Source organism: Chiloscyllium plagiosum, chromosome 3, assembly GCF_004010195.1.
Source record: "Chiloscyllium plagiosum isolate BGI_BamShark_2017 chromosome 3, ASM401019v2, whole genome shotgun sequence".
Lineage (NCBI taxonomy): Eukaryota > Metazoa > Chordata > Chondrichthyes > Orectolobiformes > Hemiscylliidae > Chiloscyllium > Chiloscyllium plagiosum.
In genome coordinates this window covers 106,841,044-106,913,132 of record NC_057712.1, presented here as the reverse complement: position 1 = coordinate 106,913,132, position 72,089 = coordinate 106,841,044, and positions in this window count along the sequence as shown.

Genomic DNA, 72,089 nt, shown 5'->3' with positions numbered 1-72,089 from the left:
GTAGGTCTTCAATGATTCTACAGCGTTCACAATCATGAAATATCTCAAAGTGCAAAATTTGACAACAAAAGACTCTTGAAGTGGAGCCACTGATGTAATATAGAAAACACTGCAGTCAATTTGCACACAGTAAGCTCCCAGAAACTACAACATGATAATGGCCAGATAATCTGTTCATGGGATATCGGCTGAGATCACAAGTGGCAACTTTTCTAATCTTCTTCCAAATGTTGACATGGGGTCGAATATGCCTGCGCAAGAGTTGATCTGGTTCAGCATCTCATCTAAAAGATGGCATCTCTGACAGGTCAGTACTCTCCGAGCACTGTCAGTGTTGTTCTTTTTTTGGCCTCAAGTCCTGAACTGGGAATTGACTCCACAGTATTCTGACTCCAATGCAAAAGTGCTAGCAACTGTGTCATGGCTGACACAAGCAGTTGAGGAGGAGGCATTGCGATCCCCACACTCCAAAAGGTGGCCTTAAGAGGTGTTTTGGCTCAGGTTCTCCCAATATCTCATCCCACTGCCCCATCACTCCACAGTTACCCACCTTTCAAACTATCATTATGTACCAGCACAGCCTCCGCATGGACCAAAATCTTGAACTGAAAGTCACCACCTAGCTCCATAACAAAGATATCCAGCAGCTTTTCCAACATTGCACATAAAGCTGAAGTATTCATGCCGTGATTCCTCTTCATGTGTGTCTCAAGATTAGAGTGCTGCTGGAAAAGCACAGAAGGTCAGGCAGCATCCAAGAGGCAGGAAAATTGATGTTTCGGGCAAAAGCTCTTCAAAAACACATGCAGTGCTTTTCCAGCAGCACTCTAATCTTGACTCTAATCTCCAGCATCTGCAGTACGCATTTCCACCTATCATGTGCCTGCCTGCCTACACACTGTCACCTCAGTAGCTGCAGTGTATGGGTTCTGGCAAGCTACTGAGCATCACAGTGGGAGTTGAACATGATGGTCTTATTAAGGCAGGCAACTGTTGAAGTCCAAGTGTAACTCACCTTTCGGAGAAGCAGACTGTCCTTAAGAAGTTCAAGTTAACGGTTCATTATTATGTTAGCCAAACACATCACACACTGACTGCGTGCCTCAATCATCTTGAAAGAAAGGAGGATTGTGTGCTGCCTGCCTCAGTGGGACCACACATGGGGTAATCACATATCACGATCCTTATCAACAAAATGGGATCCAATTAACTTTTTTCCCCTTTCAGTCTTCCCAGCTTCCTACCTTAATAAAGCTCCATAGGTCCATTCTGTTGCGCTGATGGTTGCTTGTCCTTTTCAATAGGAGTTGCCAGCCTACAAAAAAGCAACTCAATGGAGGACACACATGTACACACATTAATTCAGGGGTATGCTCGGTATGCCACCTATCTGGAAAACGGTGTGAACAATGTTGTTGTACAGCATTTCCTGTCCATGTACTGAAATCTTCGCTGTTGCTTTATTAAAATAGTTTGACTCAGCAAATGAGGAAAAACAATTTCTCCTGGCTGGACGGTCAGTAACCAGAAGAGATGGATTTAAAATGATTCGTAAAAGAGTAGAAAGTGAGAAGTTGGAGGCCACAAGTTTCATTTTTTATGTTTGCGCAGGAGTTGTCATGATTTAGAATGCACTGCCTAAACAAAAAAGATGATAGCAGATTCAATATTGGCATTCCGAAATGAATAGGAACTAATTTGGATCACGCCTCTTGTGGTTGGGGTTACTGGGTGAGGGTGGGAGGCTGCCATAGGAGCAGCCATTCTGTCAGGGGTGGAGGGCTGGTTTGTCTAAAGGCTACAGGGTCCACCCATCACTAGTGAAATGTCAGCAGAAGAACAAAGAGACCTTTAATAGGCCATGTAGGTGACACACTTAGCCTCTGAGCCTCAAGATAACCTGTCACTCCACCATCACCAGCAGAAAGGCGTGGCAGCGAGAAAGTGGCGGGCAGTCGACCCAGCACCAGGCCTATTTTTTGGCCTTTGTCCACTTCCAAACCCACTCCTGTAAGTCCCATAGGTCTCTCCATTCAAAATCTGTGAATGCCTCTGTTAAAACTGGTGACACAACGGATGGAAGCACAGTAAGCTTTCCTAAGTCATAGAATCATACAGCATAGAAACCGGCCCAGACAGAAACAGAAATTGTTGGCAAAACTCAGCAGGTCTGTCAGCATCTGTGAAAGAAAGAGGAGTTAATGTTTTGAGTTCAGTGAATCTTTATTAAAACAGCCCACCATGTCTCTGCCAAACAATAAACACCAAACTGTACTTATCCCATCTACCTACACTTGGTCCATAGCCTACTATCCCCCAGCATTTTCAGTATTCATCCAGATGCTTCTTAAATATTGCAAGAGTACCTGTCCCCACCACCCTCTCAGACAGTACGCTCCATATTTCTATCACCCTATGGATGGAAAAATCTTTCTCAGATCTCCTTTAAACCATTTGCTCCTCAAACTTAAATGTATCCCCTCTGGTTTTGGACACATCTGCTATGGGGAAAAGATTCTTACAATCAACTTTGTTGATATTTTTCACAATTTTGTTTACCTCAAACAGATCTCTCCTCAGTCTCCACCAAGTCAAGAATAAGAAACCCAGCCTATCAAGTCTGTCCTCATAACTGAGACTTTTCATCCTAGGCAACATCCTGGTGAATCTCCTCTGTACTCTCTCCAGTACATTTACATCCTTCCAATTGTGTGGCGACCAGAATGGCACAGAATGTTTCATGTGTGGCCTAACCAGTGTTTTATAAAGTTGTAACAAGACTTCCATGTTCCTAGATTCAAAACCAAGCTAATGAAAGCAAGCGTCCTGTGTGCCTTCTTCACCACCCTGTCTAACTGTGCTAACACCTCAGAGACCAATAGACTTGTACACCAAAATCCCTTTTTTTTCTCAGTACTCCCCAGCACATTCATTGTGTACATCCTTCTCCTACTGGACCTTCCAAAATGCATCATCTTGCACTTACCAGGATTAAATTCCATTTGCCATTGCTCTGCCCAATTTACTAGCTGATCAATATCAGATTGTAGCCAAGACCATCTTCCTCACTATCAACAACATTACCAATTTTTGTGTCATCTGAAAACTTATTAATTATTCCTTCTACACTCACATCCAAGTTATTAATGTAAATAACAAACAGCAAGGATCCCAGCATTGACAAAGGGTCAGTTAGACTTTAAACGTCAGCTCTTTTCTCTCCGTACAGATGCTGCCAGACCTGCTGAGATTTTCCAGCATTTTCTCTTTTGGTCCCAGCATTGATCCCCATGGGACACCATTGGTTACAGACTCTCAATCATAAAATAAATCCTCTACCAACACCTTTTGCCTCCTATTTGTAAACCAATATCGGATCCAGTTTGGCAACTTGCCTTGGATCCCATGGTCTCTTATCTTCATGACCATCCCTAAATGTCCTTACTGAAGTCCATGGAAGCCATGTCTATTGCACTCCCCTCATCAAATTATTTAAGTACCTTTTCAAAAAACTCAGCTAAATTAGGCAGACAAGATCTCCTTCTAAAAAATTTGAGCTGACAATTCCTGATCAATCCCTGCTTTTCCAAGTATTGATTAATCCTGTCTTTCAGATTTTTTTCCAATAAGTTCCATAACACTGATGTGAGACTAACTGCTGTGTAATTAGCTGGCCTACCCTTGCTACCCCTCCACTACTAAAGAATGGTGTTAGCTGTCCTCCAATCATCTGGCACAGTGGTCAGCAAGGTATTAAAAATATCTGCCAGGGTGCCTCCTACAGCAGCCTGGGATAAATCTCATCAGGCCCTGGGATTTATGCACTTTACGTCTGTTAAAATCATGACATGTTTCAGAACTTCACCTTTATGACTCAAATCCCTGACAATAATGTCTTTTTCCACTGTGAAAACAGATGAGAAGCATTAAGTTAAGACCATACCCACATCCACGGGCTTCATGCACAGGTTGCTCCTTTGGTCTTCAATGGGTCTCACTCTTTTCCTGGTAATACTCTTACTCTTAATATACTCATGAAAAGCTTTGGGGATTTCTCTGGATCCCATCTGCCAACGATACTTCATGGTCCCTCTTTGCCCTCCTAACTTCATTTTTAAGCAACTATCCAGACTTTCTATGTTTCTGAAGGGAATTCTCTGTTTTTAATATCCTGTATCGCATAGAGTCATAGAGATGTACAGCAAGGAAACAGGCCCTTCGGTTCGACTCGTCCATTCCGACCAGATATCCCAACCTAATCTAGTCCCATTTGCCTGCACTTGGCCCATACCGCTCTAAACACTCCCTATTCATACGCCCATCCAGCTGCCTTTTAAAGGTTGCAATTGTACCAGCCTCCACCACTTCCTCCGGCAGCTCATTCCATACATGAACCACCTTCTGAGTGAAAAAAAAGTTGGCCCTTAGGTCTCTTTTATATCTTTCAGCTCTCACCCTAAACCTATGCCCTCTAGTTCTGGACTCCCCCACCCCAAGGAAAAGACTTTGTCTATTTATCCTATCCGTGCCCCTCATGATTTTATAAACCTCTATAAGGTCACCCCTCAGCCTCTAATGATTCAGGGAAAAAGCCTTCGTCTATTCAGCCTCTCTCGATAGCTCAAATCCTCTAACCCTGGCAACATGCTTGTAAATCTTTTCTGAACCCTTTCACGTTCCACAACATCCTTCTGATAGGAAGGAGACCAAAATTTTATTCCAAAAGTGGCCTAACCAACATCCTGTACTGCCACAACATGACCTCCCAACTCCTATACTCAATGCTCTGGCCAGTAAAGGAAAACATACCAACCACCTTCTTCACTATCCTATCTACCTATGACTCTACTTTCAAGGAACTATGAACCTGCAATCCATGGTCTCTTTGTTCGGCAACACTACCTAGCACTTTACCATTAAGTGTATGAGTCCTGCTAAGATTTGCTTTCCCAAAATGCAGCACCTCGCATTTATCTACGTTAAACTCCATCTGCCACTCCTCAGCCCATTGGCCCATCTGGTCCAGATCCTGTTGTAGTCTGAGGTAACCCTCTTCACTGTCCACTACACCTCCAATTTTGGTGTCATCTGCAAACTTACTAACTGTACCTCCTATGTTCATATCCAAATTTTAAATTACTTTACAGTGTGGAAACAGGCCCTTTGGCCCAACATGTCCACACCGACCCGCCGAAACACAACCCACCCATACCCCTACATTTACCCCTTTACCTAACACTACGGGCAATTTAGCATGGCCAATTCACCTGACCTGCACATCTTTGGACTGTGGGAGGAAACCGGAGCACCTGGAGGAAACCCACGCAGACACAGGGAGAATGTGCAAGCTCCACACATTCAGTCGCCAGAGGCAGGAATTCAACCCGGGTCTCTGGCGCTGTGAGGCAGCAGTGCTAACCACTGTGCCACCGTGCCGCCCACGGTGATGAAAGGTAGGGGACCCAGCACCGATCCTTGTATAACTCCATTGGTCACAGGCCTCCGGTCTGAAAAGCAGCCTTTCACCGTGTCTTTTACCTTTAAGTCAGTTCTGTATCCAAATGGCTAGTTCTCACTGCATTCCATGAGATCTAACTTTGCTAAACAGTCTCCCATGGGGAACCTAGTCAAACACCTCACTGAAGTCCATATAGGAGAAAGTGAGGACTGCAGATGCTGGAGATCAGAGCTGAAAATGTGTTGCTGGAAAAGCGCAGCAGGTCAGGCAGCATCCAGGGAACAGGAGAACCGACGTTCCTGAAGAAGGGCTTATGCCCGAAATGTCGATTCTCCTGTTCCCTGGATGCTGCCTGACCTGCTGCACTTTTCCAGCAACACATTTTCAGCTCTGAAGTCCATATAGATCACATCCACCACTCTTCCCTCCTCAATCTTTTTTGTTACATTTTCAGAAAACTCAATCAAGTTTGTGAAACATGATTTCCCATACACAAAGTCGTGTTGACTATCCCTAATCAGTCCTTGCCTTTCCAAATATATGTAAATGCTGTCCCTTGGGATTCTCTCCAAAAACTTGCCCACCACTGATGTAGGATTCACTGGCTTATAGTTCCCTGGCTTGTCCTTACCATTTTTCTGAAATAATGATAGCATGTTAACCAACCTCCTGTCTTCTGGCATCTCACCTGTGACTATCGCTGATACAAATATCTCAGCAAGGGGCTTAGCAATCACTTTCCTAACTTCCCACAGAGTTCTAGGGCACACCCTGAACAGGTCCTGGGGATTTATCCACCTTTAGGCATTTCAAGACATCCAACACTTTCTCCTTTGTAATATGGACATTTTTCAAGACGTCACCATCTATTTCACCACATTCTATCTCTTCCATGTCTTTCTCCACAGTAAACACTGATGCAAAATGCTCGTTTAGTATCTCCTGCAGATCCCCACAAAGGCTGCCTTGCTGATCTTTGAGGGTCCCTATTCACTCCCTACTTACCCATTTGTCCTTTATGTATTTGTAAAATCCCATTTGATTCTCCATAACCCTATTTGCCAAAGGTATCTCATGTCCCCCTTTTGCCCTCCTGATTTCCCTCTTAAGTCTACTGCTATTACCTTTATACTCTTCTAAGGTTTCACTCAATCTCTCCTGTCTACACCTGACATATTCCTTCTTTTTCTTAACCAATACCTCAATTTCTCCAGTCATCCAGCATTCCCTGCACCTACCAGCCTTTCCTTTCACACTAACAGGAATATACTATTTCTGGACTCTCGTTATCTCAGTTCTGAAGGCTTGCCATATTCCAGCCATCCCCTTACCTGTGAACATCTGACCTCCAATCAGCTTTTGAATGTTCTTGCCTAATACTATCAAAGTTAGCCTTCCGCCAATTTAGAATTTCAACTGGTCTATCCTTTTCCATCACTATTTTAAATCTAATAGAATTATGGTCACTGGCCCCAAAGTGCTCCCCCACTGACACCTCAGTCACCTGCCCTGCCTTGTTTCCCAAGAGTAGGTCAAGTTTTGTACCTTCTCGAGTAGGTCAAGTTTTGTACCTTCTCTAGTAGGTACATCCACATACTGAATCAGAAAATTGTGTTGTACACACTTAACAAACTCCTCTCCATTTAAACCATTAACACTATGGCAGTCTCAGTCTATTTTTGGAAAGTTGAAGTCCCCTACCATTACCACCCTATTATTTTTACAGATAACTGAAATCTCCTTACAAATTTGTTGAACAATTTGCTGCTGACTATTAGGAGGTCTATAATACAATCCCAATAAGAAGATCATCCTTTTCTTATTTCTCAGTTCCACCCAAATAACTTCCCTGGATGTATTTCCAGGAGTATCCTCCCTCAGCACAGCTGTAATGCTATCCACTATGAAAAATGCCACTCCCCCTCCTCTCTTGCCTCCCTTTCTATCCTTCCTGTAGCATTTGTATCCTGGAACATTAAGCTGCCAGTCCTGCCCATCCCTGAGCCATGTTTCCGTAATTGCTATGATATCCCAGTCCCATGTTCCTAACCATGCCCTGAGTTCATCTGCCTTCCCTGTTAGGCCCCTTGCATTGAAATAAATGCAATTTAATTTATCAGTCCTACCTTATTCTCTGCTTTGTCCCTGCCTGCCCTGACTGTTCTTTTATCAACTGTAGCAGTCTCCGATTGATCTCTTTCCTCACTATCTCCCTGGTTCCCACCTCTGCTCCCACCTTGCTACTTTAATCCTCCTGAGCAATTCGAGCAAATCTCCCAGCCAGTACATTAGTCCCCTTTCAATTCAGTAGTGTTCCATTCTTCTTTTTACAGGTCACTTCGACCCCAGAAGAGATTCCAGTGATCCAAAAATGTGAATCCTCGCCCATGCACCAGCTCCTCAGCCATGCATTCATCTGCTCTATCCTCCTATTCCTACCTTCACTAGCTCGTAGCTTCAGGAGTAATCCAGACATTACTACCCTCGAGGACCTCCTTTTTAAATTCCTGCCCAACTTTCTATATTCTCCCTTCAGAATGTCATCCTTTCCCCTTCCCATGTCATTGGTTCCAATGTGTACAATGACCTCCTGCTGGTCCTTCTCCCCTTAGAAAACATTCTACACTCTCTCTAAGATATCCTTGATCCTGGCACCAGGAAGGCAAAGCACCATTCTGATTTTTCGCTGCTGGCTGCAGAAACATCTGTCTGTGCCCCTGTCTAGAGAGTCCCCTAACACAATAGATTGTTATGTACAAGGCCAGACCACTCAAAACATTCTTGAGCAGGCAACACAGACCATAACTTTACAATTTGGTTCGGTAAGTGTACAGTGACAATTACCCAGAGTAAGTTAGCGAGGTTGACTACCAGGGTTTAAAACAGTCAAAAAATCTATTCACAAAATTACACAATGAAACACAAAGAGCAGAATAAAGAACCCTTCTAGAACTGAGTCTTTCCCAACTAGACTTAATTATGGTCTTCTGAATATGCACAACAGTCCTAATAAGCAAATCCCCTTAAAAACCAGTACAAATGGAACACATGCTCATAGGTTGATGATAGAAGGGCAAAACGAGAGAGAGAAAGAGAGGTTCCACACAGCTCACTGTTGATTCCCCAACTAGTTCTGGACCGAATTGCTCAGCTAAAGAGCTGACTGCTCCCCTTTCATAATACAGGTCACTTCTAAAACATGACCACTTTGACCTGAAGTCTCATCTGTTTACATGTAAACAAAAAGGCCTCTCAATACCCTTTAATCTCTCTACCAAACCAGTCTAATCAGCACCAGGACTGTTTATGACCCCTCCAAAAAAAAATCAAGGACATCGTATCCTTGAGAAAGGGAATAGCTTTTAGAAAAGAATGACCCAGCTTTGTGACACCTCCCCCCTTAAAAAATAATGAACCATCAATACCAAAAGACAGCTTCATTTTTAAAAGCCTTCAAAAACCTGGTTAGTAGTCTAAACACACATATACTCTATAGTATCCATAGACATGCAAAAAGGCATAACCACGTGTGGATTCAGGCTGTGATGCACCCTCCGCCGGACACGTCTGTATCTCATTCGAGCCTCAATAACGCATCAGCAATCACGTTTACACGACCTGCCACACACACAATTGTCAAACTGAATGGCTGCAACAACAAGCTCCATCTAAACAGGCTGGCATTTTTGTCCTTAAATTTTTCAATAAATGTCAATGGGTCATGATCAGTGTATTTGATTGTCTCAGATGCATTGCTGGTAATATAAACATTGAAATGTTTTAATGCCAACACAAAGCTTAAAGTCTTTTTCTCCACTATTGAATATTGCTGGTGATGAACATTCAACTTCCTGGAAAAATACCCAATAGGTTTTTCTATTCCCTCGTCATCCTGCAGGGGAACCGCACTGACACCCACATCACTGGCATCGATAGCCATCTTGAAAGGCTCCATGCAATCCGGTGTGGCTAATACTGGGGCAGTGGTTAATACAGTTTTTAGGCTGTCGAATGGCTTTTTACAGTCCTCTGTCCACTGAAACGTCTGGTCCTTTTTTCAACAATTCAGTCCTTTTTTCAACAATCCACACTGCTAAAGATCGGCACAAACTTTCAGTAAAATCCACTTAATCCCAAGATCTGTAGTGCTACTCTTTTCGACGGTGTGGGAAATTCCCCAATACTTTCGTTTTCGTATCTTGTGGGGCCATTTGTCCATGTCCAATAACATGGCCCAGGGAAGTGACTTGGGCTTTGGCAAATATGCTTTTAGCTAGTTGAAAGGTTTGTGAAGGTTTGTAGCTCAGGTTTAGGTTTAGGGTGTAGGTTTGCTCACTGAACTGTAGGTTTGATATCCAGACGTTTCATTACCTGGCTAGGTAACATCATCAGTGGCAATCTCCAAGTGAAGTGAAGCTGTTGTCTCCTGCTTTCTGTTTATATGTTTGTCCTAGATGGGGTTCCTAGGGTTTGTGGTGATGTCATTTCCTGTTCGTTTTCTGAGAGGTTAATAGATGGTATCTAGATCTATGTGTTTGTTTATGGCGTTGCGGTTGGAGTGCCAGGCCTCTAGGAATTCTCTGGCATGTCTTTGCTTAGCCTGTCCCAGGATAGATGTGTTGTCCCAGTTGAAATGGTGGTTTTTTTTCCTCCGAGTGTAGGGCTACGAGGGAGAGAGAGTTGTGTCTTTTTGTGGCGAGCTGGTGTTCATGTATCCTGTGGCTAACTTTCTTCCTGTTTGTCCTATCCTGGGATAGGCTAAGCAAAGACATGTCAGATATTTTTTAGAGGCCTGGCACTCCAACCACAACGTCATAAACAAACACATAGATCTAGATACCATCTATCAACCCCTCAGAAAACGAACAGGAAATGACATCACCACATACCCCAGGAACCCCATCCAGGACAAACATATAAATAGAAAGCAGGAGACAACAGCTTCCCTTCACTTGGAGGTCGCCACTGATGATGTTACCTAGCAAGGTAATGAAAGGTCTGGATATCAAACCTACAGCTCAGCGAGCAAACCTACACCCTAAACTTTTAGCGAGGTTTACCACCAAGTCTGCCTTCCAAAGTCAATTGAATAAGTCCAATAAATGCTGTAAATGTTCCTCCACAAGTGACTAAAAATCACCTGTTCATCAAGGTACACTACACAGTTGGGTAATTCGTCAATGACCTTGTTAGTTCATCTCTGAAATGTAGCTGGAGCATTTTTCAGACCAAATGGCATGACTTTGAACTGATATAATCCATTTGACATTACAAAAGCTGAAATTGCCTTTGTTCTCTCTCACAGAGGTTCTTGCCAGTAGCCTCTGAGCAAGTCCAACTTAGAAATATAATTGCTTGTCCCACTTTTTTGACACAGTCCTCCAACCAGGGAATTGGATATGCATCAGTCTTTGTAATGGCGTTGACTTTGCGATAGTCCACACATAAACGTTGGGCGCTATCTGGTATTTGCACCATGACTATGGGTGAGCTTCAGTCACTGCAATTCACTTTGATTATGCCATCTTGGAGCATGCGTTCTACCTCCTTCTGAACCAACATTAGAGGGTTATGCCTATAAGGTTGCTGCTTAAGTGGAACAGTTTAGTACTTCCAGTTTATTTCCACAAATCTCCCCATGTGATAGCAATAACGCTTTCAGGTCATTTTGATTTTTTGTGGAAGGCAACTCAATAATTTATCCCAAATTTTGATAACTTCCTCATTGTCCAATTTGATTTGAGAAATCACTAACACCTTCTCCTCTTGCTCTCTTTCCCTGTCAAAATACATTTTGAGCATATTCACATGACACACTCTGTGAGATTTCGTCTTGTCTGGAGTCCTTATCAGGTAGTTCACCTCACTCAATTTCTTCTCAATTTGATACAGTCCAATAAACCTTGCTTTTAAGGCTCATATGTTACTGGAAGTAACACCAATGCCTTATCTAGAAGAAAGTGGGACTGCAGATGCTGGAGGTCAGAGTCAAAGTGTGTGGTGCTAGAAAAGCACAGCAGATCATGCAGCATCTGAGGAGCAGGAGAATTGACGTTTTGGGCAGGAGTCCTTCATCAGGAAGCTCCTCGGATGCTGCGTGACGTGCGGTGCTTTTCCAGCACTACTCTAATCTTGATACAAATACTGTATCCCCAACTGCACATTTGTGAATTTGTGACATCTCCGGTTTCCTCCCACAGTCCAAAAATGTGCAGGTTAGGTGAATTGGCCGAGCTAAATTTCCCATAGTATTAGGTGAAGGGGTAAATGTAGGAGAATGGGGTCTGGGTGGGTTGCGCTTCGGCGGGTCGGTGTGGACTTGTTGGGCCGAAGGGCCTGTTTCCACACTGTAAGTATTCTAATCTAACCTATTTGTTCCTTCTCTGTTCCACTTATCTGATTAAACAAAAGGTCTCAGATAACACTGTGTTTGCTTCCTTATCTGTGCCTTTTGATCTCTCCTGCTTCAACTTGTACCTCTGTGATCTTGTGTTCACAATCAGGGAAAATTCCTGGAAAAAGCATTCTTCATGTCTTCAATAGCCGGCATCTCCACTGGCTTTTAAACTAGATTAAGCAGCATACATACAGGTGAATCAGTTATGTTATTTGCAAGAACAAATTGTATTCCTGGAGCTGAGAGTTTGTCCAGTATCCCTACCACAAATGATCCACTTTTCTCTGGACTCTTTAGCCTCACCTTACATAACTGAGCACTTTTAGTCTCACCATGAATTCCTGTTACCAGTACCTTTTCTGACAATAGTCCCTCAGGAGTACCTATCTCCTCATCCTGCAGTATTACAGACTGCGAGCATCCTGTGTCCCTTAATATTTTAACCTCCTCACCTACTGCTCCTGGCCTATGTGAATAAACATTACCCTTGCATGTATATTTTTAAGCAGATCTGGCACTTTCTGCTTAATCAATCTCTGATCATCTTGTACACTCTGAGGCAGCTGTCTGACTTCCCTTGCGCTTTTTGTTACTATTCCAACCAAAACCTCGAGGCTTGTCTGGTTTTATTACATCTGGCTTTCTCCTAGCCCACCAACACTGTGATTTCATGGTACCCACTTTATTACAATGAAAACATTGGAACATTTTAACTTCTTTGTCCACCTCAAGGATTTCTTTTTTACCCTGGGGTAAATTATCCTTACGATCTTCACTTTCTCTTTACGATCTACCTTTCCCTTTCCACATGAGGATTTCTCTTTGCCCCACGTTCTATCCCTCATGGACTAAAATTGATTCTGAAAACCGAAACACGTTTTATGGACCAGCTAATAATCATCAGCTACTTCAGCTGCTAACCTTGCTGTTTTAACTCTCTGCTCTTCCACATGAGTTCATATTACTTCAGGCAGTAAATTTTTGAATTCCTCTAAAATAATGACTTCTCCACGGACATCGTAGGTTTGCTTGAATTTTAAAGCTCTTATCCATCTATCGAAATTACTCTGGTCGATCCTTTCAAACTCAATATAGGTTTAACCAGGGTCCCTCCTTAGATTCCTGAAACGTTGTCTATAGGCTTCAGGGAAAAGCTCAAATGCACTTAAAATGGCTTTTTTCATCTCCTCATACTCCCCAGATACCTCCTCTGACAGTGATGTGAATACCTCAATAGCCCTACCTACAAGTTTCGGTTGGAACAACAAAATCCATATTGCCACTGGCCACTGCATTTGTTTAGCCACCTTTTCAAATGAGATGAAAAAGGTTTCTGTATCATTCTCATCAAATTTAGGCAATGTTTGAAAATATTTAAATGGTTTTTCACCGGGCGTCTGACTACATTGGGCTTGCTTATCCTCACTTCATTCCTCACTAAGCCTGCCCTCAACCTTTCTCTCCAGCCTTTTATGCTGACTTTCATTTTTAAGTGTCAGATTTTGAAGTTCAAACGCAATGTGGATTTTGTTGATCCAACCGAAACTTGTAGGTAGGGCGAGTGAGGTATTCACATCACTGTCAGAGGAGGTACCTGGGGAGTATGAGGAGGTGAAAAAAGCCATTTTAAGTGCATTTGAGCTTTTCCCTGAAGCCTATAGACGTTTCAGGAAGCTAAGGAGGGACCCTGGTCAAACCTATATTGAGTTTGAAAGGATCAACCAGAGTAATTTCGATAGATGGATAAGAGCTTTAAAATTCAAGCAAACCTATGATGTCCGTGGAGAGGTCATTATTTTGGAGGAATTCAAAAATTCACTGCCTGAAGGAATATGAACTCATGTGGAAGAGCAGAGAGTTAAAACAGCAAGCTTAGCAGCTGAAGTAGCTGATGATTATTAGCTGGTCCATAAAACGTGTTTTGGCTTTCAGAATCAATTTTAGTCCATGAGGGATAGAACGTGGGGCAAAGAGAAATCCTCATGTGGAAAGGGAAAGGTAGATCTCAGTGAAGATCGTAAGGATAATTTACCACAGGGTAAAAAAGAAATCCTTGAGGCGGACAAAGAAGTTAAAATGTTCCAATGTTTTCATTGTAATAAAGTGGGTACCATGAAATCACAGTGTTGGTGGGCTAGGAGAAAGCCAGATGTAATAAAACCAGACAAGCCTCAAGGTTTTGGTTGGAATAGTAACAGAAAGCGCAAGGGAAGTCAGACAGCTGCCTCAGAGTGTACAAGATGATCAGAGATTGATTAAGCAGAAAGTGCCAGATCTGCTTAAAAATATACATGCAAGGGTAATGTTTATTCACATAGGCCAGGAGCAGTAGGTGAGGAGGTTAAAATATTAAGGGACACAGGATGCTCGCAGTCTGTAATACTGCAGGATGAGGAGATAGGTACTCCTGAGGGACTATTGTCAGAAAAGGTACTGGTAACAGGAATTCATGGTGAGACTAAAAGTGCTCAGTTATGTAAGGTGAGGCTAAAGAGTTCAGAGAAAAGTGGATCATTTGTGGTAGGGGTACTGGACAAACTCTCAGCTCCAGGAATACAATTTGTTCTTGCAAATAACATAACTGATTCACCGGTAGGTGTGCTGCTTAATCTAGTTTAAAAGCCAGTGGAGATGCAGGCCCTTCGGCCCAACAAGTCCACACCGACCCGCCGAAGCGCAACCCACCCAGACCCCATTCTCCTACATTTACCCCTTCACCTAATACTATGGGAAATTTAGCTCGGCCAGTTCACCTAACCTGCACATTTTTGGACTGTGGGAGGAAACCGGAGCACCCGGAGGAAACTCACGCAGACATGGGGAGAATGTGCAAACTCCACACAGTCAGTTGCCTGAGGCAGGAATTGAATCCAGGTCTCTGGCGCAGTGAGGCAGCAGTGCTAACCACTGTGCCACCGTGCCGCCCATTTAAATTAGATTACTTACAGTTTGGAAACAGGCCCTTCAGCCCAACAAGTCCACACCGACCCGCCAAAGCACAACTCACCCAGACCCATTCCCCTACATTTACCCCATCACCTAACACTATGGGCAATTTAGCATGGTCAATTTACCTAACCTGCACATTTTTGGTAAACATGCAAGTATCTTTACCTCTGCTAAGCTGATTGAATTACAACAGCAATATGAGAACTTAGCAGTTATATTGAAAGACATTTACAGAGAAGTAAAGTGAATGCACCCATGTGTATTATTACTTAACAAATGATGTCTAAATGAGGAAATGGAGACCATCACACATTCAAGCAGATGAGAAATGGGCAGAGATTCATCAAATTGTTTTGCTAGTAGGGTATCGAAAGGAGGTGCTGCAAGTAGCACATGGGCTACCATTTGGATGTCATTTAGGGGTGAGGAAAAGACAGGCTAAAATACAAATACATTTTTACTGGCCTGGACTACACAAAGATATAGTTGAATTTTGCCAGATGTATCATACATGTCAGTTAATTGGAAAACCACAGGTATTAATAAAATCTGCATCTTTAATACCTATTCTAGCATTTGGGGAACCTTTTGCAAGAGTCTTGATTGATTGTGTAGATCCTCTAACTCAAACAAAAAAGTGTGAATAAGTATTTATTAACAATACTGGATGTGTCAACTAGATTTCCAGAGGCATTCCCATTACGCAACATCACAACTAAAAGGGGTGCAAAAGAATTACTTAATGTTTTTAACTAGATACAGACTACTAATAGAGATCCAGTCAGGTCAAGGATCAAACTTCTCATCCCAATTATTCAAGGAGGTTATAGATAACTTGGGAATAAAACAATTCAAATAAATCCAGAATCGCAGGAAGCACTAGAGTGATGGCATCAAACACGAACGACCATGTTGAGAGCTTATGGTCAAGTTTATCCAGATGATTGGGATAAGGGAGTTCCATTTGTACTTTTTGTAATCAGAGATGCACTGAATAAATTGACCAAATTCAGTCCATTTGAAGTAAGAAGACCATTAAAATTGATTAAGGAGAAATTAATAAGTCAGAATTCAGAGACTACGCATTTGGACTATGTGTCAATTTTTAGAGAATGATTAAATAGAGCTGGAGGGTTGGCTAGCTGGCATTTAAAAGTATCGCAAAATACAATGAAACTGTCCTCCATCACCCTGCCATATTATTTTAAAACCTCCCTTAAAGCACAAGCAAACCTCCCAACAAACAAATTAGACCCATTCAATTCGGGTACAACCTGTCAAGCTTGTACAGATTCCACCAGAATAGAGTCATAGAGTCATACAGTGCGGAAACAGACCCTCTGGTCCAACTCGCCCATGCTGACCAAGTCTCCCAAATTAAGTCCCATTTGCCTATGTTTGGCCCATATCCCTCTAAACCTTTTCCATGCATGTATCTGTCCAAATGTCTTTCAAATGTTGTAACAGTACCTGCATCACCATGTTTGAATATCTCCAATGCTATAGAAAGGGTTAAAGAAGTATAAAAATTTTGGAGAATCTAAAAGGGCTGCAATAATAGGAACACCACTCAAAGTAATCAGGAAAGCAGTGAGGATTGATTACTTAATTAATTTAGTTTTCATAAATATCACAACAGTTCTTGAATCGATCATTTAAATTGAAATTTAAATTGACCATGTCTTGTAATTGTTTTTTGATAACTACAATTGTTATTCTCGTTCTACCTTTAAATCAAGTGCTTAAATCTGAAATCTTAAAGCTGGCTTTGTTGGTAACGATAGTCCATGATAACTGTCCCTTGAGATTTACTGCACAGCTGTACAAAAAACATTTCCCCATTAGACCTGTTCCCATTCCTGTTCTAACTTGCCATCTGTTCAGATGGTGTAGACTTCATAATTTATTATTCTGACACACCAATTGCTTATAAAGGCTTGCTGACTACTGTTGATCCATATTTGCAGTCATAATTAATTGCAGAGCATTTCCATTCATGGGAGGCTAGATATTTCATTATTTTGGATCTTTAATTTTCAGACAACAAGTAATTTCTCAATATAGATGAGTGTGATTTTCCCTTCCATTGAGCCATCTTTTTCAATGTAAGAGTCTCACTGATAAGCTATGTTGTCAGGTTTGGAATGGAACCAAATTGTTTCATATTTTTGGTTCTGGACAGTCTCCAAGATACTGGATTTTCTACAAATACAGAAGCGTAGCAATTTATATTAAGTACCTCTAAGTCTTTTACTCAACAGTTTGTAGCAGGGAACGTCTGTTCCTGCAGAACCATTCAGCTTGTCCTTAGTTGATGGAGGTCACATGTGATGTGAAAAAAACAAGTTCTTTGAGTGTGACTGACCATTGGCAGAATCAAAATGAAATACAAAAATAGCTGCAAGGGTTGAAGGTTTCCTTCAAAGATAGTCACTAATACTTCCAACAATCATTGAGAGTAATCCAATGACTACTTCTGTATGCTAAGAAAGTGGTATGAAATTTAACATCCCTCCCAGAGGTGCTGGACATATTTACCCCATTGAATATAATTGTGTAAAACGTTCTACAGTTTGTTCAGATAGATTCTTATTAGTTCCTCACATTGTTCACCCAATGAATAACTACTTTTGGTTTTCCACTAATATTGATTACTGGGAAATTGCCTTAACAAGTGTAACCTTCTTTTGCATTAATGTGTGAAGGCAATCCTTCAGTTTAGAGATGATGAAAGCATAAAAACAGTTTTTTATAGATTTTCAAAAGCCAATGAGTCCCATCATCTTCAACTGCAGGAATTTTCACTTGCAATGTATTGGCTGCACAATGTGTAGGATTGGAATCAAACGTTCCAAGACGAGAAAAATAAGTAACATGAGGGAACCGAACAACAGCAGATAAAATGCAATGTTGACATGCGTAATCATGACACAGATAAATTAAAAATAGCAAATGTGCTTACTCCAAAAGTCGTAATTAACTTGAAAAGAATGAAGTTAAAGTATGTTTTTGTTGCATCAATGTTCAATGTCCAAGAAATTAATTCCTTTGCCATACAATTTTGCCTACAATTTTAGATAAAATGGTTATCTAACTGTGCAAAATGGTGGATGACATGCATGCCACCTGCCTCATTGGTAAAGATCCTAGTTTTGCCACAGCCCCATCTGAAATAGAGCAGTATAGGGCAATAGGCAACTCAAATAGTTAAAACATTTCCACAATAATAGTCAAACAGAAACCAATAAGTGTAGTATATTGTGATTTTCAAAAAGCATTAGCTAAGGTGACACACAAGATGTTACCACCTAAAATTAAGACTTGTGGACTTGGGGTAATGTATTTGTAAGGTGTTGTGATCCTAGTTCTCACCGAAGCAGTCAGAATTGAAGCTGAAATTTGGCTTTCTAGATTTTTGTTTTTGAAGTGCAATGTTACAGATTTGGTTTTAACAATTAAGCAGAAGTTTATTACATAAAATAAATGATGATAAAATATAACAAACTCAACTATTTACATATGGCACAATTTGAAACATTTCAAAACACATGGTAAAAATACAAACTCATTTAATCCTGAACTTCATCACTTTTCAATAGACAAATAATAAGAGTTCCCTTCTTTATCACACCAATATATTTGAATTAATTGTTTATTTAAATTATTGGTTTTGAGAGTCTGATAATCTTTTCCTTAGTTTACTATACCAACTGAACCTAACTTTTCTCAGCATCACATCATTGAATCAAGTTCACAACCAAACATTTCTGATCAGAAATTTTAATCAGAGGCAATTTATTTCCTAAGTGTTCTGATCTGTTCTCCTTTCTCCAGGAAAAAAAACCATGTTTTTACCCCTAACCTCAATTAGGTCTCCCAAATGTTTTCCCAGAAGCAAAAAAAATCAATTCCTGATTCTTCTAAACTGAAAGCAGTTTTCTTTTTTGATTTTTACTCTCTTTGATCATAGAATTTTCAAATGCAAACAAATTCCTATTAATGCTACTGGAGCTGCTTTCTCATACATAATGTTTTTTAAACCATGTCCTCAGAAAAATTCAGAAGTTAATAATTAAAGCCCTCATACAGCACAGACATAAAACCACCAGCCATGGGTTTAAAATCCAAACTCTAAAATAGATGGTATTATTATATAGAAGGAAAGTTTAGTTATTGGAGAGGAAATGGTGTAGGAATATATGGGACATTTTTGTGTGAATGTGATGGAAATTTCAAGCCTCAATACTTGCGCCTCAAATATTTACGATGTATTTTAATGATGTCCATCAAACGATTCAATGTTGTATATCCAAACTTGCTGATGATACAAAGTTAGCTGGAAAAGTTTGGACCCCATATCTAGAGAAGGATATGTTGACATTAGAGAGGATCCAGAGAAGGTTTCCTAAAAATGATCCTGGGGATGAAGAGTTTGTCATATGAGGATCGATTGAGGACTCTGGAACTATACTCAATGAAGTTTAGAAGGATGAGGGAAGAATCTGATTGAAGTGTACAAAATACTGAGAGACCTGGAGAAAATGGACATGGAGACAATGTTTACATTCGTAGAAGAGACTAGGATCTGAGGACACAGCCTCAGAGTGAAGGGAAGACCAAGAATTTCAGAAGGTAGTCAGAAGATGGTTAGTTTGTGAAAGTCATTGTTATAGATGGCTTTGGAGGCCAATCCATTAAATGCATTTAAAATAGAGATAGGTAGGTGCTTGATTGATAAGGCGACCAAAGGTTATGGGGGAAAGAGAGAATAATGGATTTGAGAAATATATCAGGCACGATTGAATGGTGGAATGGGGGCCAAATAGCCTACTTCTCCTCCTATATCTTATGACCTGATTGTCCAAGATTAACTGGTGAGGAGGATGCAAAGACGCAGCAGAAGGATCTTTTGGGTAAATTAGCAAGAGTTAAAAGCTAGAATGTAATGAGTGGAATATTCCCAGCTCCTGAATGGAATGACCATTGGTGACAAAATTGGGTGAATCATCTTAGATCAACAGTGACAAACTTTTGGCCATTGAGAGAAAAATAACCCATTTTCCTGCCTTGTGTTGAATGATAAGACCAGGGCTTTGCTGGTGAGCAGTGATTGGCCGACTTGCAGGCATTAACATTCTCATTAGAACATCATCTCACCTCACTGATATGCAGTTCCCTGCTTTCCCACGTCCTGTTGGCAAAGTTGGGTGCCAATACACTCAGCTGACATTTCTGAGGCAAATAATCTGAACCATCCATGAAGCTGTGGGCTGCCATAGCTTGGCCAAACACATGGCAGGGCTTTAAAGATGGTACTGGTGTCAGGAATCCTAGCTTAGCCCTGGCAGTGGCTAGTGCCTCCACCTGTGGGAGAACCCGATGATAGAACACCCATGGGGCCATGGTGCATAGATGAGGAGGTGAGTTTGGGATGGTAGAGTGAGAAAACCCACTAAGCTTTATGGAAAAAAAAACTCCCAGTGAATCTCGCCAAAATTGGTAAAGTTCAACCCAATGTGTTGATGTGTGAATTTATCCACTTGGTAACAAAATAAAACACAAAAGCAGAATATTTTTTGAATGTTGGAAGACTGGAAATGTTTATATTCAGGGGAACTGGGGTATTCTTGCACCCAAAGCTTGGGAAATAGGCATGCACACATTAGGAATACAAATAATATACTAGCTTTTGTCCAAGAGAATTGGAGCGTAAAAGTAAAGAAGTCTTACTACAATTACACAGTACATTGGTTAGGCCACACTTGGAGTAATGTACGCAGCTTTTGTCTCCTTACTGAAATAACTCCATAAAGGCTGATATCCTGTCAGCAAGTCACCCTTTATTAACACATGAACTATCCTTGACTTCAGTACTGCCTCATATAGTTTCAAGCTCCAGAATGTCAGTATCTCTGACACTCATCCTTTTCATGGCAGCCAGGGGTTCCTGATTGGAACAGATTAACAGCCCCAATCAGGAAACTCATATTCTATGAGGTCCAACCTAGCTGATCTCATTACTATCAATGCACTCACCTCTCAAACTGGTTCCTGCGATGAAAGTTTGAGAAGACTATGAATATATGTGTTAGAATTTAAAGGAATGGGAGGTGATCAAGTTGAAGCACATTAAGGGATTTGACAGAGTAGATACTGAGAAAATATTTCTGCTGACAAATATAGAATCTTGGGTCACTGTTTCAGAGTGTGGTGTCAGCCATTCAAAACTGAGATGGCAAGAAAGGAATTCACTCTAAAGTCAGTGGATTGTTTGTTTTCACTGTCCCAGAGCTGTGGATGCTCCATCATTGAGTATATTCAATTCAGAAGTCAAAATTTGGATATGCAGAGGAATTATGTCAGTCGGAAAGATGTACGCAGATAAACTTGAATTAAAAATTCAATCGTAAGCATGTTCAAAAGGCCAAATGGCTTTCTGCAGCTTTTATCTCTTATGTCCTTGCCCAGAAAGAGGGAGGTAACACATGTTTTGGGAATCTTCCCTTCGAATGTACTCATATGTTTCATCCTATTTGCACCAATATATCTCATGTCAAGTTGGTACAAGATGCAAATTTATTCATAGCAACTAAATTCAAAGACTTGGACTTTGTTTGAAAGAAAATTTTTAAAAAACTGACATACTTCAAAATGCTTGCCAATTTCACCTGATCTGAAAGTAGCCAACTCAATAGAAATTACAAAGGAATGCCTAGTTACTATGGCAAAAGAATATTGTTGCATACAAATGCCTAAAAAAGGAGTCACTCCTCTGGCCTTGGCCATAAGACCTATTTCCAGAAACCAAGAGAAATGCTAAGAAATTAATATTTAAGTTTCATGTAGTGGAACTCATGTTCATAGCTTTATGATACCTTTCCTTATATGCACTGAATGCCATTAACAGTATTTATCCCAAACAGAGATCATTGACAGCAGTAGGATCTTGATTCTTCATTTGACATTCAACTTTCAAGTAAGTTAATTTCCAACGATGTGAAGGATGTCCAACAGGTGCTTGAGTTTAAACTGAGTTTAACATTATCGCTCAGTTTCTGTCAGTTGCATCTCCAGATAATTGCAGTATTTGATTTGAATGACAGTGGACTTTGGGGATGTGCTGGATAGAAAAATAAGCCTGGGAGGTGCTATTTTACCAGGAATGAAAAAGGTGCTGGCCAGTTTTGGCTGAGCTCTGGGAATTGTGAACAGGCTCACATTTCTGGAATCTCTGCAGCCCACTGAGGGGATGCATGAGCAGCAATGGCACCACATGGTTCCACTAGCCCACCCCGATCTCCATCAAGGTCTGCCTGGACCTGCTAAACATAGTTAAGGGACCCTGACATCAATGTGTCCTCTGTTAAACTATCAGGCCCTCTAATTGATTGGCAGCACTTTGGGATGGTGGGAGCAAGCTGCTGATTTTACTGAGAACAGTAGGTCTGGGTTGATTACTTAATTTGCGTTATACCTTCTTGTATCCTGCTGCTGACCAACTCTATCACAAAAAGTGAGATTTCCTTCGCTCTTTGGAATAAAAGTACTTGTCCAGCTTAGAAATATACGTTGCTTGTTCCACCTTCTCAATACAGTCTTCTAAATGTGGAATAGGCCATGAATCAGACATTGCAACTGCATTGACTTTGCCATAGCCCAGACATCATTGTTGGGTACCACCTGTGATGATAACGTCATTTTAAGAAGGTTATTTTGTCGTTTTTTTTCTAAGAGAGGTCATAAAGGCAGAGGTGCAGAAATGTCCACTTTAACAATCGCAGGGTAGTGGCCAGTTCTCCCAGTTCAGGTTTTCTCTAGTATGTTTTAGTTGTTGCAGTGCCGAAAGGTTCCAAGTTTCAGCAGATGATTCCTGACTGACCTTTCTCTCTGAAATCTCTTTGGAAGTTGTCCCCATCTGCCTGTAAGAACCTGTGTTTGAATTTACCTTTTTGCCAAAGGTTGGGTTTATGGGATGTTGCTAGATTGGAAGAGTTCCTCAGCTAAGTTGCTGTATTGGGTCGGTTAAGTTTTCCAATAGTTACATTATTCTAAATTCCATTTTGTTTTGTTCATGTTTCAGCTGTTGTGTTTAAATAAATTCTGTTTTGCTTAAAGCAGAGTAGTCTGACCAGCTGCATCACACCTGTAGAAAACACTTCACATCTGCCTTTAAAATAAGAAAAAGTTAGGGTCTAGGTTACCTTCTTAAAATATTTTGAGGGCTTCTGGCCGGTGCATGACAGACTGGAGGGTCTTGTCAGGATTGATTCAATAATAATTCTGATTTGGGTTTAGGGTTGTTAGACTCAAAGGTGGTATGTGGCAGGTGTTATGGCTTTTGTTCTGGGTGTTGGATTCGGCTGGTTTAAATAGTGCTTGGTGAAGTTATGCTTCTTTCGGTCATTAAGAGTTTTTTTTGTGGGTGGAAGAAGTGACTTTGGGGGATTTACAAAAGGTGAGCAAGGCAAAGCTGTTGGAATTGGCATACAAGCTGGAGTTCAAGTTGCATTCATTTGTGAGGAAAAAAGGGGTAGTTATAGCAATACCTTGGCATTTAACTTTGATGGAATTGCCATCAGAATCTTTGGAAATGGCTAGAATTCAATTGCAGATAAGGCAGCTTAAACATGAGAAAGAACTGAAACAGTTCAAATAACAGTAAAAAGGCAGAGGAAAGAGAAAAAGAATGAATCATGCTAGCAGAATAACAAAAAAAAACAAGGACAAAATAACCTTTCTAAAGAGACAACATTGTGTCACTTCAAGTTTGGCACCATTCCCATGGGTGAGCTCTATTCACTGCCACTCACTTCAATTATTTTACGTTTGAGCATATGTTCAATCTCTTTTTGAACAGGTGCCAACTTTAGAGGGTTAAGTCTATAAGGGTATTGCTTAAATGGAACAGCATTTCCTATATCCATATCGTGCATAATTAGATTAGTACTTCCCAGCTTATTCCCCATATCTCCCCATGTGATTGCACTAACTCTTTCAGGTCATTTTGATTTTCCTCAAGAAGGTAACGCAATAATTTGTCCCAATTTTTGAGAACTTCCTCATTTTCCAATTTAATTTGAGGAATGTCCAATTCTGAATCACCTGAACTTGATTCTTCACTCTGTGTTGTAATTGTTTGAGTTGGATTTGTCCTGCTTTTTGTGGACAGGACATACCTCGGTTACTTTCCACATTATTGGGTAGATACCAGTATTATATCTCCACTGAAACAACTTGGCTAGAGCCACAAAAAGTTCCAAAGTACGTATCTTCAAGACTATTGTACAAATGTGAAGTGATACATTTTGGAAGGTTGAATTTGAATGCAGAACACAGGGTTAAAGGCAGGATTCTTAGCAGTGTAGAGGTACAAAGGGATTTTGGGGTCCATGTCCATAGATCCCTCAAAGTTGCCACCCAAGTTGATAGGGTTATTAAAAAGACATATAGTGTGTTGGCTTTCATTAGCAGGAAGATTGAGGTTAAAAGCCACAAGGTTACTCTGCAGCTCTACAGAGCACTGATTAGACCAGATTTAGAATATTGTGTTCAGTTCTGGTAGCCTCATTATAGGAAAGAAGTGCAAGCTTTAGAGAAGGTGTATAGGAGATTAACCAGGATGCTACCTGGACTAGAGGGCGTGTTTTATGAAAAAAGGTTGAAGGAACTCAGGTTTTTCTTATTAGAGTGAAGAAGTATGAGAGTTGATTTGATAGAGTGCACAAGATGTTGAAAGGCAGAGATAGAGTGGATAGCCAGTGACTATTTCCCATAGCTGAAATGTCTATCATGAGGAAGCATAATTTTATGGTAATTAGTAGAAGGTTTAGAGGAGACGTCAGAGATAGGTTCTTTACAAAGAGTGGTGGGTGCATGGAATGCATGGCCAGCCCTTGTAGAATCAGATACATTAGGGACATTTAAGTGACTCTTGGATAATCACATGGGAGATAGTACAATGAAGGGTAAGTGGGTTTGTCTGATCTTAGAGTAGAATAAAAGATTGGCACAACATTGAGGGCCAAAGGGCTTGTACTGTGTTGTATTGTACTATGATCTATATTCTAGTTTTAGAATGATTTCAGGGCCTGTAGCCTTTGCAGTATCCAGCCATTTCTTGATATCATGTGAATGAATCAAATTGGCTAAAGATTGGTATCTGTGATGCTCAGATATTGACACCTTGGGGGCTGTACTAGCTGGGTTAGAGTTGGGAGAATGTGCTGGTGAGCACTTCACTGCTATGTCTCCACATCTGGCCAGTTTTCTGGCACTTGGAGAAAAACTGAAAACCAGGTACCCACTCAGCCCCGAGACAGGAGAGCAACTGGGATTTCCTCGACGTATACAGACAGACACAGAAGCAGCAAGCAGGTGTGTCAGAGGCAGAAGGCAACCTGATATACAAGCTGCAGGACTGCAGCAACACTGTTGGGATCATGCTACCTTTGACCTTTGAGTGTCTGACTGTATCTGTGGACAGATTTGTAGCTGCCATGGAGAGCTAGTTCCAGCGGTTTCCGATTCTACACTCCAATTATCCAGTCAAACACCTTGAGCTCATGCAGAAACCACTTCAAGGAGACCGGGTGGTGCTAGTAAGTACCCAGCCAGAGCAGAATCTGCAGAAAAGTTCCGCACAATTCTGCAGGGATGGCTGTTACTTTGTCTTTTAACCAGCTTGCCACATGCAGACATTTGGTTGTTCAAGCTGAGGAGGGTATTCCTGCTTCTGGGTAGACACATTCAGCACGTCTTAGCCCTCAAGTCATTGCCTGGCTAATACGTACAGAGCAACATATTCCATTGTGTCGTAGGCTCCTTCCTCCCTCTCTGCATTGCAACAGAGTGCGATGGAAAGAAAGTGACACTTCCTCCCCTTCCTGGTCCTCTCTATCTTCATCAACGAGGACCAACTTAACACTGACATTTTTTACAAACCCACCAACTCCTACAGCTACCTGGATTACACCTCCTCCCACCCTACTTCCTGCAAAAATACTATCCCATACTCCCAATTCCTCCGCCTCCACTGCATCTACTCCCAAGAGGACCAGTTCCACCACAGAATACCAGATGGCCTCTTTCTTTAAAGACCAAAATTTCCCCTCCCACATGGTTGAAGATGCCCTCCGATGCATCTCATCCACGTCCCCCACCTCCGCCCTTGAATCCCATCCCTCCAACCACAACAAGGACAGAACCCCCCTCGTCCTCACCTTCCACTCCACCAACCTCTGCATAAATTGGATCATCCGCTGACATTTCTGCCACCTACAAATGGACCTCACCACCAGGGATATATTTCCCTCCCCACCCTTATCCGCTTTGTGCAAAGACCGTTTCTTCCATGAGTACCTAGTTAGGTCCATGCCCCTAACAAGCCACCCTCCCCTCCCCTGGAAGGAATTGCAAAACCTGTGCCCACACCTCCCCCCCTTACCTCTGTCCAAGGCCCCAGAGCAGCCTTCCACATCCATCAAAGTTTCACCTGCACTTCCACACATGTCATTTATTATATCTATTGCTCCTGATGCTGTCTCCTCTACATTGAGGAGACTGGACCTTCTCGCAGAACGCTTTAGAGGACATCTCCGGGACACCCGCACCAATCAACCCCATCGTCCCGTTGCCGAATATTTCAACTCCCTCTCCCACTCTGCCTAGGACATGCAGTTCCTGGGCCTCCTACGTCGCCACTCCCTCACCTCCCAAAGCCAGGAGGAAGAACGCCTCATCTTCTGCCTCGGGGTCCTTCGACCCCAGGGCATCAATGTGGACTCTACCAGTTTCCTCATTTCCCCTCTCCCCACCTTACCCCAGTTCCAACCTTCCAGGTCAGCACCGCCCTCATGACCTGTTCCATCTGTCAATCTTCCTCCTCACCTATCGTTCTACCCTCTGCTCCGACCTATCACTTTTACTCCCACCTCCATCCACCTATTGCACTCTCAACTACCTTCTCCCCAACCCCACCTGCCTCCCATTTATTTCTCCACCCCTGAGGCTCCAAGCCTCATTGCTGATGAAGGGCTCTGGTCTGAAACGTCGATATTCCTGCTCCTCGGATGCTGCCTGACCTGCTGGGCTTTTCCTGCAACACACTCTCAACTCTAATCTCCAGCATCTGCAGACCTCACTGTCTCCTACCTTGCTTCTCTGCCAAAGTTATGGAGCATTTAATAAATTGTTATTTTTTTTGTTTCAGATACAAAACTGTCATCTGGACTTAATTATTTGCAAAGTCTGCAATTGATTATTCGAATGTCTGGTTAGGAAGCATTGGAGTAACCACTGGGGGTCTTAAGCGATTTTAATTTTGACTGTGTTGTGAATACAATAGTAGAAAGATCACTTTGGTTCAGCAAACTGTCTCTGTGGCGTAACATGATGGAAGGCTCAAGTCCTTGCTCTTGTAGCACAGCCAGCATAGGTCTTGAATTGGACTTTGCTACTTAGAGTGGGTAACCAGGCACTAGATTTGCACTCAGACTTAAGATGACACTGGAAATTGTTAAAAAGTTCTTGAAAGTGTCAGAAGTTTCCCTGGTCCAGTTACAAGGTACGACTAAACCAGCAGAGGTAACCAGCAGACTGGAAATGAAGTTGCTGTAGCAGCTAAGAAGGCAGCAGACATGATAGGTTTCATCATGAAACCATTGGGTTTGGTGGAAACTGAGAGGCCAGGTGGTACTAGCTTACACCTGGCCTCAGTGAATCTTAGCTTCAGGCAAATGGAAATGAGAAAATTGGAGGTGGAATTCCAAAATGAGGAAGAACTAATAAATACTGGAAATCCAAAGGGAAGAAAGAAGGGGAAGAATGAAAGAAAGAGAGGAAAGAGACAGAGATAATGGGAGGAAAGGGGAGAGAGAGAATGGGATTTAAATTAAAAATGACGTACCTTTGGCAAACTAAGTCAGGGATTTGTGAAAACTTGAAAGAGGATAGTTTGAATCATAAACCCCTGATCCTGACCAGCCAGGTGGTCAACTGACCACGTCCAAAATCCTTGACTGATATTGGAGGCTGCCCTTGACATACTGTGGCATGACACTCTGACTGAAGAATGTTTCCTTGGAATGGACTAAGGGTTACTCTACACCTTTGAGACATGGGTGCTCGCTTGAAGCACATGCAGTGTGTTCCCCTTGTGTGTAGCTATGAAATTGACATCTCAAAGTGCTGTACAGCAACAAGCCCGCCTGTCACCTGATAACTGCTGAAGACCATAACAATCTGCCTGATTTCATTTCTGTTCTAAAAGGTAAGTTCGGAGAGAAATATGTGAGCTATTAAGCTTGGTCTAAGGTGGCAAGGTCCCAAAAGGCAAGAGGTAGGCATAGCGTGAGTGAATGCTGAGAGCAAACAAGATTCCTGAGATGTGCCCTAATCCAAACCATGAGCTGGGTGTCTGTCCCTGCGCACAAAGTCCTCTTGAAATTGACTTTCCTTCAGATTGCTTGTTGTTCATTTCCAAAGCCAATTTAACTGCAATGGTGAAATGATCAATGACCCCAAAATGACACTTGACCCTTACTGACACTTAATATACCTTGTCTACCTACTCCTCTGAATCAGGTCCAGCAATGCTTCCATTTTTGGACTTGAAGCATACTGCTGTAGAAAATTCTCCCAAATACGTTATTGGAAATCTTGCCTCTTTATCATCTTTAAATTGTTACGGTCTATGTGTATATTCAGGTGTGTATATTCCCCTGTTAGAACTACTCAATATGTCTAGCATTCTTCTGTAATTTCCTCACAAATTTGTTCCTCTACATCTTTCCCACTAGTTATGGCCTATGGACTATACTGAGGATTGTAATAGCATTTTGTTTTGTTCCTTAGCTCTAGCCAAAAGGTCTTGATGCCTTTGGGACATTCTGTCTCTCCCTCCATTTCTCTGATGCAGGCTGTCTCTGGCTCTCTCTCTCTCTCTTTCTCTCTCTCTCTCTGTCCACACCAAGCCCCCTCTTGCCACCAGACATCATTGGCAGTCCCTCACAGATGAGGATGACTCTCTTCCACTCTCAGGAAGAGTTTGCAGATGGTTGTTCAGGCAACTAAGGCTACCGCAGGCTCTGGTACACTTGGGGCATGTGGTGATTACTGGAAGGGGTGGGTGGGCCATTGTTATCTTAGTGCATTCCTTTAGTTGTTTTCGCCTGGCTTCCATTTTTTCTAGATGGCATGTCTCAAGGTGCTCAATGCCTTCCCAGATGCTTTTCCTTCACTTAGGACGGTCTTAGGCGGTGATTCCCAGGTGTCTGTGGGAATGCAGCACTTCACCAGTGAAGCCTTGAGGGTATCACTGAAATGCTTCCTCTGTTCACCTGGAGTTCACCTGCCATTTCAAAGCTTGGAATAGAGAACCTCTTTGGGGAGTCTCATGTTGTTATTCATGTGGATGATGTGCCCAGTCTATCATAGCTGATTAAGGGTGGTCAGTGTCTTAATGCTGGGGATGTTGGTGTTGATGCATCTTTCTTCCCAGCACACTTGTAGGATCTTGTGCAGACAGTGTTGGTGGTACTGTTCCAGTGCTTTGAGGTGTCTGCTGTAGACAGTCTACATCTCCAAGCCATAGACGAGTGCAGAATGACCACAGCTCTGTAAACCATGATCTTGGTGTTGGATCACTCCACCACTACAACATTCTCCAGCATTGTTGTCCCTTCATAAATTCTGCCTCCCATGGGTTAACTAGGCATTAGGTATCTTCACTTCAGTCTTGAGTTTGTCTTATCTTGCTGGACAGATCCTGTTTTGAGTCTGCAGCATCTCCATTTTTTCATCATTTAAAAAGTAACTCTCCCTCCCTCACACTAAGTATAGTTAAAATGTTTTATTTACATTCCAATATACAGAATACTGATTACAGCTCGCTAGTACAGTATTTCCATTCCTCTCTTCAAGCCTTGATCTTGTGTGTGTGTGTTGATGTCAGATCATACATCCAGTCATCATTACCATATAAATTAGAGTTCAGTCCTTGCTCCTGACCTTCTGCTGCCCAACAATCTTATAACTGAGTTAATAATTTGCCTCCATTTCCATGATCTTTAATTTTAGCTCACATCCTTTATGTGGAATCATGTCAGAAGTCCATATTAACTATGTGCATAAATAATCCAAGTCAACAACTTTCATAATTTCCTCAAAATGTTTAATTAAGGTTTGATAGACATGATCTGTTATTTACAAATCCATATTGGCTCTCTCTAATCAGCTCAAATTTCTCTAAATGCTCAGCCATTCTGCTCCTCATTATGAATTCCAACACAACAGATGTTAAATTAACAGATCTAATAAAAAGATGGTGTCGATAAAAGACCTGTTAGGTTTTTGTAAAAGCCAATTTACTTATGAATTCTGTCAAGAAAGGGAAATATGTTGTCCTTTCTCAGTCTGTGCTCAGTATAACTTCAAGCCTTTGCATCTAACTGTCCTCTGAAGTGGCCCAGAAATCCGTCCAGTTATGGAAAAAACTGCTTCAGTAAATTCCTTAACAGAGACCCAAGCTAATTTCTCAATGGGATTTAGGAATTTGTCAACAGTGAAAGGGAGACCATTCTCAATTAAAAAGGGAATAATTTTATCTCACAGAAAAAACAATGTTTAGTTTGTCATCTCTCTCTGACTTCACAGGAAGGTTTATTTATTTAAAACTTGTCCTTTTCTTGACCTGTTTATTAACCTGCTTTCTCCATCTGCTTAGATGATCTCCACCTTGCTGGAATCCAATATTTTTCTTTGACCATGGTACACCAGCGTACAGCAGGTTCTGATACCTGCCTGGCAAATATGAGAACTCTTAGTGCTGTCCATGGTTTCTCTAGCTGCCTACAATTCCTCATTAATCTACTCAATGATAGTTACCATGTAGCTGGGGTCAGTAGTTCAGAAGGAACCGGTTCCCGGCTGCTTTATGGTTGTTTCCACCTGTCTCCCAATGGTGTAGCAGGAAATGGAAGGAATCTCAGAGAGTTTTTGCTCAATTTATCTGTACAACAAGATAAAGAGGTAGGCATAGCGTGAGTGAATGCTGAGAGCAAACAAGATTCCTGAGATGTGCCCTAATCCAAACCATGAGCTGGGTGTCTGTCCCTGCGCACAAAGTCCTCTTGAAATTGACTTTCCTTCAGATTGCTTGTTGTTCATTTCCAAAGCCAATTTAACTGCAATGGTGAAATGATCAATGACCCCAAAATGACACTTGACCCTTACTGACACTTAATATACCTTGTCTACTTACTCCTCTGAATCAGGTCCAGCAATGCTTCCATTTTTGGACTTGAAACATACTGTTGTAGAAAATTCTCCCAAATACGTTATTGGAAATCTTGGTGTTCTTACTGGTACACTATCACCATATGCTTGCATGCAATATTGCATAAGGAAACTTATATCAATTATGTATATATAAATATATGATCAGTTTTAATAAAGTTATAATACTTCTCTTTGATAAACAAGTACAAAAGAGGGCATTGCAAAAGATTCATTGTGCTATTAATTTGCTTCAGGAGAAAGATGTCTCAGAAATAATCACACTATCTCGTTGTGAGTGCTTGACCATATCTATTGAATGGGATTTTTATGACAACATAAATTTTTTGTTAAAATCCAAATTGAATTAATAAACCAATGTGATCACAATATCTCAAGATCAATAATGAATATTCCTGGTGTATCCAACATTTCTCATTAGATTCAATTACTCCAATGCATTTCTCCATACTCCATTAACTTCAGATTGTCGAGAATGCTGCTGCTGACATCCTAACACCACAAGAATATATACCCATCACCCCTGTGTGTGCTGATTAAATTGGCTTTCAGTATGATAACGCTTCAAATCAGAAATCATTATTCTTATGTCCAATTCCCAAAGCAATCTCACTCTGACATTGGCAGCCTCCTTGTCTCAAACTCTGGAATGCATTTGAAACATTCCATTCTCTCTACTATGATCATCTAAGTAGCTCTCATCCATTCATTATGATCAAAGAAAAGAGCAGCAAACGTTTGGCCCATTGAGCCTGCTCTGCCATTCAACCACATCACGTTGACAAAAACATAACATCCATTTGCGTTTTGAATTCCACATCCTCAACTTTGCCCCTTAACTTTTGATTCCCTTGTCTAGCATGAATCTATCTACCTCTGCCTTAACAATATTCATTGACTCTGTCTCTATCCTTTCTGAGGCACAGAATTCTAAAAACGCACAATTCTGAGAGAAAGAAGCATATTCTCCTTAACACTGCCAGAAAACAGCAGCCCCTCATTCAGGGCTGACCCAGAAGTGGAAAATCCCTTTCCATGTCTACCTTGTTAAGACTACTAATATACACTTATAGCAAGTTATATCTTATATATCTTTAATCTTCTATCTTATATCAAGCCATCCTTCACTCTTCGGAACTCCATTGGAAATGAACCCAGCCTGTCCAGCTAATATTCATAAGATAACCTATTAATTCCAAGTATTGATGTGATAAACCCCACCTGAACTGTCTCTAATGTGTTTAGGTATATTTTTTGATAATAATAGTCACTGTGTAATACCCCTGTTGGGACTAAAACCAAAACAAAAACAGAACATGCTGGAGAAAGTCAGCAGGTCTGACAGTATGTATGGAGAGAGACACAGAATTAAGACTTTGAGTCTGTTATGACTTTTCCTCCAAACCTTTTTCTACCTTAAAACCATGCTAGCAACTGCCTCTGGTTGCTGTTCTTTTCCTGAGAATGTTTTTGATAATCATTTTGTCTGCATGTCAATGCTAGATGAGTTGAGGGTTATAACTCCTTCTGTCTCATTCTGAATTTAATATGGATTTTGCTGGCGTAATTATCACAACCATGGGAACAAATCCCTTTTACTTACAGAACTTCCCAGCAACATGTTAGGAAGAATTTGTCCATGTCTATTGATCAACAATATGAATATTTTGCTGCAAATATCAATATGGGCATTCTGAGAATTATTAGCATCACTATGACTGTTGTTTTCTGCTAGAGTTTGCACCTGCATCTTATAAGATATTGAAATACTTTCAGAAGCAACTGATCTAATTAAGCATTGTTAAGGCTTTCAACATTTGCATATACAGGAGCATTTGTGTGTGGGTGGGCAGGAAGATTCTAATTATGTAAATGGAAATGCTATTAGATATGCTTCACACCTCTCTTCCACACTTTGATTTGTGAACATTTGAGTGTAGCTCTATTTGAAATAAACACCACTAGTTACTGGGCATTGTTGATCTGTCATTTTGCTTAATAGTGAACTACTATGCATATTTTTTGAAATTCTTATTGGAAGTATTAGAGGTGAAGTCAAAGTATTTTGTTGCTGAAAAGTGCAAATACAATTCAACTGCTTCTACCTAATATGTGGGCAATGAAGACTTGACATCCTAATGGGTTTTCTCCATGCTTGAAGTTAATCCAGTAACCTTCCTGAATCAATGACACCTGCCACTGGTTGATGATATTTGCTTTTTTTCCACCAGGATAATCGGAATTATTCAGCACAGAAGGCTATTTAGCTTGTTATAGGATCATAAGATCTCATGGGAGCAGAAATAAGGCCATTCAGCCCATTGAGTCTGCTCCTCCATTCAATCATGGCTGATTAGTTTCTCAAAGTTGTGTCTGTACCATTATGAATAATGAGCCTCAGTATTGGCCCCACTCCCCTTGCTCTTTCTCCATAGCTCTTGCGCATTTCCTCTTTTCAATGTAAATATCCAACATTTTTTTTTGAAATTGTGATTGACGCTGCTTTTCCTGCCCTTGCAGAACGTATATTCTGGGTCATCATAACATGCTTGTAGGTGATCACCATGGTCTCCAAGGGGTGGCTGAGGAACAAAGGCAATGCAACATATTTAATTCAGAAGTATCAAGTGATATGAAATGCAAGATTAAGGAAATAAAGTGACCTTAGGCTGTCCCCATGACAATTTCAGTTTACCCTATCTCAAAAGCTGATAAGGTAGCTTTTCACCATTCCATGTTATTTTCAGTTACAAAAGTAAACTATATGATCGTAATGTAATGAGAAAATGCTTGATACTCGGTAGTTCTGTTAAATGTGGCAAAATCTTATGTCTGGGAATAATATTACAGAATTACAAAATTACTACATTGAAGATGGAGCCCACTTATCCTGTGGTGCCTGCACTGGTTTTATTACTTATTGGCAATCTCCTGCCTTTTCCTATATACCTGCACACAATTTCTATCCAAATAACCATCTAATGCCCTCACGAATTCATCAATTGAACGTCCCGCCATCACATTTCCAGACAGTATATTCTGCATTGCTGAAGGTGTTCCCAATTTCTGCACATGCAATTATGTTATTGAACTTGCCACAAAGACTGGTTTTCACAACATTTTTTTGGACTGGTGATTAAAACATTCTCTTGGCTATTAATACGTGACGCCCTTCTGTTGGTGAAAATAAAGAAGTTAGGCAGATGCAAATAGATATTAAGAATCATGTAGTGGATAACTCACCTCCTGACTCCCTCCAGCTTGCCCAGCAGCTGCAAGGAACAAGTCAGGAGTGCAATGAAGTGTCCGTCACTTGCCTGGATGAGTGCAGTTCCAACAACCTAAGAACCTTGACACCATCCAAGACAAAGCAGTCCGCTAGATTGGCACCATATCCACAAACATCTAATCCCACTATGACTGATTCTCAATGACAGCAGATGTATCATCTACAAGGAGCACAGCAGAAATTCACCAAGATTCCTCAGTCAGCATCTTCTAAACGCACAGCTAACTACTATCTAAAATGACAAGAACAGCACATACATGGGAACTCCATCACAAATTCTGCTCCAAGCCACTCATCAGCTCAACTTGAAAACTTATGGCCATTGCTGGATCACTGGGTCAGATCCTAGAACTCTCTACCTTATAGTAACAAATGAACAGTAGTAGTTGGAGAAGGCAACTCACCACCAACTTGCCAAGAGCAACTTAGATAGGTAATAAATGAGAGCCGAGCCAATGTTACCTACGTCTCATGAATGAATAATTTAAACTGTACTTTACGGGAAAGTACCATTGCATGAATAAAGTGCGGGTGTTGTTAAGAACAAACTTACATAACATGTAATGTACATCTTTTTTCAAATTTATGGAACACCATGCCCTGGAGGTTTCCCTCCACTAGCATTCAGTTTCTTGACTTGGAAATGATCATCGTCACTGGATCAAAATCTTAGAACTCACTCCTGAAGTCTCAGTCTGTGTATGTACACCAATGGATTGCAGCAGCTCAAGAAGACAGTTCACCATTAGCTTCTGCAAGGGCAACTAAGGAGGGAAAATAAATGCAAGCACAGCCAGCAAAGCCATCATCCATTGAATAAATGAAGAAAATAGTCCAGGTCTTGCAGTATTTGACCACAGATTCTTTCAATACCTGTGGAATTTTGAATTGTGCTGAACTTAGTGCAATTATCAACAAACATCTGACCTAATAATGAAGAGCTAGTCATCGATGAAGCAACTGCAGATGATTAGAACTAGGACACTATCCTGAAGTAATGCCCTAGGTCTGATATGATTGATTTACAATAGCCAAAACCATTTTCCTAGTTATACCTTGCACAATTGAAAATGTCCTTGCTGTGGACATTAATCATCTCAGTTTTAGTCATTTCAAGCACATCGACAAAACTGCTGAATAGAGGCTTACTCTGAGCCTTTAAGGTAAACATTTAAACCAGAAATATAATTCAGGCAAGTAGGTAGTTTTGGAAATAAGCTGAGGAAAAGGCTCATTCACTGACACAACAACCATGAATCAGTCCTTCTTGAATCTACAGAAAATGTCATATATATCAGAGAATCACAGTATTGTTATTGTGCAGAAGGAGGCTATTCAGCCCACTGAGTCAGCATCAACAATATGCATACATTTAGGTTTTTCTGCATTATATTATCTAATCAGAACATCACTAATTTCAACTCATGGTTTAGTTCTTCAGTGGACCATCTAACTTTACATATGCATCTGCGACAGACTTGGCAGGTTATTAACGCTCAGTGAATATGAAGTAAATGGCAGCAATGTTAAAAGAAAATTCTGAAACTTATGAATTTTTTGTAATGGAATATACAAATTGCATACCAAACAAAGTCATAGGGAAGAAAGGAACTATTGAAAATGAACAAATTATATAAATTAGCATTAGTGAAATTAATCACTTGGCCCGAACAAATTACATTCTTGATGTTACAACCAGGTTAGGAGGAGTCAACTGACCTCTCTACTTGTTGGATTGAAGAGTTGATTGTAACAGAATTCATATATTTAAAATAAAGAGGTATAGCTAATTTAGAATGTGCTTCAACATACTATTAAGCATTAATTTGATGATCAGTAGTAAGAGTTTAAATACACAGCCATTTAATTTGGATTGTTCTCCCAGAGACAGTGGTGCTGAGTTCATTTAAAAATCTATTTACATTAGCAATGCTTCCAGTCAATACAACATACTGGGCGCAGCTTCTGAGAAAGATTTCAGAGATGGGGAAGAGGAATTACACCAGTTATCATGTTTACCCTTGTGTCAATCTATCATGGTGATTCTGAGGGCAGGGAAACTTGATGGTTCAGCCTGGAAGAAGCTAGTCCTGCTTTTTCTACTCTTACTCTTGGCTACTGGCAAAAAGGCTTTCAAAAAGGCAAAGTCATGGTTCAAATTAAAGTACCTATTAAATGCCATCAGACTGTTGGATGACCTCATCTGTTATCAAAAACCATGTATATCAAAGGTGGTTGAACATTGATGATGTAGCAACTCCCTGAAAAACCCATGTTTCCTCTTGATGAGATAAGGAAGGATTTAATTCACATTTTCTGCAACGCAACTGTTTGACTACACTTTTGTTGACTTTCTGTGAAATTGCATGTAACTTTCACAAATGCTAACAAAACTCCAAAGTCAGAAGACACAGATGTTCAAATGCAAATCACTATAAAGCTTACACACAAAGGATGAAATGTCAGTGAAACATATATGCTGAGAAATCAGAATACCTCATTGTTGAGGAGAAATGCATGTTTTCATCCAAGAGAAAATGGATTTAGTACTTCAGAATAAAGACAGGGGAGTACTTCAGCTAGAACTTCCTATGTTATTAAGATTCCAACAAATTAAAGTTGCAGTAAAACATAAAGGTAGATTTGCCATTGCCCTACTCCCTCATTAAAGATAGTTGACTTCAAGAGGTTTAACCTGAGGGGGATGGTTAAGAAAGCAAGTCTTTCATGATAACCTCTACTCAGGCAGGATTTGACCCCACGCTATTGGCATTCAAGCCAGCTATCCAACCAGTTGAGCCAATAGCAATATCAAGCTGCTCAGCAAGTAGTTGCTAAATCCATCCTCTTACAAAGTCCTGAAAAAATTCCTCATCATTTGATAGGAAAAGTAAAATTTTAGTTAGATAGCATGAATATTACCAGTCACAGAACCAGTGACAAAAGGAGAACAAAGATTGTGTATGGACCTCGCTCAATTAAACAAAGGAGTTGGAAGGGAATTCCATCCTATTTCATCAGTCAATAATAGTTTTTGCAAAATTGGCAACAAGCAAGCTTTTCACAGAACTGAATGGCAACAGTGAATTCTGCCAGATACCCGGAGACTAAAAGTCAAGATTGCTTACTCTATTTATTGCATCATTGGATAGTGTTATTTCACCCATCCATGATTTAGGATGCTCTCTGCAAAGGGCAGTGTGTAAAATCCAGAAAGGTTAAGAAGGTGTTTTTGCCATGATATCCTAGTTCATGGAATTTCTTCTGTCAGAGCGCAGTGAATTTGTGATATTCTTTACCACAGATGGCTGCTAAGGTTGGGTATTAAGTATACACAAGACTGTGATAGACAGATTTTTAATCAGTAAGGGAATCAAGATAATAGCTAAAAAAGCAGGAACATGGAGCTGAGGATTTCAGATTCGCCATGATCCCCCTGAATGCCAGAGTAGACTCATCATATTGAGTACAGATTAGATTACTTACAGTGTGGAAACAGGCCCATCGGCCCAACAAGTCCACACCGACCCTCCGAAGAGCAACCTACCCAGACCCATTCCCCTACATTTACCCCTTCACCTAACACTATGGGCAATTTAGCATGGCCAATTCACCTAACCTGCACATTTTTGGACTGTGGGAGGAAACCGGACCACCTGGAGGAAAACCACGCAGACACGGGGAGAATGTGCAAACTCCACACAGATGGTTGCCTGAGGCGGGAATTGAACTCGGGTCTCTGGCACTGCGAGGCAGCAGTGCTAACCATGATGCGACCGTGCCGCCCACATATTGGCCTATTTCTGCTACTGCATCTTATGGCTTACACCCTCTCAAACCCCATCCACTAAAACATTCAGGGGTCTGTCTGGAACTAAACACCCGACAGAATAGAGGCTCTACCATTTCTACATGCTCATGCTTTCCACCAGCAGCTATGTGTCTCAGCTGATGATTTCTCTCACTTATTTCGGGGGATTTCAGCCAATTGGAGCGCTCCAATTAAAATGTCGACAGAGTTCTTCAAAGTGATCCCCCTGACAATCCGGTCATCGTGTGACACGAATCGAGCGAGCAGCTCGAGCACCATCCAGATCACTGGGAAAACTAGTTTCCTTTTTCATGGGAAAGGAAAAGCAAATTAAACACATCTCAGATGCTTTGACAACTGTGATCTGTAGAGAATTCTTTCTATTACTAATGCTCCAGACTTTTGTAGAGTTACCATATTTCCATCACATCTAATATCTTGTTATTTTGATGCCTGAATAATAAACAGAGTGAAACAAAGCTAAGAGATTTAGAACATATCAATGTACATCCCACAATGTGCTGAGCCTAATTGGAATGTGCAAGACCTTTCCTATGGGCTTTAAGTAATATTTATCTGTTAAAATAATTTATTTGTCCTCTTGCTTCTAGTTGAATGAAAAACATGTGAGTTAAAACAGTGTACTTTCTTTGACGAGGAGGTAAGTGACACAGCTGACATTCATTAGCAGTTTGAACCAGCCTTATTGACCCCCTGCTGCCAATGTAAGGACCCAATTTAGTGAAAACAGATGGCTCCACCAAATAATGCATGGTGGATTTTATATTTACACAAAGCCAATTAAATAACAAGCAATAAATTCAGTTCAAGGAGAGAAACTTACTACTAGCAAGTGTAGAGTTTTTGACTTGTTATTGAGTGTTTCACAAAGATCAGTGTATATTTCTGAAAGAACTTGCATTTATATACTGCCTCTCACAATGACTCCTGGATGTCTAAAAGCACCATGTAGCCAATGAAGTATTTTTAAAGGGTAGTCAGTTTTTAAATATAGGAATAGGAACTGTCTCCAAATGAAATAAGAACCATGTTATCGCTTCCAGTAAATAAGACTAGAGAGCTCTGGAGTGTCATAAAATTTAACTTCTCACTGTTTTCTCCCATTTCACAATCTCCTGTTGAGATTTGATTCCATTTGAGTGTTGGATTTCCTCCTACCTCCCTTGTCAATGGCCAATTTTCATTGTGAATCAAATCTTCAAGCAGCCATAATGGACACAAAGATGTTGCAGAATATCATGATGATGTTAGCAACATTCAGCTGGTCTCCCTTCCCTCCAGTTACTTACCAATCTTTGAAGATTTAATCAACACAAAGATTGAAAGAATCGAGGGATACAGAAACCAAGAAAAGGAGGAACAGAGGAAGAAAGAATATTTTGGGTTGTGATTATAAATTTTATGTGGTCCGCATATTGTTTTTCCCATTACTACATAGATAATTGATGATGTGTGAGGTTATTAATCGATAATGTGTCGATGATGGAATGATTTTGGATCTTGGGAACTGTGAGGTATGGAAGTCTTGAGAATATTATAGAATTAACAAAGGAGGTTTGGTTATCCCCTTCCTTCTCTCTAGTTCTCTTGTTAAAAACCTATCAGAGCTAATCCAAACATAGAACTGTACAATAAAGACAGTTAAGATTAATTAAACTTCATGAGAGTCATTGTATAGTCAAAGTCATGATGTTAAAACAGAAACTGGTGTAAGACATTCCTGAGTCTGTTGCAATGTAATCAGTTACATGAATGACTGGGAAAAATGGTTACGATGTCCTCACATGAGAAAGGCAAAGGGTTCATAAGAAACTGGGAAGGATCTGTTTCAGTTCCTCTCTTCTGGTAAAAGGACAATTGATTGGAAAGCATAAACAAATGAATGATTAGCATGAAATACATAACAACTTCCAAAGGAATAAAATATATAAATGGGCATGCAAGAACAGAAACCATACATCAGACTTAGCCCTTTCTGCAGTGGATCCATGTCAGATTGTAACTCTTCAATACTTCTCAATAAGCTCTGATCCAAAGTTGAGAGTCTCCAGTTATAACATTATAGGGCAAATTGTGTTTTCTTCAGAAACTCAAGTTTTCTATCAGTGTATTTGGAATAGGAGTGTTCATATTTGACAGTGATACGTAAAAGTCCATCTCATAATTAAATGTTACCTAGAAAATTAGTCTTATTAACATAATAATTAAACCATTCAAGTTTGTGTAAATAGCTCTGTGTGTTCCTAGTGTTGACAGATTGTTTCTGTAAGTCAGGCTGCAAGTTGATAGGAGAGCTGAAATAAAAAGCTGCAATTTCTGAATTTTTGAAATGCAGCACTGAAACACTGGAAGTCATCTTTCAGGCTCTCAAAAGACTGATTAGACAATAACAGATTTCCAAGGCTAATAAGTATTGTTATGAAGTTGAAGGCATGTGCTGTACCTTTAAGAGAGAGTGAATGCTGTTCTGAATTGAGAGCTTATAAGAGCAGTCTCGGACTGTATTGGAAAATTGAAAATATGTAACATTTGGCTGTGAAATGGTACCTGAGTTGGTTGCCGTTTTGGTAACAATTCAAATGTAACCAATCAATTTAAATTATGCCACAGGATACTAAAACCCAATCGAGTTTGAATTTATTATTTTGCCAACATTGAGCCAACAAGACAATCCGATGTTGGGGATGCAAAAAAGGCAGGCAGTTTCCAAATCAGACACAGTAACTGTCATCAAGACAGACCCAAGAAATTAGGAACACTCTCTATCAAACATACCTTTTCACATGAAACATTTTCACAGTAAAAAGAAAGAAGACCACTCAGAGATATATTTAGCCAGAAGAAGACAAACATTGAAGACAACAGCCGCTGTATGGTTTTGAAATTAAATTGATGTAATTTTAATGAGTGCTTTATTGGAATAGTATATTGTTATAGAGCTGGAGGCAGGTAATGAGCAGTTAAGAGAAAGGGGGACTTAAAGTTTTGAATAATTGTTGTTAATGTTTACTTTTAAAGTTAAAGAATAAATTGATGTTATCTTCTTTAACTTGTAGAATTTGGGACTTCTCTGCCACTCCCATTTTAACAAATTACGTAGGCAAGGTGAGTTTTTCTGGGTGTTTGGTTTAATAAACAGAGAGGTTCACTGCCATGTTGTAACAGTATCCTGAAGTTTTCCAGCATTTTTTCTTTAAGACTTAAATGAGTTTGAGAAGCAAGAGCTATACATATATATAAATAGTTTATTAAATCGGCACATGAGGCCTGTATTTTCTTGAAAACTCTAAGTAACTGCAGTACCTGTTACAGCTGTGTGCGTGTATTTATGGTAAGTATTACAATGTTGCATTTGTCATCATCTGTGATGAATAATTAGAGCACATCGCTCCATAATTTTATGATCTTACCATCAGGTTCCTTCCAATTGATGTTCTGCTCTCTGATTTATTTTTTAATGTCTTTCTTCTCTCCCAATAACCAACATCAGACATCATACTCCCTTTTCTCTAACACCTATTCACCTGTTTCCCTCCATGTTTTAATAAGGTATCTTTTTTAATTCCCCTGCCCACATAATGCATATGTAACTTTTAGCACCAGCCTCCCACTTCTGAACCTTCCTGTGGGAGGACATTAAAATCCTACACAGTGTGGAAAAAAACCTGAGTCAGAGGGGCCAAGATGACGCACATAAAATGTCTTCCCTGAAGTGTACAGCTTATCAGGGGAGAGTCATAGTAGTGGTAGCACAAGATTTAACACGGAGTTTTCCATATTTTTTTCCTTCTTACTTCAATCTTGACTGACACGCATTGTGTGACAATCCACAGCTGGGTCTCACCAGTGACTCACCTTCTGTTTCTCTCACTTGACGTTCAGAGCTGATCCTTCATGGTCCTGTCTGACTTCAGCTTCTGACCAATGCAATTTTTAAAAACAGGAAGAGAAGCATCAAAGCAGTCGAGCGTGGTCAGACTTTCAATCAAAAAAAGAAGCAGAGAGGGTCAGGAAGGGACAGAGACCTTAAAAATAACAACATGTTAGCGACCGAGGCAATCACAAAGAAAAGATATAGTTTAAGGCACTTTGTCTGAAAGCGAAACATTCACAAAGCATGACTAATTTATTGCACAGATAGAAATTAATGGGTTTGATCTAAAGGCTTTTATAGAGTTGCCATGGCAGGTATTAAATAATCTAAGATGCTTGATCTTTAGAATAGATGTGTAAATGGAATAGGATAGGATAAAAGACAGAAGATGAACAGGATCTTACCTTAGAAATTCAAGATGTAGGATGAGGTTGGGTCAGGCTCAGAAGAATAAGAGTCAGCAAATACTGCTAGAAATACATCACAGTACTTTACTGATTCATCAGACTGGAAATAAATAAAGAAATCAGAAGTACATGTAACAGGAATGACTGGGGACATTAATCTTCACATAAGATGGACAGAACAAATTTTTAGTAGGTTTGTTGATCAGTTTATGAAATGCATACAAGATTGTCTTCAACATCAATCTGCAGTGGAATCAATTAGACAGCAGGGTACTTTAATACTGTGCACTGAGGAAGAATTAGTTAATAACTTATAACAAGTAAGCACCTTGTGAAGAGTGATCACAATATGATGGAATTTTTATATCGATTTTAAGAATGGTTTAATTAAATTAGATAATAAAATCTTAAATATGAATGAAGAAAAATATATAAAGGAGCAAATTGGCTCAGATATTTTGAGAAACTTCATATTAAAAAAAATGCTGTTACATTAGCTCTGGAAAGTATTTCAAGAATTAATTCAATGTTTGCACCAAATATAAATTCCATTAAAGATGGAAAAAAGAACAAAACCACAGAGAGAGTGCTCCAATCATGATAAATAAAAGAGGTAAAAACTAACATTAGATGGAAGAAAGACTCTTATAACAGCGCCAAAAAGTGTAAGAAGCATGAGGATTGAGAAGAATTTGGGTGTCCACAGAGTGTAGCTTTCACTCATTCTTCAAAGAGGGATGGTGCTGGTGAGGATCCAGTGAGAGGTGGAGCTATGACCAATCAGATAAGCAGATACCATTGCTCCCAGGATTATTGGAAATATCAGTCTCCAGGATCTCTACATGTAGTGGAATAGTGGACCGCAATTTGATTTGCAAAATTGGCTTGCAGTGGGCAGCATTTGGCTGTCCAAGTTGTACAACTTCCAGTTCCCTGATCGACCACTCCATTAGGAGGTTGTGAACATCAAATACGTGACTCTGTGGATATACTCAGTTTGAACTCACTTCACTAAGCATGCAGTGTCATGGATTTCCTTTTTGAAATCTTTTCCTAACCTCACTTGGCTGAAAAGAAATTGTATTTTATCGAACTGTAGGCAAATCACTCTCACTGTTTGAATAGGACACTGAGTATCAATTATGAACAAAAAATTGCTCTGAAGGTGACATTCATTGCAAAATCTTATGAAATAATCAAGGACAATAATCTGCTAGTGGTGAGCGTCTGCCAACAAAAGATGCCAATCTTGCCATTAAAAACAAGGAAACTCTCAAGCCCTTGTAGCCATTCCCATTAATTCACTGATTTGGCAACAATGATAATATTAACATTTAAGTGTGAACAAGACTGATGTGTCTGGATTTGGTTGACAGTGATAAGCATAGCATAGCATTTTGGGGGAAGAGTGGATTTTTTTGAAGTATGCCTCTATTTGTTGTTCTCCAGGCAGCCTGTAAATGATGGGCAGAAGTTGTCAATTTGGCTCCTACTTATCCTCTTCTCTGTGCCTGATGCACCTCTAAAGTGATACATTCAAGACAAACAGTAGTTGAGCAGCAGGACAACGCTGTTCCGATATTCGTAATATCAGTTATTAATCAGAAAGTAAAATTTCAGTATCAAGTAGGATTAAATGTTGTAATTGTATCAGCCTCCACCACGTCCTCTGGCAGCTCATTCCATACATGCACCACCCTTTGTGTCAAAAAGTTGCTCCGTCGGTCCCTTTTAAATCTTTTCCCTTTCACCCTAAACCTATGCCCTCTAGTTCTCGACTCCCCTACCCAGAGAAAAGACTTTGTCTATTTATCCTATCCATGCCCCTCATGATTAATAAACCTCTAAACGTCATCTCTCAGCTCCAGTGCTCCAGGGAACATGGCCCCAGATGATTCAGCCTCTCCCTATAGCTCCCTCCAACCCTGGCAACATCCTTGTAAATCTTTTCTGAATCCTTTCAAGTTTCTCAACATCTTTCAGATAGGAAGGAGACCAGAATTGCACACATTATTCCAAAAGTCTCTAACCAATGTCCTGTACAACCACAACATGACCTCCTGACTCCTGTACTCAATGCTCTGTCCATTAAAGGAAAGCATACTTCTTCATTATTCTATCTACCTGAGACTTTACTTTCAAGGAATTATGAATGTGCACTCCAACATGTTCAGCAGCACTCCCCAGAGCCTTGCCATTATGTGTATAAGTCTTGCTCTGATTTGCTTTTACAAAATGCAATACCTCACATTTATCTAAATTAACCTTCATCTGCCACTCGTCAGCCCATTGACCCATCTGATCAAAGTCCCATTGTACTCTGAGGTAACCTTCTTCACTGTCCACTACACCTCCAATTTTGGTGTTATCTACTAACTTACTAACCATACCTCCTATGTTCACATCCAAATCATTTATGTAAATGACAAAAAGTAGTGAACCCAGCACCGATTCTTGTGCCACACCACTGGTCACAGGCCTCCAGTCTAAAAGGCAATGCTCCACCACCACCCTCTGTCTTCTACATTCAAGTCAGTTCTGTATCTAAATGGCTAGTTCTCCCTGTATTCCATGTGAGTTAACCTTGCTAGCCAGTCTACCATAAGGAACCTTTTCACATGTCTTACTGAAGTTCATATAGATCACCACTATGCCCTCGTCAATTCTCTTTATTACTTCTTCAAAAAACTCAATCAAGTTCATTAGACATGGTTTTCCAAGCAAAAAGCCATGTTGACTATCCCTAATCGGTCCTTTCCTATCTAAATACATGCAAATCCTGTCCCTCAGGATTCCCTCCAACAACTTGCCTACCACCGATGTCAGGTTCACTGGTCTATAGTTCCCTGGCTTTTCCTTAACCCCTTTCTTAAATAGTGGCACCATATTAGCCAACCTCCAGTCTTCTGGCACCTCACCTGTGACTATCGATGATACAAATATCTCAGCAAGAGGCCCAGCAATCACTTACTTAGCTTCCCATAGAGTTCCATAGAGTACTTGGTCCTGGGGATTTATCCAATTTTTGAATTTTAAAACATTCAGCACCTTCTCCTCTGTAATATGGGCATTTTTCAAAATGTCACCATCTATTTCCCCACATTCTATATCTTCCATGTCCTTCTCCACAGTAAACACTGGTGCAAACTACTCGTTTGTATCTCCCCCAGCTCCTGCAGCTCCACACAAAGGCTACTTTGCTGATCTTTTAGGGGTCCTATTATCTCCCTAGTTACCTTTTTGTACTTAATGTATTTGTAAAATCCCTTCGGATTCTTCTTAACTCTATTTGCCAAAGCAATCTCATGTCCCCTTTTTGCCCTCCAGATTTCCCTCTTAAGTATACTCCTACTGTTTTTATACTCTGCCAAGGATTCACTCAATCTATCCTGTCTATACCTGACATATACTTCCTTCTTTTTCTTAACGAAAACCTCAATTTCTCCAGTCATCCACCATACCCGACACCTACCAGCCTTTCCTTTCATCCTAACAGGAATATACTGTCTCTGGACCCTCATTATCTCATTTTTCAAGGCTTCCCATTTTCCAGCCATACCCTTTACCTGCCAACATCCACTCCCAATCAACTTTTGAAAGTTCTTACTTAATACTGTCAAAATTGGCCTTCTTCAATTTAGAACTTTATCTTTTATATCCTGTCTATCCTTTTTCATCACGATTTGAAAACTAATAGAGTTATAGTTGCTGGCCCAAAGTGCTCCCCTCAGTCACCTGCCCTGCCTTATTTCCCAAGAGTAGGTCAAGTTTTGCATCTTCTCTAGTAGGTACATCCACATACTGAATCAGAAAATTTTCTTGTACATACTTAACAAATTCCTCTACATCTAAACCCTTAACACAATGGCAGTCCCAGTTTGTGTTTGGCAAGTTAAAATCCCCTGTTATTAGCACCCTATTATTCTTACAGATAACTGAGATCTCCTTACAAACTTGTTTCTCAATTTCCTGCTGACGATTCGGCATTCTGTAGCACGATCCCAGTAAGGTGATCATCCCTTTCTTATTTCTCAGTTCCACACAAATAGCTTCCTTGGACATATTGCCAGGAATATCCTCCCAAGGCACATGTTATCCCTTATCAAAAACACCACTCCCTCTCCTCTCTTCCCCTTCTTTTTATCCTTCCTCTAGCTTTTGTATCCTGGAACATTAAGCTGCCAGTCATATCCACCCCTGAGCCACATCTCTGTAATTGCTATGATATCCTAATCCCATGTTCCTAACTATGGTCTGGGTTCACCTGTCTTTCCTGCTAGGCCTCTTGCAATGAAGTTTAACTTATCAATCCTACATTGTTTTCTGCTTTGTCCCTGCCTGCCCTGACTGTTTGACCTGCTTCTTTTCTCAACTATACCAGTCTCAGAATGATCTCTTTCCTCACTATCTCCCTGGGTCTCTCTCCCAACTTATGAGTTTAAATCCGCCCGAGCAGCTCTAGCAAATCTCCTTGCCAGTGTATTAGTCCCCTTTCAATTCAGTTGCAATCCATCCTTCTTGTACAGGTCACTTCTAATGATCCAAAAATCTGAACCCTCTCCTCCTGTACCAACTCCTCAGCCACACATTCATAGGACATAGAATAGTACAACACAGTAGAGGCCCTACGGCCCATGATGTTGTGCTGAGCATTTAGCTGAATCTAAAATCAACCTAGCCTTCACACCCCTCAATTTACTGCTGTCCATCTGCTTGTCCAGCAGTTGCTTAAATGTCCCTAATGTCTCTAACTCTACTACCACCGTTGGCAATGCATTCCACACACCCACCCCTCTCTACGCAAAGAACCTACCTCTGACATCTTCCCTAAACCTTCCTCCAATCACCTTAAAATTGTGCTCCCTCATGACAGCCATTTCTGCACTTGGGTAAAGTCTCTGACTATCTACTCTATTTATGTCTCTCATTACCTTGTACACCTCTACCAAGTCACCTCTCTTCCTTCTTCTTTCCAGTGTAAAAAGCCCTAGCTCACTCAACTTCTCTTCATAAGACAAGCTCTCCAGTCCAGGCAGCATCCTGGTAAATCTCCTCTGCACCCTCTCTAAAGCATCTGCATCCTTCATTTAATGAGGTGACCAGAACTGGACACAATATTCCAAGTGTGGTTTAACCAGGGTTTTATAGAGCTGCAGCAAAGCCTTGCAGCTCTTAAACTCAATCCCCCTCTTAAAAAAAGCCAAAACACAATATGCCTTCTTAACAACCCTATTAACGGGTGGCAATGTGAGGAATCTATATACGTGGACCCCCAATATCCCGCTGTTCCTCCACACTGCCAAGAATCCTGTCTGTAATCCTATATTCAGCATTCAAATTCGACCTTCCAAAATGAATCACTTTGCATTTATCCAGGTTGAACTCCATCTGCCACCTCTCAGCCCAGCCACCTAGCTCTGCATCCTGTCAATGTCTTGTGGTAGCCTGCAACAGCCTTCAACACTATCTACAACACCACTGACCTTTGTGTCATCAGCAAACTTATTTACCCACCCTTCCACTTCCTCATCCAAGTCATTTATAAAAACTACAAAGAGCAGAGGCCCAAGAATAGATCCCTGTGGGACACCACTGGTCACCGACCTCCAGGCGGAATACTTTCCATCCACTCACTGTCTTTTTTCAGCCAGCCAAATCTGAATCGAGACAGCCAAATTTCCTTGTATCCCATACCTCTTAGCTTTCTGAATGAGCCTACCATGGGGAACCCTTTCAAATACCTTACTGAAATCAATATACACCACAGCCACTGCTCACCTTTGTCAACTTATCTTGTCACATTCTCAAAGAACACAATAAGGTTTGTGAGACATGACCTGCCCCACACTAAGCCATGCTGACTATCCTTAATCAAACTATGATTTTCCAAATAGTCATAAATCCTATCTCTCAGAATCCTTTCCAGTACTTTGCTTACCACAGACGTAAGACTGACTGGTTTATAATTCCCAGGGATTTCCCTATTCCCTTTCTTGAACAGAGGAACAATTTTTGCCTCCCTCCAATCATCCAGTACTACTCCCATGAGTGAAGATGCAAAGATCATCATCAGAGCCGCAGAAATCCCATTTCTCGCTTCCCGTAGTAACCTTGGATATATCTGGTCAGGGACTGGGGACTTACCTATCTTGATGTTTCCCAGAATTTCCAGCAGATCTATTTTCTTAATATCAAACTGTTCAATCCTACTAACCTGGTCCATGGTGTTCTCACTATCAACAAGTTAGATCTCTCTCTAATGAATACTGAAGCAAGCAAAGTCATTTCGGGCCTTACCTCTTCATACTCCAGCCACAAGTCCCCTCCACTCTTCCCAATCCTACCTCCTCTCTGATCATTCTCTTATTCCTCATGTAAGTGTAGAACACCTTTGGATTTTCCCTAATCATTCCCACTAAGGCTTTTTTTTGAACCCTCTGAGCTTTCCTCAGTCCATTTTTGACTTTTTACCTAGCTACCCTGTAATCCTCTAAAGCTGTGCCAGGTCCTTGTTTCCTCAAACTTAAGTAAGATTCCTTCTTCTTCTTGACGAGAATCTCCTCTTCCCTTGTCATCTAAAGTTCCTTCACCTTATAATTCCTTGCCTGTCTCAGTGGGACAAAGTTATCCAACTCTCGCAACAAGTGCTCCTTAAACAGCCTCCACATTTCCGTTGTGCATTTCCAATTGAACAATCGTTCCCAATTTAAACGCCACAGCTCGTGACTAGTAGCAATATAATATTGCCTCCCCCAATAAAATACCTTCCCATATTTCTGTTCCTATCCTTCCCCATGGCTCATCTGCTCTATCCTCCTATTCCTACCCTCACTAGCTTGAAGCACCAGGGGTAATCCAGATATTACTACCCTCGAGGACTTCCTTTTTAAGCTCCTGCCTAACTTCCCATATTCTACCTTCAGAATCTCATCCTTTTTTCTCCCTCTGTATGTGGTTCCAATGTGTACAATGACCTCCTGTTGGTCCAACTCCCCTTTGAGAATATTCTGCACCCTCTCTGAGACATCCTTGATCCTGGCACCAGGGAGGAAACACACCATTCTGATTTCTCGCTGCCGGCCACAGAAACATCTGTTGGTACCTTTGACTGGAGAGACCCCTCTCACAATCGATCGCTTGGAACCCGACATACCCTCATTACATTAGAGCCATGCTTGGTACCAGAAACTTGGCTGTCCGTGCTACGTTCCCCTGAGAGTCCATCACCCCCTACATTTTCCAAAACAACATACTTGTTTGAAATGGGAATCGCAACAGGAGACTCCTGCACTACCTGCCTCCCTCTCCTACCTTTCCTGGCAATAACCCATCTACCTGACTCTGTGTGGTTTTTCTCCCTTCCTATAACTGCCATCCATCACACCCCTTACCCCTTGTAAATCTCTCATTGTCTCGGATTCGCAAACAACCACACTTACTGCAGACATAATCATCAGTAACATGGAGACTCTCCCTAATCTCCCATATCCGACAAGAAGAGCACATCACTCCACTAAATGTCACCTTTGCTCCTTCGCAATCTACAGACCCAGAAAATAGCACTGTCTTACTGCTCTAAAAAACAACTCCAGACTAACTTAATACTTGTATTTTATATTTTGAAATTTTACTCAAGAGACAGATCTCAAGAAAACATATAACCAAAAAGAACCCTTTCTACTCATTATTAAAAAAAGACTGCAAGGTTGCACTTAAAAGACATGCACTTGTCTGCTCCTGTGCTGTGAGCTCTCCCACACAGATTCCTCCAAGGTCAGCTGTGAATTTCCCTGTTTGTACATTTTTCTGAGACACTCTCTGATGGCCTGAGATACTGGAACTCAAACAGCAAAGACAGTAGCTATGCAGATTCACTCCTGTGCCAGACAGCAGTGTAGGTTTCTTTCTCTCTCTCTCTCTCTCTCTCACTGACCACATGGTTTCTGCCTTTGTCTCTCTTCCTCCTTTTGTAGACTTTTAGTCTTAATCTAGCTCATCCATAATGCCCATTAGATGCTCATCTCCCCATTTAGAACATAGAACGTTACAGCGCAGTACAGGCCCTTCGGCCCGAGGTGTTGCGCTCACCTATGAAAATAATCTAATGCCCATCTAACTTACACTGTTCCATTATTATCCATATGTATGTCCAATGCCCATTTAAATGCCCATTAACGTTGGCGAGTCTACTACTGTTGCAGGCAGGCCGTTCCACACCACTATTACTCTCTGAGTGAAGAAACTACCCCTGATATCTGACCTAAATCTATCACCCCTCAATTTAAAGCTATGTCCCCTCGTGTTAGCCTTCACCATCCAAGGAAAAAGGCTCTCACTGTCCTTCCTATCTAATCCTCTGATTATCTTATATGTCTCGATTAAGTTACCTCTCAATCTTCTTCTCTCCAACAAAACAGCCTCAGTTCCCTCAGCCTTTCCTCGTAAGACCCTCCTTCCATACTAGGCAACATCCTGGTAAATCCCTTTTGAATCCTTTCCAAAGCTTCCATTTTCTTCCTATAATGTGGTGACCAGAACCGTATGCAATACTCCAGGTGCGGCCTTACCAGTGTCTTGTACAGCTGAAGCATGACCTCGTGGCTCCAAAACCCAATCCCCCTATCAATAAACGTCAACATACCATATGCCTTCTTAACCACTCTATCAACCTGAGTGGCAACTTTCATGGATTTATTAACCTGGACACCAACATCTCTCTGTTCATCTACACTGCCAAGAATTTTACCATTAGCTCAGTACTCTGCATACCTGTTATTTCTTCTGAAGTGAATTACCTCACACTTTTCCTCATTAAACTCCATTTGCCACTTCTCAGCCCAGCTCTGCACCTTATCTATATCCCTCTGTAACCCACAACATCCTTCGGCACTATCCACTATCCATATCTGCCTACCTTAATGTCATCCTAAACTTTATTGACCCATCCTTCTATGCCCACATCCAGATCATTTATAATAATGACAAACAGCAGTGGCCCCAAAACAGATCGTTGTGGCACACCACTGATAACTGAGCTCCAAGGTGAACATTTCCCATCAACTACCACCTTCTGTCTTCTTTCAGCTAGCCCATTTCTGATCCAAACTGCTAAATCATCGTCAATCCTGAAGCACCGTATTTTGTGCCATAGCCTACCTTGTGGAACCTTATCAAATGCCTTACTGAAATCCATACATATCACATCAACTGCATTACCTTCATCCACCTGTTTGTCACCTTCTCAGAGAATTCAATAAGGTTTGTGAGGCATGACCTACCCTTCACAAAACCATGTTGACTATCCCTAATCAAATTATTATTTTCCAGATGATTGTAAGTCCTATCTCTTATAACCTTTTCCAACACGTAACCTACGACCAAAGTAAGGCTCACTGACCTATAATTACCAGAGTTGTCCCGACTCCCCTTCTTAAACAAGGGAACAACATTTGCTATCCTCCAGTCTTCTGGCACTACTCCTGTCAACAATTATGTCATAAAGATCAAAGCCAAAGGCTCTGCAATTTTCTTCCTTGATTCCCAGAGAATCTGAGGATAAATCCCATCTGGTCCATGGGTCTTATTTATTTTCTGACCTTCCAAAATTGCTAAACCTCCCCTTTGTAAACTGCACTCCCATCTAATCCTGTAACCTGTATCTTCGTATTCTCACTAACATCGCCCTTTTCCAATGTGAATACTGACGAAAAGTATTCATTAAGCACTTCCCCTATGTCCTGAGTTTCCACACAAAACTTTCCACTACTATCTTTGGTTGGCCCTAATCTTACTTTAGTCATTCTTTTATTCCTGATATATCTATAGAAGGCCTTAGGGTTTTCCTTGATCCTATCCACCAACAATTTCTCATGTCTCCTCCTGGCTCTTCTCAGCCCTCTCATTAGATCTTTTCTGTCTAACTTATACCACTCATGTCCCCTATCTGAGCCTTCACACCTTCACATAAGCCTTCTTCTTCCCCTTGACAAGAGCTTCAACTTCTTTAGTAAACCATGGCTCCCTCTCTCAACAACTACCTTCCTGCCTGATAGGTATATACCTATCAAGAGCCCGCAGAATCTGTTCCTTGAATGAGCTCCACATTTCAAGTACGCCAATTCCCTGCAGTTTCCTTCCCCATCTTATGCATCTTGCCTAAATCCTATGCATCCTAAATCTTGCCTAATTGCACTATAGCTGCCTTTCCCCCAGTTATACCTCTTTTCCTATGGTATATAACTATCCCTGTCCATTGTTATTGTAAACATAACCGAATTGTGGTCACTATTGCCAAAGTGCTCACCTACTTCCAAATCTAACACCTGGCCGGGTTCATTCTCCAGTACCAAATCCAACATGGCATTGCTCCTTGTTGGCCTGTCTACATACTGTGTGGGAAAACCCTCCTGTACTCATTGACAAAACTGATCCATCTAAATGACTTGAACTATAGTATTCCAAGTCAATATTGGAGAAGTTAAAGTCCCCCATAACAACAACACTCTTACTCTTGCACCTATCAAGAATCATCTTTGCTATCCTTTCCTCTACATCCCTGGAACAATTCAGAGGCCTATAGAAAACTCACAACAGGGTGACCTCTTCTTTCCTATTTCTAACCTCATCCCAAACTACCTCAGTGGATGAGTTCTCAGACATTATCTCAGCTGCTGTAATACCACCCTTGATTAACAATGCCACACCCTGCCTCTTTTACCATCATCTCTGTTCTTGCTGAAACATCTAAATCCCGGAATCTGCAACAACCATTCCTGTCCCTCCTCTAGCCAGGTCTCTGAAATGGCTACAACATCAAAATCCCATGTACCAACCCATGCTGCAAGTTCACCCACCTTATTCCGGACGCTTCTGGCATTGAAGTATACACATTTCAAATCCACATCTTGATTGCCAGTGCCTCTTGTGACCTTGTAAACCTATCCCTGACCTCACTAGCCTCAACCTCCTGTACACTGGACCTATCATTCAGGTTCCCATCTCCCTGCTGCACTAGTTTCAACCTCTTGAAGAGCATTAGCAAATTTCCCCCTCCAGGATGTTGGTACCCCTCTGGTTTAGGTGAAGTTTGTAGAGGTCCCACCTTCCCCAGAAAGAGCTCCAATTATCCATGAATCAAACCCCCAGCCTCCTGCACCATCCCTGCAGCCAAGTGTTCACCTCCACCCTTTCCCTTGCTTCACTAGCATGTGGTACGGGCAACAAGCCAGAGATAATAACTCTGTTTGCTCTAACATTCAGCTTCCACTCTAGCTCCCTGAATTTCTGCCTTAGATCCCTATCTTTCTTCCTACCTATGTTGTTGATGCCCATATGGACCACCACTTGGGGCTGTTCCCCCTCTCCTGCAAGGATCCTGAAAACATGATCAGAGACATCATGAACCCTGGCACCTGGGAGGCAACACACCAATCATGAGTCTCTCTCCTTCCCAGAAAATCTCCTACCTGTCCCCCTAACTATGGAGTCCCCACAGATGAACGCTCTGCTTCTCTTCCCCCTTCCCTTCTGAGCAACAGGGACAAGCTCTGCACCAGAGACCTGTGCCCCATTGCTTGCCCCTAGTAGGTCATCCCTCCCAACAGTATCCAAAACGGTCTACTTGATGTTGAGGGAACTACCGCAGGAGATCGCTGCACTGCCTGCCGGTTCCCTTTCCGATCTCTAACAGTAACCCATCTACCTTCTTCACGGGGCTGTGGAGTAACTACCTCCCTGTAACTCCTCCCAATAACCCCCCCCCCCCCCCCCCCCACCTCCCGAGTGATCCGAAGTTCATCCAGCTCCAGCTCCAGTTCCAGCTCCAGCTCCCTAACATGGTTTTCGAGGAGCTGGGGTTAGGTGCACTTCCCACAAATGAAGTCAACAGGGACACTGGAGGTGACCGTTACATCCCCCATAGTGCAGGAGGAACATTCAACTGCCCTAACCTCCAATCCCACTCTTCTAAACTCCCAAATAGACGGCTGAAAAAATGAAACATGAAAGAAAACACTTTCCACCTTACCACCGACGCACAGAACTTTTGTTTTGGTTAGAGGAGGCGGATGGATGGAAGACACTACCCAAGTAGTGTTTTGGGTAAAGCAACTGCCCAAATATGTGACCTCGTGACCTCTCTGACAGCCTCCTGCTCAATGCTCCCGCACTTCCTGTTGCCGGAACAATAGCGGGTCTTAACGCTAGAGGTGAGCTTTTTGTTTTCAATGCATTTCTATTTAAGTAATGGAACCACCTGTAAAATAATTACTTAACAGGCCCTTCGGCCCTCCAAGCCTGAGTCGATTGAAATCTACTCTCTAAACCTGTCGCCTTAAGCATCTATATCCATCTGCTCCCCCCTACTCATGCATCTGTCCAAATGCATCTCAAATGAATCTACCATGCCTGCCTCTACTACCTCTGTTGGCAATGCGTTCCTGGCACCTACCACCCTCTGTGTAAGGTACTTGCTGGGTGTATCCCCTTTAAACTTTTCACCTCTCACCTTGAAAGCGTGACCTCTTGTTCTTGCAATCCACTAATATCAACAAGTCATTAATAACTTCCAGTTTCTTCTTGGGAATAAGTGCTATTTTATTTTAATCTATTGAAATAAATCAATAGAAGGCATGGGCTGTTCAAGGTCCTGAGATGTGCTCCAGATTCATGGTACATCAATGCTAATAGGATTTAGAAACAAAACAAGCTGATCGGCTTTCATTGAAGAAGGAAGGGAGGATCTTGCGTGGTGGATAAGCCACCGCACAAACCAGATGGACTGAATTATTTGCTTCAGTGCTGCAAATCTAAGTGAATCCATACATAAGGAGAAAAATTACCACTTGGGTTTGGGAGGAGGATGGTGAGCACTCTCTTAGTCCGTCCATCTGACATAAGAATTAAATACTCTGCCTCACCATTTAATAAAAAACATAAAAATGTATGCACTGAAATGAAAATTCATGTTGAAAACCAGAACCTAAAAGAATGTCCCTTTCTGTCACCTTTTACATGGTTGAATGATAGACAAGGATAATAAGTGTTTAATATAAAATTGAAAGCCCTTTTTCATCTCTGATGGCATATACTTAATAAAAGTTGTTAGCTGTGGAAAAGTAATTTAACAACAAAACTTGTTCGAGATAAACAAATGCAGGGAAAAATACTTAGCTCAGGCTCCAATTTTCATTCTCATGTCAAACCATACTAAACTGCATTAGTCATTTGAATAGTGTATCTATAAGAGCAGAGTAGAGGCTAGGAACTCTGCAGTGAGTAACTCATCTGCTGTTTCCCCGGTGTTAACCAGCATCTACAAGGCACAAGTCAGGAGTATGATGGAATACTCTCCACTTGCCTACATGGGTGCAGTTCCAGCAACACTCAAAAAGCTCAGCACAATCCAGGACAAAACACAGATCCATCATCTTCAACAAACATTTCCTTCTTACAAATACACAATGACAGCATTGTGTACTATCAACAAGATACAAGCTAGTAACTCACTGTGCCTCCAATGACAGCATATTCTAAGCCATAACCTCTACCACCTAGAAGGATAAGAACTAAGATGTATGGGAATGTAATGACCTACAAATTCCCCACTATACCATGCACAATACTGACATGGGACTGTATCAACATTCCTTCATTGTTGCTGCAGCAAATCCTGGACCTGCCCTTCACTCTGGGTGAACCTACACCCCGAGTACTGCAGCTGTTCAGGAAGGCAGGTCAGCATGCACTCATTGTCTGGAACATTCAATACTGAACAAAACATTCTGGCCTAGACAACAACACTTGCATCCCATGAATGATTTACTGTTAAAATGAGTTTATGCACCTTTTACACACATGATTGCAAGTTTTCACATTCCTAAAGGGGATATCAACACCAATGGATATCTTTACCCAATGAAAAATACTTTACTGCAACCGAATGTGTCCCAAAACCAGCTCCGAAGAAGTATCATATCTTATAAAAACTGAAAGAACTGCGGACGCTGTAAATAAGAAACAAAACCAGAAATTGCTGGAAAAGCCCAGTAGTTCTGGCAGTATCTGTGGAGAGAAATCAGAGTTAATGTTTCAGTTTGAGTGACCCTTCCTCAGAACCCTCACAGAATATCCTCAGAACAGTCCTGAGGAACGGTCACTTGACCCCATAACTTTAACTCTGATTTACTCCACAGATGCTGCCAGACCTGCTGAGCTTTTTCTAGCAATTTCTGTTTTTGTTTCTTATTTGCAGCATCCGAAGCTCTTTTGGTGGCTTTCCTGACCACTCAAAAAAGCACACTGAATGTATACCTGCATTCACTTGGTATCATTACAGATTCCATGAGATCAGGGACTCCAAAATCCCATTTCAGTGGTGGTAGCTGACCATTTAAATAACCAGCCAGGAACTATGCTTGCATAGTCCAAACTCTGTTGTGAAAATGGGAAATGCTGAGTTTAAGACCTGAGATTCCCTTCTTCTTTCGGTCTTTTTCACTACAGCAGAGATTCTTTCCATGATTCTAAAAATCTGGGCCTTAGTACGTACATTTAATGAATAATCTGTGAGAACACACCAGCTTTAGAAATATTTCAATTTATTTTCTAACAGCCAAAAGAGTGATCCCATAAGAATTGAAATGTGTAATTCGAAAAGTTATACCTTAGTAAAATGATTGCTTAAGAGAAAAAAACATCGAACATGTAGGTTCACATCTACTTAAGGTTTTAAGGTTCTTTCACACCAACCTAATACTGTGGTCATGACTCCATGCACAGTTAATACTGTTTTACATGGAATCTCCACGATGCAGATAGGGGCCATTTGGCACATCCAGTCGGCACTGTCTGAACAGCATTCCACCCAGACCCAGCTCCCCACATATCCCCGTAACTGCATATTTACCTGAAATCCACCTAGTCTGCACATTCCTGGACATTACAGAGCAATTTAACATGAGTAATGCACATAAAACTGCACATTTTGGACTGTGGGTGTAAATCGGAACAAGCAGAGGGAACTCACATATACACGTGGAGAATGTGCAAACTCCGAACAGACAGTACCCAAAGACAGGGATCAAACCCAAGTCCTTGATGCTGTGAGGCACTGAGCAGCGTTAAGCACTGAGCCACCATGCCAACCCAAATTTCAGAACAAACTTTACTTCAAATCCCACTGTCACTGTACTTTCGTTTGAGAAACAAAATAGGGATTTCTATCTAATCTAGCTTTCTATCATGTAACATTTTTTCTCTGTAATGCATTGTATCGGTGAATTATCCAATTTAAAATAATGTTATATCTCTGACCACCATCCATAATATAATGAACTTTCTGTTGATTGAACTCGCTGTTACAGATTTATTTTTATATCAGTCTGATTAGTGAGCCATGTGGTTGATCATTGCTGTATTTGCTTTCTTTCTGGACACTTGTCAAGCCTCAGAATATTTGAAAATAATCATGGGACACTTTCTTTCAATATTTTGTAAAATCATGGAAACGCAAGTTTTCCTGGAAAACACAAAGTGTAATTAATTCCATTCCCTCCAGTGAAGTGTTAGCTGCCTTTTTGTTTTCATTGGCGGAACAAGGCATAAACATTTCTGTAATTTATTTTAATGGTTTTCAGTGTTAAATGCCATTCTTTGAAGCATGCTAAATGTCAACTTCTGAAAATAATTAATGATATTTAATGAACGAAAGAGCATTTCTGGATGTTTATCCACCTGGCTTGCAAGTTACACCAGATTGACGCTATCAAGGTTATAGGTCAATCTTCGGGTAGCCTTTTGATCTGCCTGACTAAGCGTCGCCAAAGTTCTGTTATTTGTGAAAGGAACGCTGGATTTCTCTGGAGGCTCCAGCATAAAAAAAGATGATGTTGTGAATAACGGTAGGTTGCATAATACCACTCATTAATCGCTATCATGTATTGCAAAGTGTCCTTTGCAACCAGATTACCTCTGATGATGTGTGTGAATTCTTTAAGCAGACAGAGTGGTTTGGCAAGTCATGACATAGTAGGATACACCACAGAAGGAAGGGCCTTTGTCCTATTGTGTTTGTACTGGCATCCCATTTCCTTGTATCCATTCGTGTCCCAATAATATGAATCCAAGCATTACTCTCCTGCATATCCAAAGTTGCCCATTTCCACTAGGTTTTGTTGTAATCTTCGAGACTTGAAATCCCTTCTCCATGCCATATCATTTCTATTTAGTCCTTTAACCATAAAAACATAAGACATAAGAGCAGAAATGAGGCTATTCAGCCCATCACATCTATTCTGCCATTCAATCATGGCTGAGAGGTTTTCCAACCCCATTTTCCTGCTTTCTCCCTGTAACCTTTGAACCGTTCAACAATCAAGAACTTATCTATCTCTGTTTTAAATACACTCAATGACCTGGCATCCACAGACTTCTGTGGCAATAAATTCTCTGGCTAAACATGTTTCTCTTTATCTTCGTTCTAAAGGGTCTACCCTTTCTCTAAGGGCCCAGGTCTTGGGTCCTAGTCTGTCCTGCCAATGGAAACATTTTCCCAATGACCACTCTGTTGAGTCACTTCAGTATTTGATAGTTTCAATCAGATCCCCCTCATCCTTCTAAACTCCATCGAGTATAGTCGCAGAATCCTCAAACATTCCTCATATGTTAAGCTTTTCATTCCTGGGATCATTCTTGTGATCCTTTAGACCCACTCCAGGGCCAATACATCTTTTCTGAGGTTTGGGATCAAAAGTTTCTCACAATATTCAGAATGCGGCCTGACCAGAGACTTATAAAACCTCAACAGTACATCCCAGCTTTTATATTCTAGTCCTGTTGAGAGGAATGACAACATTGTATTTGCCTTCCGAACTATCCATGTTCAAATCATGCAATAGTCAATAATTACATTGGTGATCCAGTCTAAAATGGTGTATATATATATATTGAAACAGACTGTATGAAGAAACAGGAAGACTGGCATTTATATAACATTCCAAACCTAGTTTTCAGGAATGCCTCAAAGCCCAGAGAAATTTAGATTAGATTACTTACAGTGTGGAAACAGGTCCTTCAGCCCACCAAGTCCACACCGACCCACAACCCACCCAAATCCATTCCCCTACATTTACCCCTGCCCCTAACACTACAGGCAATTTAGCATGGCCAATTCACCTAACCTGCACATTTTGAACTGTGGGAGGAAACCGGAGCACCCGGAGGAAACCCACGCAGACATGGGGAGAATGTACAACTCGACACAATCAGTCGCCTGAGACAGGAATTGAACCCGGGTCTCTAGCGCTGTGAGGCAGCAGTGCTAACCACTGTGTCACCGTGCTGCAGTTTAGTGAGGGCTATTTTCAAAGATAAAGTGATAGTTTTTTGAACATAGCACATCAAAACAGCCATAAACGTTCCATTGTTAGTTCATGTAGTTGACCGGCCTACGAGAAAAAAAAGTGATTTCATGTCAATATTAGAAATCTGGGATATAAACAAAAATTACTGGAAACACTCAGCAGGTCTGGAGTCACAACTGTTCATTGTACAAGAATGTTAATTCTGATGTTCTTTTCACAGAAAGAACTGCTTAGATTGAAATAAAATCATGTTCAAATGTCTGTCCTTATGACTGGCACATGTCCTCTTGCCAAATATCCTTAACTTTAATAACACTCTCAAAGTAAACACATTGCTGTGTTGGCCACATAACATAATGGTGTCAAGACAGAAGTTGAGACAGAGAAGAAATAAAAATGAAGATCACATTGAAAACACTGCTTAAGAGAAAATGGCTATATTATTTCTCCTACCAGCTCATCTTCAAATGATTGGATATATGAGGAAAATCTGGGAATTCTTCCATAAGCTGTAGGAAGAAGAGTGGTTGAGCAAACCAGAACCAATAAGACTTCTATCTGAGAAGATATGTTTTCTAAAGGTATTCCACCCTAAATCTCTCTGCACAGCAGAGAAAAACATACGGCAGTAATTTAAAAGCCTTTAAAGGGACACATTGCATGAACAAATGAACAATGCAAACTCAACACTAGGAAACATAGCAAAAACGAATCCATTGATCAACATGTAACATCATTATTTCAAATTGCACAAACTTGTGCATTTGGACAATTAAAGGGTGAGCTAATAATGGACAGAATTGTCTTGGGAATAAGGGATCCACAAGTGAAAACATACTGTGTGAGAGATGATACACGTATGAATCAGACAAGCAATTGCCTTGTGTAGAACTGCCAAAGTCGTGAATCAACAGCTTGAGCATATTCATGGCAGAACACACCAGGTCTTGCTGTATACTGACAGATACTGACAGGCATACAGGCAGAACAATCACAGACCCAGCTCAGGATGTAAATACTGCAGAAAGCATTATGCAATAACAAATAAGGCATGTCCAGTGTAGAGAAACCAATATTTTCACCATCAAAAGCGGAATAATTTTGTATGCAAGTGAATCGCTTAATAGAAGGGCAACAAAGAACCACTGGAAAGATAACGGCTAAAGATCCTGACAAACCACTGTATTTCATACAACATGCACAGAGAGTAATGAATAGTCCCAAAGGAATGATAAAGAAATTGAGAAAATCTCACATTGATGTATACAAGGCAATCTCAAGTGATGACATGCAGTGTAGTCCACTACAAAGTCTAATACCATAATACATACAAACCCCTGAAATGATTTGAATCTTAATGTGCAGGGAGCAATTTCAAAATTTTCACATGACATTAAACTTAGAAGAAGTGGAGGACAGTGTGGAACCCCAAAAAGTAATTGGTGGAGTGGTTGGATAGGTATTAATTGAGTTTCAATGCAGATAAGTGTGAGATGGTTCACTTAGGTAAGAACAACATTGAAAGGCTAGAGGAAATAGGGGGTACGATTCTAAAAGGGATGCAGAAGCAGGGAAACTAGGTTCCAATCATTGGAGGTGGCAGGAAAGGTGGAGAGAGAAGTTAATAAAGTTGACAGTGCCCTTGGCTTTATTAATAGAGGCCCAAAACACAAGAGCAAAGAAGGAATGTTGAACTTGTATAAATCACTTGTTAGCTTGAGTATTGTGCACTGTGCTGGGTGCCACACTATAGTGTTAACAATTCTATGATTCGTTGAAATTACTCTTGCAACAAAAACAAAAGCTACTGAAACAGAAGTAGTAACAGGTATGAGTGAAGGAAAGTCAAGATAAAATGGCAGTAAACCAAAATTTCATTTCAAAAGGATGCCTAAATCTTTGCCAGAGTTGAGTATTAGAGAGCCAATCACAGTACGAACATTCAACGCCTTCAACAAAAGCCAACCAAAATAGCAACTTCGGACCTTCATGGGACAATGATCACATTGAATGAATGTGATGGAAATGAACGACCAAATATACTGTTGCAATTGCAGGAACAAATGTTCAACTGCAGAAGTTTCTCACCTGAGGGTGATTGATCATGAAGAGGTGAATGCACTACCTACACAAATTACATATCAACCAACAAATCCACATATCCACAACAAACCAACAACAGGAATAGAACAAGAGCTACCACTACAACAACAAAAACAACAACACATAACACATAAATGACATTTCCTGGTAAAACATCAACCTCCAGTTGAACAATCAATGACAAATTGCATGCATATCATGAAGAGACTGCAATGTATATGCAGAGACTGATAGAAATAGTGAGTTGCTAAGGTATGAAAACAGCAGTGTTTATAGTTGGTAATTGTAGACTTTTTTTTATCAAAAGCGGAATGCTTGAAGTGAAATACAAACATGTACTGATGCCTGTTCTAGTCTGCTATAGTCATAACCGTCTTGTGTTTTTACACCATTTACTGCTTTAATTCCAGATGGGTTTCCTGTTCTACTTTGAATCATGCTGACAGAATTGTAGCATCTTTCTGAGCCATCAAATCAAGTAGTTATCCTTTCAGTTACATTATCGTTCAAAGGACTGTCACTCGAGATGATCCACTGAAATCCTGGAGTGTGATTTAGACACACAACAGCCAGAATGCTATCATTTGAGTCAAACTGACATGTGTAAAGAAGCACTTGAGGAAATACAAATAAATATTTGACTTAGCCAAGTCTCCAATGTCTGAATACAGATGAGTTCTGAATAAAGAAAACATTTCTGCCGCTTGTAAAAATGCCCTGACTCACGTTGAAGCAAAGACTAAGCTGTCGCTCAGTGCTCAAAGGTGCAATTTTATCTGTCTGCACCTATCTCCCAAGTGGTGAGTCCACAAACCGGGTCAGTTAGGGAGCTGTTTGGGGTAGAAACACAACTCCTGTCACCTCTCCCTCCAATGAATTCCTATCTGGAGGTTAATTGAGATTTTTTAACGGCCTCATCCTGCTTTTGCTGATACTAAAACCTTAAGAGCTGTATTTTATCCTCTTTTTATGAAGAAAGGTTAAGAAGGAGATGCCAAGCAGTGTCCACCAAAGACAATAAAGTAAACAGCTTGGGAGGTCTCAGGGTTTTTTTTAAAAGTTGGAACAATACAAGCAGCCTGAATGGGTGGGATCAAGTTCCCACAGAACCATGATTTTAGTAATAGATTTCAATAGCAGCTGCTGGGATCTTGAAACTGGGTGTGGAAGCTCTTATTCCTCTCTCTGTTACAGCTAAAAGCTGGGTTTTTCTTCCTGCTGCTCGAATTGCATGTGAAATAAGCTATTTTACTGACTTTGCCTTTACCAAGGGTGTGCTCATGGAAGGTAATGATATTGGAATAGTTGCTGGTTAGTAGTTAAATAATCCAACTTTCTGTTATGTTTTCCAAATGGAATTAAGTTATTCAAATTCTTTTGTTTTTTTTTGTATTTTAACCATGAAATATCAATAATGTATGTTTTACTTCAAGCCTGATAGTTTGACCAATCAAATTGCATCCAGAACACAATGCCAAATATTTGCCTTTAAAAAAAGAAAAAGTTAAGGTCTGGGCTGTCTCCTGAACATGTTTTGAGGGGGTTTGGTATGGCCCATAATGTAATGGGGCCTCGTCAGTAACAAGAGTGGACTGTAACATGGACAATTACTGCCTTGGACCTTTTAGGGAGCAGTGTATCCGGGTCAGCAAGAAGAGACCTTCAAATTGACCCCCTTTATTCCCCTTCTTTGTTGGGGTCTCCCTGAGTGGCCCTGGCAAACCCATCCCATTCACTTGTTTCTGAGCATCTAGAGTGAAACCCTGGTGAAGACCCTCTGCTCCCAATGGTTGGAGAGTACTGAAGAGCTGTTTGCTGGCACCCCCCAGAGGCAGGATGCCAAATAGCAGGATTTCCAATGGGTTGTTCTGCTCAGAGGAGCCAAGAGGGTAAGAATCTAATCTTACTGTGCAAATGGAATCTTGGTATTGATTGCAAAATGACTGGATTATAAAAGTAAAGAAATGTTGTTACAATTATAGAAGGCATGTTTGAGATCACACCTTGAGTATTGTGTCCAGCTTTGGTCTCCTTACTTGAGGAAGGATGTGATGACCCTGGAGGCAGTTCAGAGAAGGTTCAGCAGATTGATTCTAGGGATGAAATGGCTGTCATATGAGGAGTGGTTGAATATCTTGGGCTTATACTCACTGGAGTTCAGAAGAATGAGGGGGGATCTGACTGAGGTATACAAAATCCTTAAGGGGATTGATGCGCTGGATGTTAGATAGGTGTTCCCCCTTGTGGGTCAGCTTAGAGTAGGAGGTCATAAATATTGAGTAAAAGGAGGTAGGTTCAAAACTGAGATGAGGAGAAACAACTTCTCTGAGAGGGTAGTGAATTTGAAGAACTCCCTGCCTCAGGATGCAGTGGAGGCAGAATCAATCAACTGATTCCAGAAAGAAAGAAATAAGTTTCTGATGAAAAGCAGGATAAAGGAATATGGGGAGCAGATAGGAAAGTAGAATTGAGATAAGGGTAAGATCCGCCATTCTCATATTAAGTAGATGAACGAGCTTATAGGGCTGAATTGGCTGCTCCTGCTCCTCATTCCTATGTTCCACTGTTTGTTCTTATGCTTCCTCAATATTGCTGCTGCTGGGGTGAGTTGCCATCAATTTTTCAACTGATGGACAGCCACCATCGCTCCCACACTGATCCTTGCTCCACAGATGAGATTCCACCCCTCATATCTCATTCAGAAAATTGTTTACACTCATGTCTCAGTGGAGAGTAATGAATCAGGTGTGGAAAGGGAGCAGAGAAGATGAGATCAAGGAATATTTTAGGGCTAGTTTCTTTGAGGAATGCTGGAAATCTGAAACTAAAAGAGAAATTGGTAGAGAAACCCAGCAGGTCTGGCAGCATTTGCAGAGAGAAAAGCGAGTTAACTTTGAGTCCACTGACCCTTCTTAAGAACAGTTCTCTTGTGGCATATGGAGTCCTTTGCATCCAGAAACAGAAAGCAGAAAATTATAGGCTGGTTAGGCCAATATTTGTCATGGAGTAAAAGTTCTAGAATCTATTTTTGAGGAGAATTATAACAAGGTTCTTAAAAAATTCTTAATGCAATCAGGTAGAGTCAACACGGTTTTGTGAAAGTGAAATCATGTTTGACTAAATTGTTTGAGTTCTTTAAGCGAGTAGGAAGCAACTTAAACACAAGTCAACCTGTTGATGTGTTGTACTTTGACCTCCAGAAGATATTTGATAAGTTATCCCAGAAGACTTACTTATAAAATAACGACTTCGGGTGTAACATATTAACATGAATGGGGGATTGGTTAGCTCACTGAAGACAGTGACTATATACATTGGAACATATTAATTAAAAGCCACTTGGCCCATCAAGACTGCTTGACCATTCAATACAATCATGTTTGATCTGATTAATTTTACTTAAAACAAAAAATGCTAGATATTACAGTGGGTCAGGCAGCATCCATGGAGAGAGAGCAAGTTAACGTTTCATGTCGAGAGAGTCATCTTGTCTTAAAACTTTGGGTGTGTCTTTGAACAAAAATGGCCTTTCATTTGTTTCCTATCATATGGCATTGAAGGAAGAAAATACTGAAAATGTATAGCAGGATCATGAGCATCTGGAAAGAGAAAAGAAGAGTTTAACATTTCACTTGTATACCTCTGTGAGAACTGCTGTGTTGAATGCACTGCTTCTTGAACTTTATAGGATATTTTAGATACCTATTAATGTTTTGTTGAACAACACTTGGAGGAAGCACTGAGACAAGGGCACAAAATTTGTTCTAGATGGGGGATTTCAATGTCCACCACCAAGAGTGGCTCAGCAGCAGCACTGTTCATCGGCCTGGTCAGGTCCGAAAGGACATAGTTGCTAGATTGGGTCTGCAGCAGGTGGTGAGGGAACCAACAAGATTCATCTGGCAATGACAGTATCAATAGGAGTAACCACCACCTGGTTCTTATGGAGACAGAGTACCATCTTGATATTGAGAATACCCTCCATCATGTTGTGTGGTACTGTCACCATGCAAAAGAGACAGACTTTGAACAGATCTAGCAACTAGGCATCCATGAGGCATTGTGGCCATCAACAGCAACAGAATCACACTCCAAAACAATATGCAATCTCATAGTCCAGCGGATAGCCCACACAACTATTGCCACCAAGCTGGGGGATTAATCCTGTGTCTGAGGAAAGCTCAAGAGGGCATGCCAAGCATACCTAAGAATGAGATGCCAAACTGGTAAAGTAACCAAACAGGATTTTTTACATGCCTAACAGTATAAGCAGGAAGTGATAGATATAACTATGCAAATGCAGAGCCCATGGATCAGATCAAAGCTCTGCAGTCCTGCCACAACCTGTTGTTAGTGGTGGTGGACAATTAAACAATTAGAAAAGGCATGAAAATGAATGGAAAAGGATAAGATTGCTCTATAGGTGAATGTGCTAAACTGGGGAAGGATAATTACAACAGTATTAGGCAGGAACTAGAAAAGATGGCTTGGGGACATCTGTTTGAAGTGAACCCACATCAGACATGTAGGAGTCTTTTAAATACCAATTGACCAGAGCTCAGGTCAGTATGTTCCTGTGAAGATGAACAATAAAGATGGCAAAGCTTTGCACTGGTATTCACCAAGAAGAAAGATATGGATGATGGTGGGTTTATAGAGGGGTTTATTGCTACTCTAAGTCATGTCGAGATTAAGAAGGAGGAGGTGTTGGATGTCTCAAAAAACATTAAGATAGAAAAGTTCCCAGGGCCTTTTGGGATCTATACTGAAGGGGGCAAGGGAGCAGTTTACTGACACCTTGACAGAAATCTTTGTATCCTCTTTAGCCACAGGCGAGGTGCTGGAAGACTGGAAAATACTAACATACCTCTTTGTTCAAAAAGGGCAACATGGATAAACCAGAAAACTTTAAGCAAGTGAGCATTACAGCAGTGTAAGGACAGGATTTACTTGCATTTGGAGAGGAATGGACTTATTAGGGATAGTCAGCACAGCTTTATGCAAGTGAGGTCCTACAAATTTGATTGAGTTTTTTGAGTAAGTGACAAAAATGATTGATGAGGGCAGGGTGGTGAATGTTGTCAACCCAGATTTGACTAAAGCTTTTGACAAAGTCCTTCCCTCATTGTAGGCTGGTCCAGAAGTTCAAATCACATGGAATCTATGGAGCCTTGGCAAGTTGGATTTAAAATTGGCTTGTCTATAGCAGGCAGATGATAGTTGTGGAAAGGCAATTTTTTTTCTGACTGGAGGGCTGTAAAAAGTGGTGTTGTGAAAGGATCAGTGCTGGGACCTTTGTTGTTTGCAATATATATGAGTGATTTGGATGAAATGTTAGTGGCCTGATTATTAAATTTGTAGATGACACCAAAATTGCTGGAGTTATGGATAAAGACGAAGGATACCAAAAGCTGCAGCAGGATATAAATCAGCTGGAAAGTGGGCAGAGAAATGGAAAATGAGTTAGAGTTAGTGTTAATTTAATCCTGGAAGTGATGCATTTGGGAGGTCAACTGAAAGAGGAAAGTAACAGTAAATAACCTGACTCTTAGAAACATTGAAATACAGGGACATACTGGGATCCAATTCCATAACTCCACAAAGTGGATAAGGTGGCAAAGAAGGCATACGTCATGCTTGCTTTCATTGGTCAGGGCATTGAGTATACAAGTCAACAATTCATGTTGCAACGATATAAGACTTTGGTTAGGACACATTTGAAGTTCTGCATGTAGTTCTGGCAACTGCACTATAAGAAGATTGAAGAGGTTTAGGAGAGGGTGCAAAAGAGGTTCACTCAGCTGAATGCTCGAGCATTGGAGGCCATAGAGGGACTTAGTAGAGTATATAAATTATGACAGACATGGAAGAGTCTTTTTCCAGGATGTAAATGTCAAATATTAGGTGCCATGGAATTAAAGTGGGAGGGGAAAAGTTTAAATGAGATGTGCAAGGCAATCTTTTACACGGAGGGAGATAGGTGCTAGGAACGTGTGGCCAGAGAAGGTGGTAGAGGCAGAGATGATAGCTATGTGGAAGAGGCATTTAGACAGAGGCATGAACATGTGAGGAATAGGGGGAGACTGACCACGTACAAACAGATGGGATTAGTTTAGAATGGCACCATGTTCCGCAAAGGCCTGTAGGAACTGGTATATAACCTGACTGAGCAGTGTCAGGTAGTGCTTGAATGCTTTGCATTTTGTTATTATCATGTGACTGGAGTAGTGCTGGAAAAGCACAGCAGGTCAGGCAGCATCTGAGAAGCAGAAAAATGGACGTTTTGGGCAAAAATCCTTCATCAAGACCTGATGAAGGGCTTTTGCCCTAAACATTGGTTTTCCTGCTCCTCGGATACTGCCTGACCTGCTGTGCTTTTCCAGCACTACTCTAATCTTTATTCTGATCTCCAGCATCTGCAGTCCTCACTTTCACCCTATTATCATGTGACTGTCAGTTTAATGTTCTATTATAAAAAAAATTTACTAAGTTAATCATGTAAAATTCAATATAAATTGCAACACACACAAAATTATAAAGTGTTTAATAATGCATTTGTGACTACAATTCATAAGTACCTAATTGGCAGTAATCGCTTTGGGATAACATGATAGAGATATCAAAGGCCTGTTCCTGTGCTGTACTGTTCTATGTTTTATGATCTTTTAGGTTTGATATACTAGTTAAAATATTCATGATTTGATTTTAATGTTCAAATTTTTAAAAAAAGACCAGGATTTCCTTTACAATACACATGTATTACATTGCATTGGCAGTGTTCTAAAAAGTGGGAACAGGAATACAAAAAGGTTGTGAAGAGAAATTACATAAACAACTGCTTATGTTGGATTGAATAAAAGCCAGCAACTTAAATGCTAGGAACATACAGACAAAAGACAAACACTGGAATTTAAATGAACTAGAACTTAACCTGACTGAACAGTGTAATGTAGTGTTTGAATGTTTTGTTTTGTGTTATTATCATGTGACAGTCGGCTTAACTTTTTATTTTAAAAAATAATTCAGTAAATTAGTCAAGTAGAAGTCAATACAAACTGCAACACACATAAAATTATCAAGTATTTAATAATGCATTAGTGACTACAATTCAGAAGTACATAATTGGCAGTAATTGCTTTGGGATAACACGAGGCTGTAAAAAGTGTTGCATAAATACAAATCTTCCTGTAGCCTTTATTTAATGTATTATTCTTTTGTCTATAACTTAATGAGAAAATATAGAAATCATTTGCACATAATAAATATTTTATTTGAAGCCCCTAGATTTTTGAGCTCTCTTCTATAAAAAATTTATAAACAGAAACAGGTGGAGATATTCATTTGCTACTTACATTTTATTAGTTGGCGAGTTTCAATGTGTCTTGCCACTTATATGAAGACAGCAGTGAATGAGATTCACTGAAGCAAAAGATGCGCAACTTTCGTTTATCAGCACTGCCGGTTCATAGAAAATTATTTTCAGTTATGCGCAGGAAAATTGCCTGTATTTTGCACAGAATTACAGAAAACTAGAAGTATCCAAATGCTACCTCAAGATTCAGAGCATAGAAAAAACATCAGGACTGCAAAGTTTGCTTCCATAGTTGCCACAGCTAGCACTGTACAAACTAACAGCCCTCAAAATGACGGCCAAATCACTTCCAGCCACTTCTGATTAAACTCTTTATTAATTGAAGCACACTAGTGTAGGTGTGATATGCACAGACTGGAAGCTTTAACAATGCACAAGTTGCGATATCAATCAGATTTTCAGGCTAATTCTGTGCAATTTTGCATTGCAGGCCAAGCTCATTTCAGGTTCTCATCACCCACAGCTGAAGATGCATTTAATTGCATGACAGAATCCCCCATCTTGAAACCTTCAAGACCATGAATAATACCCTTACTGGCATAAACTTCACTAAAGAGGAGGAAAATAATAACCAACTGCCAATCCTAGATGTTGCAGTAGAGCAAACAGCATTTGGGGAACTTCAAACTAGTGTCTACAGGACAACAACACATACAGACCAAGTTTTGAATGACAGAAACAATCATCCCAACATCCACAAATAAAGCTGCATTAGAACATTATTTCAACAAGGCACCACACACTGCAGCACTGCAGGAACTCTGGAGAGCAGAAGGAAATCACCTATACAGTGTATTAAAAAAGAACGGGTACAATGAACACACTCCGCCAATTTCTGAGCAAAAAAAACCAAACATTCAGACAAAACACGTCCAGAAACCTTAGCCACTCTCCCCTACATCAAAGACATATTGAAAATGACTGCCAGACTACTCAGACCACTTGGCATCATGGTAGCCCACAACCTCACCAACACACTAAAACAGCAGCTAATGAACTTGAAAGATCCTATACAGACAACAAGCAAAATTAATGTCATTAACAAAATACATTACAAAACTGTACAAACACTATATTGGACAAACAGGCAGAAAACTAGCCATCAGGAAAAATGAACATCAACTAGCCACAAAAATGACATGACCCACTCTCACTAGTATCCTTACATATGGGCGGCACAGTGGCACAGTGGTTAGCATTGCTGCCTCACAATTCCCGCCTCAGGCAACTGTCTGAGTGGAGTTTGCATATTCTCCCCGTGTCTGTGTGGGTTTCCTCCAGGTGTTCTGGTTTCCTCCCACAGTCCAAAAATGTGCAGGTTAGGTGAATTGGCCATACTAAATTTCCTGCGGTTTTAGGTGAAGAATGGTCTGGGTGAGTTGCTCTTCGGAGGGTCAGTGTGGACTTGTTGGGCCGAAGGGCCTGTTTCCACACTGTAAGTTATCTAATATAGATGAGGAAGGACACCACTTCGACTGGGACAACACACCCATTCTAGGACAAGCCAAACAGACACATACGAGAATTCCTAGAAGCATGGCATTCTAACTGAAGCTCTATCAACAAACACATCAACTTGGATCCTGTTTACCATCCCCGAGAAAAAGGACAGGAAATGATATCACCATAGGAAATGATGTCACCCAGGAAATGGCATCACCAACCCTAAGAAACTTAAACATATAAATAGAAAGCAGGCTATACCACCAGTGTTTCATTCAGAGGCTCACTGAAGAGGTTATTCAAGGAAAAGCTCCTGTGTGTCCTAGATAAGTATGTACCTGTCAGATAGGGAGGAAATATAGAACGTGTGAGCCGTGGTTTACTAAGGAAGTGGAATCCCTGGTCAAGAAGAAGAAGAAGAAGGCTCATGTTAGGACAAAATGTGAAAACTCAGTTAGGGTGCTTGAGGGTTACAAGCCAGGAAAGACCTAAAAAGAGAGCTCAGAAGAGCCAGGAGGAGACATGAGAAGTTGTTGGCAGATAGGATCAAGATTAACCCTAAGGCTTTCCATAGGTATGTCAGGAATAAAAGAACGACAAGAGTTAAATTAGGGCCAATAAAGGATAATAGTGGGAAGTTGTGTGTGGAGTCAGAAGAGATGGGGAAGCACTAAATAAATATTTTCCGACAGTGTTCATTATAGAAAATGAAAATGTTGGCGAGGAAGATACAGAGATACTTGCATCTAGACTAGAAGAGATTGAGGTTCACAAGGAAGAGAAATTAGAAATACTGCAGAGTGTGAAAATAGACAAGTCCCCTGGCTGGATGGGATCTATCCTAGGATCCTCTGGGAAGCAAGGGAAGAGATTGCCAAGCCTTTGGCATTGATCTTCAAATCATCATTGTCTACAGAAATAGTGCCTGAGAACTGGAGGATAGCAACTGTGGTTCCCTTGTTCAAAAAGGGTAGTAGAGACAACCCTGGTAATTACAGACCAGTGAGTCTCACTTCAGTTGTTGGTAAAGTGTTGGAAAAGGTTATAAGAGATAGGATTTATAACCATCTAGAAAAGAATATTCTGATCAGGGACAGTCAGCATGGTTTTGTGAAGGGAAGGTCGTGCCTACCGAATCTTATTGAGTTTTTTGACAAAGTGACCAAACAGGTAGATGAGAGTAAACAGGTTGATGTGGTGTATATGGATTTCAGCAAGGCATTCGATAAGGTTCCCCACAGTAGGCTATTATACAAATGCGGAGGAATGGGATTGTGGGAGACATAGCAGTTTGGATCAGTAATTGGCTTGC